The sequence below is a fragment of the Papaver somniferum genome, chromosome 5 (assembly GCF_003573695.1).
Source record: "Papaver somniferum cultivar HN1 chromosome 5, ASM357369v1, whole genome shotgun sequence".
Lineage (NCBI taxonomy): Eukaryota > Viridiplantae > Streptophyta > Magnoliopsida > Ranunculales > Papaveraceae > Papaver > Papaver somniferum.
Genome location: NC_039362.1, coordinates 178,048,060 through 178,120,148, shown reverse-complemented (window position 1 = coordinate 178,120,148; position 72,089 = coordinate 178,048,060). Strand labels below are relative to the sequence as shown.

At 38.1% G+C, this 72,089-nt stretch overlaps 3 protein-coding genes across 15 annotated transcripts; 2 read left to right on the top strand and 1 right to left on the bottom strand.

The window, feature by feature from the left end:
- Positions 1 to 6,442: 6,442 nt before the first annotated feature.
- Positions 6,443 to 8,047, bottom strand: LOC113278230 (omega-hydroxypalmitate O-feruloyl transferase-like). The gene is made up of 2 exons (XM_026527127.1): positions 7,610 to 8,047; positions 6,443 to 7,469 (listed from the first exon to the last, which is right to left on the bottom strand). Exons 1-2 carry the CDS (start codon positions 8,045 to 8,047, stop codon positions 7,140 to 7,142), a joined length of 768 nt encoding a protein of 255 aa, XP_026382912.1. The 3' UTR covers positions 6,443 to 7,139.
- An 18,617-nt stretch (positions 8,048 to 26,664) lies between these two features.
- Positions 26,665 to 30,820, top strand: LOC113283790 (ras-related protein Rab-21-like). The gene is made up of 6 exons (XM_026533164.1): positions 26,665 to 26,929; positions 27,054 to 27,190; positions 29,533 to 29,593; positions 29,697 to 29,862; positions 30,027 to 30,115; positions 30,312 to 30,820. Exons 1-6 carry the CDS (start codon positions 26,869 to 26,871, stop codon positions 30,425 to 30,427), a joined length of 630 nt encoding a protein of 209 aa, XP_026388949.1. The 5' UTR covers positions 26,665 to 26,868; the 3' UTR covers positions 30,428 to 30,820.
- Positions 30,821 to 63,039: 32,219 nt separating this feature from the next.
- On the top strand, positions 63,040 to 66,518 carry LOC113283789 (importin subunit alpha-1b-like). 13 transcript variants are annotated; one of them, XR_003327630.1, is made up of 7 exons: positions 63,040 to 64,105; positions 64,317 to 64,373; positions 64,497 to 64,628; positions 65,071 to 65,227; positions 65,308 to 65,366; positions 65,891 to 66,017; positions 66,195 to 66,518. XR_003327630.1 is itself a non-coding variant. In XM_026533155.1 (7 exons), exons 2-7 carry the CDS (start codon positions 64,070 to 64,072, stop codon positions 65,496 to 65,498), a joined length of 459 nt encoding a protein of 152 aa, XP_026388940.1. In that variant the 5' UTR covers positions 63,040 to 63,450; positions 64,027 to 64,069; the 3' UTR covers positions 65,499 to 66,518. The 13 variants fall into 13 exon arrangements, 11 of the variants coding, with proteins under 11 accessions (XP_026388940.1, XP_026388939.1, XP_026388946.1 ...); XR_003327629.1 differs by having other exon boundaries at positions 65,481 to 66,017; XM_026533155.1 differs by having other exon boundaries at positions 63,040 to 63,450; positions 64,027 to 64,105; positions 65,481 to 66,518.
- Positions 66,519 to 72,089: the final 5,571 nt, after the last annotated feature.

Genomic DNA, 72,089 nt, shown 5'->3' with positions numbered 1-72,089 from the left:
AAACTACAAAATAAAATCCTAACTCATTGTCGCAGGCATCCACGATTGCATTTAGCGTATGAAATAATCCTTTAAACCCCTAGGTGGCCCTAGTGGCCGAGTTATAGTCTCGGGAGGGCTTACAAGAGATATACCCACAAAACCTGTACTCCAGACCTTAGCTATCTACGCAGAACCTTGGAAGGCACTAAAGAATCTCCTTGGCTGGCATACTTATTGACTACAGGAAGAAGTACCCTGATGCGAAATTCCAATTGCTGTACACGAGTTTGCACTCAAGCATACTAAAATTCATATAAAGTGACAGAGCTCTACTCAGATAGTTGCACTATGGACATCATATTCGGAGTCAAAACTAATCACATGGATAGATCAAGAAGATGGATATAGAAAAACATATATGGTTTTGATGTTTACTAAGTGAACGGCGTTTCCCATATCTGTCTGAAGGCCTCCACCAAAATGAAACTATCCTAATGGATTGAGATACTAGTCTGACTAATATCAACACACTGGCATATACAAGGGTACCAGTGGTCGATAACCTAACTCTAGGTCAACACAACTGGCATATACAAGGGTACCAGTGGCCGACTTTATTGAATTTATTCCTTTTGGTCAAATGGTCTGGTCCCAATATTTTCTCTCCTTTTTTTTCAACTTTTTGGTAATTACCATTTATTTTTTTTCATCTCTTTTCTCTTTTTCTTTTTTTTTTCAACTTTTTTCAACTTTTTTTTTTCATGGTATCTCAATCACTCTAATTCACCCTAGCATTGGTAACAACTTGAATCGTGGGCTCCACCTATCACTTAGAGAAACATAGTTTAAAAACAAAATAAAATAAAAATAGAAGTGAAAAGGACTCAACGAGATATGGTGAAACTATCATGTTATTTCTAACACCTGAGCTCTGTGCTTTTATGAATAGACTCTTCTAGATGTTGCCATCTAATCAGATTGGTTCCTCAACTCCTACAACCAAAATGCTTCCATCCACTTAGATTGGTTAGTGCAATCCTAAATAGGCATAAATTTCTAAGCTCTGGAGTTTATTTATTGCAACTAAAAAGTTTCTCCCATACCCCCAAACTTAAATCTAACATTGTCCTCAATGTTCTAAAGATGAAATTAAAAGCATGAACAAGGAGAAACTGTTACCATTTGAAGCAAAAGAGATAAGGAAAGATATTACCGTGTCACATGAATATTGGGTTACCTCCCAAGAAGTGCTAAGTTTAAAGTCTTCAGCCAGACTAAGAAAAGGTTTAGTCAAATCGAACTGTATAACAGTAGCCGGAATAACTGTGGGTCTTTAAAACCAAAAAGAGCTGACAAAAGGAAACTACAGTGAACCAAGAAAATGTACAAGACTAGCATGACCTTACCTAGTTTCTGGATAACTATCACTAATTGCGGTTCAGGTTCAGGTTCTATGAAGGGGTCTAAATAGACTATGTTCCTCAGATACATTTCCTCATAGGTAGGATCCAAATTATTAGGTCCTAGAGTTTGGGAAAACTCAGATAAGAACCTGGAATCACAAAATAACCTAAATAATTTAGGATCCTCTAAGTCAATTAGGTATGACTTACATAGTTGACCACAGTCAGAGTAGTGGTCATTCTGAATCAAATGTGTTGATTCTAATTTCCTAAAGTACTTAGGATTAGTCTCAGAACTTAATAAGTGACACATTTGAAATCTATACGTTACCACAATTGGAAGGAAACTATTTGGTGGGAAAACAAAGTCAATCTGGGTATCATAGCCTGGGCAAACCACATCAACCAGAGGATGGGTTTCTAATAACTGAACTTCGTTATGGACATCACTAGGTTCAGGAAAACGTGTATGAAGATAATCTTGTAAAATGGTTGAGGCAAATATGTCAAGACCCAAGTGAGGGACCTTTCTAAGAGTTAAATCACATGGAGAATGATAATCACCCCCAAACTTGGATTTTTGGGTGTCTCTAGATAGACTAGCTACAATTTCCCTAATTTCTAGATCATGAGAATCATGAAAATGGTCAATTGATTCTTCTAGGTTATACTCAGGTGATGCCTCCTCACACATGTTTAAATGCTCTACGAGTTCATCTTCTTCGTCTAAGACTATTGTTTCTAAATCGCTAGACTTTACAATATTTTTCTCAGAATAAACTCGTTCCTCTAAACCATTATCGGCTTCGTAATCAAAAAGAAATACTACATCGTCTAAAACGGGGGTATATCTAGTCAAATCCTTTTCCTTTTGAATAGGTGAATAATTGTTAAAATTATTAGGATCTGAACCAGAAATAATATAATCATTATAAGGCTCAATTGGATTACTAGATTCCTGATCACTATTCCTACATATTTCATGATCTTCATCAATACTATCCTCATCATAATCATCATTATAACATGAAAAAGATCGAACCTCATCAAAACAAGTAGTGCTACCAATTCTAACCTTGTTATCTTGATTATGTAAATAACTATCTTCATTCTCAAGGGTATTATTGGATACACTATATTGGCAATTCAAGTAATTTCATGCAATTCTTTCGTTCGTCTCAGCTATCCACTTGAGGTGGTCTTCTAAATAAGGTTCACTCATTATTGTAGTTCTTTCGTCTATAATTATACACGTCGACTCAGCTAACTTACGCGTCGACTCAGCTAACTTACGTGTTGACTCTAGTAAATAGGAATTATCAGAAGGATCATAAAAAGGACTACTTTTCAATAGTTTGATTGTATCCTCTAGAGACGAAGAACTAGTACTATAATCTTCTTGCTCGTAAGACTGATGCATGTGTGGATAGTAATTGGGCTCACCATGGTATGAACCATAACCTTGAAAAGGTTGGCGTTCCCAACTACTATTCCCACCATGGTAATAAAAATGATGATGTCCATATTCAAATTCAGGTCGATACTCATTGTATTGGCTTCTATCATACCAGTTCGACATTCTTAAATGCAAGGGAAATCTACACAATCACAAACAAGGCTGACTCGACCAAATCAAACCTATAGAATCTAGCAAACAAAAAGCATGATGGCTCCACTTAGATTGTTTTCTAGACCAGCTTTTATTCCTTCGAAAAGGAATTCGTTACAATTTGAGCACACCCCTATGGAATCAATCCGAGCTAATGTAAGTTGAATCGAGGCGAGGGAAGCTCAGTGGAGCTTTGATACCCAAGGCCTCACCGCTATCACAAGGCGGCGCAGTCACGCATTCAACTCAGATAAACCATCATGAACTTTGAAGTGTGCTTAAAGAGCAACCAATATTTTTCGAACGAGTTTCCTATTAAGCTCGTTACCATATTGGTCTCGTTCTATTCAAAATTTTAGGCTTAGGTTCGCGTTTGGTTTCGTTTTCCTAAGGCGGGCAAGAAGGAAACGGTGATGAAATCCGAGTCCTTATCTTGATTTGGCCAGGCCTTGCCCTTTACTAGGAAATTAAAAACAGTCCAAATTCGTCCTCAATCAATGAATCACCTTAAGGAATACATTAACTCGCTTACAGGAGATTCGCGAGTGTTTCGATGGACTTACCTCCCGTACCAGACGGGGGATGAACCGTTGAAGTCGACTCGGGCCACGACTCCTATGTCATGTACGAACCCGAGGGGCCGAGACGATATCGTAATCGTCGTCCTTCCCTGCAAACAATTTATTTATATTTTTTTTATTAATAATAAGACCCTTCCGTAGGGTTAAAAAAATAAAAATAAAAAAAATGTCCAAAAGTCCAGAATAAAGTCCAAATAAAAAGTCCAAAAATTACAAAAATTATGAAAAATAAAGCCTATTTAAAAATTCTAAAAATAAATAAATAAAATCTATATACAAAAAAATAATAATAATAAAAATTAAATCCTAAAAAAAATTATATCTTTTTTTTTCTTCTCTTTTAGCTTTTAGCTTTAAGCTTTAAGCTTTTTGTTCCCAAGTCCTTAGTATTCCACTTCAAACCTGTAAATCAAAGACAAAAAAAGAAACGTAAAAAGGAACAAATAATAATAAATAAAAAAAAAATTAAACCTAAAAACAAATCTATATACAAGTCCGCGTCGGCGGCGCCATTTTGTTGTAATATTTCGATTGCGGTAAATAAGAGTTCGATGCTCGGACTTGAAAGATTTAAAAATATATGTACAAAAATTATCACAGGATCAAGAGACACTAGGACTCAGGATTCCACCATAATCATTCATATAATTAATATATTTATTTCCAAAACAATTATACCTCACATAAAAATAGGGACTCTAATTCTTGCCAAGGTAGATTTTTAGAAGATTAACTGTAAATCGAAAGCATGGCATATGAAACGTACTAATACCAAGCATAAACCATCAAAAGAAATGACAATCAATTAAGAAAAATCATAAAACATTTAATAAAAATGCAAGAAGTCATAAAAGAATTAAATATAATTTTTATATGTGTAAAATATGGCTTCCTCCATCATCCCATTATTGGGGTTTATCTATTCATATCAATCACACACTCAAAATATTAATTCAAAGTTCAAAGTGTGATTAAAAGAGTCAAAAGTTATAAAATAGTGGTTCTGAGACTCACAAAACACGTCCAAAAAGAAACGATAGAACAGAACTGCAACAAAGGAGCGACACTTATCTTCTGTAGCTGGCACTGTTGAAGAACAACGCTTCAGAAGCGTCTGTTCTTCATCTTCTTCCTCCTCCTCGAGCAGCAGCAGAGAACTTTTCTTCTGCTCCTGTTCTTCGTCTCTCCCAGCCTCTGCTCCGATTCTCTCGACCCCAAAACTCTTGATAAACCTTCTCTAACTTCTCTCCACCTCTTATATACTTCACAGCTCAAAGAAATCCCGATAGAATCTCTTTTTTTCTTCTCTGCCAGTTACGGGTTTCTATCTTCTTCTCTCTTCTGTACGCGTCTGTTAGCTATCCCATTGGCACAAAACTCTCTCCTGACTTGAACAAAACTATATACATGTATATTCATCGTGAAAGTCTCCTAAAAATTTCTCACAAAATATTTTAACGTGAACAGCAACATACGTGTCCTGTTTGGACTTTGATTGCTTCTCTCGGTCATTCCAGCCACTTCTGGCCCTTAAAATCACCCATGTTAGCTTCCTATAAGTCCATAGAGTAAGCCCAAACATTTCCAGCCCTTTAATCGCACTATAGCTTCTTCAAAAATTCCGATCAAAAACTGCCAGTTAACAAACTCACTTTCCCGCCAAAATTTCATTTGAAATGTGAAGAAGAGATGCCCCTATCCAACTCCGGTTTTCCTTTAGCAGATGCCTGGAAATGGGTCACCCCTTAGTAATTAGGTTACCCCTTATCCAAAATCGAGGGTCCGTATAGTGAGTTTTCTGGGACATTTTCCGCACTTTTTCGGGGTTCCTCCGGGGTATTTCTGAGGTGCTTCCGGTACTCTATCAACGGAGGTCCAAACGCCGCATTTTCAGCCAATTTCGCCGCAAAACCTTATTCTTCTAAAAACACCTACAAATAAATAAAATAACCAAATAAGTATAGAATCGAGCACTAACACTATATACAATTGAGATATATTAGACACATAAATGCGTCTATCAATTAAGAAATGTAGAGAGAGTAGATTTTTTTCCAAATTTACCCAAGCTAATATTTAAGACACATAGTTTTTACATAAATGGTTTTTTGGTCTTTACTTGAATAATTCAAAACAAATAATATATATAGAGAAGAGAATTTAAGATTGTGTGTAGGAAATAGAATTATACAATTCTCACTACTATGACCTGATTCCAACATAGGGGTAAATTAGGATAAAAAGTGGAAAAATAAGAACTTGGCAAATAATTTAGGACAAAAAAAAATCCTCAATTTCGTCAAGTAAACTAGCAGGCAGGGAGTATGTCATTTACTCGAAAACAGTACAATATACTCAATCCGTTTATGCATAAGAGATAGATACAATCAAAATAAGCTAAAATGAAAAAGTATGTTATATACTCGAATATAGATTATATCATAATATCACAACTGCTGAGTCCACAAACCACATTCGGTGCGGTCGTACTTCGTACGTTTTTCTTGGTCAAAGTACCTTTCAAGTGCAAAACACTATAGAACAGACCTAATATATATTTATCATCTTCATGCAATCGATAAAGAAAACAATAAAATCAGTAGTTGTAGGAAACAGTAGTTATAGGTTCTCTATCTCTTTGTCGTCTGTAACGAAAGAGTTGTTATTTTAAGAGGAGTTAGGAACTTGGAAGCAAGAAAAACAAATCCCACCGGTAACATAGAGAAAATGAAGTTTGAATGCAACTTATAAACAAATTTCACCAACTTATATTAATACAAAACAATTCCATAACATCGTACATTGTTTATGTTTACTTATAATAATGAAATGACAAAAGCACTCTTGACATTATTAACGTAGACATCTATAAACAACCACAAACCAATGCCACATAGGGAGATTTGATATACAGACAAATCTCCTGGCTTTATTACTCTGTATGTTGAAACGCGCGACAGACGAACATAACATGCAACAACACAAATAAGCTATACGTAATCTTTTTGGAGATGGAATAGATCATATGATGAATCAATCGATAGATTGAATACCTATCTCCATAAGTTTTTCTAAAATCTTCATAGCAGAAGAAGGCAAGCCGATGAATGCATTTATACCTTTCCGATCGTCTCCATAGGGTAAGAATAAATCTAGACCCGGAAAAGGAATTGGTCCAAATGAAACTGGTACTCCACACCCGAAATCAATAGTGTGAAAAGATAGCTTAGACCAAGTACTTACCAAGAATGTGGCAGATAGAGAAGCTCTAGTTCTTGTTTCTTCATAGCAATCTATTGAGGATCTTATGTAACTGGTTTAATCGAGTTTCGAATTAGTTGAACTGTATATGACATCTGGTTGCCTAGTAGCTCACCTGATGAGCACAGAGTACTCATGAACATTGCACCATTTCCAAAATACCCTTTAGGTAATGGAGGAGCAAATCTATTCCTACCATCAACAGCAAAGTATAGCTTTGTTATTTGATCTGGATGGAGTTTTACTGCTCGACTTCTAGCTCTCCAAGTAAAAGCAGTCAGTGCTTCGAAAGTACAACATGTTTCAAGAACCCCATCTTCCATTGCTTTTATTTTGAGTTGTTTTAGCTTCATTGAAAACGAAAGACTTGAAAACGAGATCTTCTTCTTGAAAAGAATTAGTAATGTCTTTCGATATGTCTTCAATCTCTGTGTACCCATTATGAGTGAACTCTACCTTAGTTGGTTTTCTTGCTTTGAGTAAAGTTCTGTCTAAAAATGGGGGTATGGTTAACGGAAAGCCTCTTGCAAGCTCACCCCATGAGTTCAAAAACTCCACGAGAGAAAGGCCATCAACTATACAGTGGTTCACGCTTACGCCCAGTATGAATCCTCCGCACTTGAATCTGGTTACCTGCATCCAAACACATATTGATCATGATTAATCACAAGACTAGATAACTGCATCCGTTTTTATTACACGTACACGTCAAATAGATTTTCTCATAATGCACATAGTATTAAGTTCGGAGCATATATATATATGGATATTACCTGAACCGCGAGTGGTGGAATTTCGAGTAAATTTTTTGCATCACTAGTCCTGTCATAAACAAGCTTAGGAAGAGTTTTAGGATTAGAAGATTCAAAATCTCTAATCTCATCCATACAACAATCAACCTCCGCTTCAACAAAAACAGCACCTTCGCCTGTGCAATTGATTACCAGCTTCCCATCTTCATTAATTATTAAACGACCAGCAAATGGATAATAGGAAACAAGAACGTTCGCCAAGGAATCCTTGATGCTTTGAACAAATGAAGATGCCGCTGACTTAAAGTAGTATACAGTCGAGAAAGTCACCGGGACAATCAGGTCGAGATTACTGAGAAAATAGTTGCCATTTGGTGTTTCTTTTTCAGGAGTAACTAATGTTGGTTTATCTATAATATTCAAGTTGTTAAGAAGATGGTCGGATGAATAACTCCCCATCACAACTATAAGCTCTCTTACTTAATATGTATCTGTTCAACTCTAAACACCAATATATATATATAGGAGAGAGTGGCATCTTAGTGAAGGCGCCTATGGTTACATTAATTTTTGCCCCATGATTCAGTTGATTAGCCAAACTTTATAATGGTATACGGCATCTCAACGAGAATCTTGTTTATTAGTGTCAAAGAAGATTCCAGAACCACGTGCGTCCAACGATTTTGGTATCTCTGACTCTCTCTATATATAATCTTTAATAACTACCAACCGTCTGTATCGATCGCGATAGTATATCAGCCCCAAATGGTCCTGTCCTGCTGTATGCTGCCACCAAACAAGAAATGGACCATTAAAGCTCAGTTGAGACTCTTTCATGACAAATAGTATAAGTTCCAACTCCAAAATGAACCAGATCTTAGAAGTACAACAGGAAAATTGCTCCATGGACAGCTCCATTATAATTTTATAACTAGCTCACCTACTCACGGAAAAATGAACGAATGTCCAAGAACCAATCAAGTTCTTGTAAGCGTGGTACCCATTAGATTCCACTAACAACCATTTATTTGATTGAATAGGAAAAGGTCATATTGAGGCTCTAGAGAAATGATCACAGGTGTAGGGGCAAAATATCGTGCAACATATCAAGTGTGCGGCATTCTTACAAGGCTTTGCGAACTCTATCAATATTAAGAGTACGAGAGAACGTAGCATGAGTGTGCGAGAATAATACACGCCAGATCCGAAAATACGAGAAATATTAGTTGTAACCCACTACATATTAGCTGTCATCCACTATGTAAACACATATATAAAGAGAAAAGTAAGAGAGAGAAATGATTATAAAAAAGAGAGAGACACATTTTGTAGAGAGAGACTTTATTTTCTTTACCATCTTCTTCCGCAAAAACTAGATCTAGAGCTCCAAATATCCATTAATGGAGATTGTAAATGTAATATTCATATAATTCCAATAATCATAGTGAAGAACCATGGATGTAGATCACAATGATCGAATTATGTAAAAAATCCTTGTGTTCATTTACAATTTTAACATTCTTATCATCATTTTTATATTTAGATCTACAAATTATTAAAGGGTGTTAGTTATAGAATTTCCTGCAACTACATTTTGGCGCTGGAAACAGGCTGGTGCTTGTTGGTCTGAAGAAGCTTCAAGGAAATTAGCTATTGTAAGAGTTGGATTCACTGGATCTACAAACTTTGAGGAAAAATATAAAAGTTTAAGCGAAAGAATTATATTCTCAATCAAAAAATGTCATATGCAGTACAGGGAAACCAAGAGAGATATAAAGAGATGTTAGAGCTACATCAAGACCAGAGATGAAGAAAGAGGGACAGAATGGAATCAAAACGAAGCTACATCATCAATTACTCATAAAAGACCATTTCCCTTTCTGTTTCTTTAATTTTCTTTTCAAAATCTTAGATCTATGGTTTACAACCACAGTTTTGGGAGAATGTTTATGCAATTTTTAACCGACCTTTAACTTGGTTTTCAAATATTAAGCATCAGATTTGTAGTTCGATTCGAGAATTGGACTTTAACTTGGTTTTCAATTGATTTGTTATCTACAGCATGCATAGTTGAAGTCTTCTCTAAAGGTGTGTGATTCAACAGCAAATAAAAGACGCACAGCTACATCGCTTAGGATAAGGAAAAGCTCGAGGACGAGAAGTAGATTAAAAGCCACAGTGCGAAGAATAAAAATTCCATAACCAGTCAACTGGATTAGGAGATAAGGTTACATGCGAAGAAAACCGCAAAGACAACGCAACCCAAAAGTGATGTCATAAATTCACAAAAAGATGACAAATGAGATTATTTTGCCACTTATGCAGTATTATTTTGCAGATTTAGAATCAACTAGGCGAAGACAAAAGTTCGTCAAGCGAAGATGACAACAGGGTGATGTGCAAGTAAAACGCGATGGAACATTTTCCAGACATGAGGAAGAGAGAAAGACGAACAGGTGAAAGAAAGGAACAAAGATTTACAGGTGTATGCGAAGGAGTTATCATTATAATGCGAAGCGAATGCAAATGGCTAGCAAAGCTAAATCCACATCTCAGCTCAGTTCGAGTTAAGATCAGTTCGAAAAATTTCAATCCCTGCGAAGTTAATAGTCCCAACGAAGAGGAAGGAAGGGAGAATTTGAAGGAAAGACGAAGAATAAAGAAAGCTTCACAGAAACGCAGATCCAGTAAGATTGATAACGCGAAGAGAAGAGAAGATATCTTGTGTCAATCAACCTAGTCGGTGCGATCTGTCAGGGGAGAAATGTGAATATAAGTTTCACGAAGATATCCAGTGAATTCAAAACAAATCCAAGAATGACCAATACAAAGACGAATTCAAAGTTGTACTAGCAAATTCGTGGAAATATCTCTGCATAATTGTTGCAGGTACACAATTTAGGTCAGAGCAGCAGATCCAAGTTGCTAACAAAGAGAAGAACTCAAAGGAGCATAAAAAATCATTCCAGTAATCAAAAAAGGATGAGCAGAGGAGTCCCAGCAACCACAAACGATGAGCTAGACCAACATACAAAGAATGAATTCAAGACCAGCTACACATGAACGAGCAAGAGACGATTAACAAGGATTAACATTTAGATGATGTCGGAACCGCAAATCTGGACCTCAAACAAAGCAAAAAGGAAGTTACAATTTCATTATAAACTCGCTAAAAAAAAAAATTACAGCATTTTCATTATAAATTTCTTTAATTTGTTTCATGAAGGGCGAAAGGATATGCACATGTGAAGAAAGAAATTCCCTTACTGGAAGATTACAGCATCAGAAGATAGGAAGCAACAGTGAGAAACACCAGCAGTGCAAAGGACATCAACAATGCGAAATCATGATGAAGAAATAATCTAAGCCTCTTGTGCAGGAACAACCAAAGACGTGCAACAAGGAGGTTTGTCACAATATTCAAAGGTGAAAGAATTGGAGTTTTGCAATACGAAGAGAGAAAGACAAACCTATCAGTGAGAAAGACCAACGGTGTAGGTACACGAAATAGGATCGCCACGTGTCACACCAAAAAGAGTTAGAGAATCTTAGTCAAAGATCCTCGTCAGGGGCCTGTCAAATCAGTCAGTATCAGGAGGCGAAGTACAAATTCCAAGCGCAAGAAAGCTTCCCGCCCCGAACTAAAGTAGGAGGACCATCAGGGTATTAAGGCAGAACTACGAAGAGTTTACCTGGCGAAGAAGGCAAGACGCGAAGTAGATAAAATTATCAAGCAAGAAATAGGACAGGTGTCCCGACAAGACCACATGAAGTCAGTGAAAGGTGGGAGAAAACTTTATGGAATATGCTCCAGGCGAAGTATAAAGTAACCTCGGGGAGAGGGATGTATACCATTAGGGTTGTTGGAGGCTATAAAATAGAGACCTTGGGGCAATGTAAAGGAGAGATCTAGTGGAGAGGGAAAGGTCTATAATAGAAGGGAGAGAATTAGGGTTTCCTTGTAATTCATAGGCTTGGAGAAGGAATTAGGGTTTCCTAATAACTCATGAGTGTAATTTGTATTTCACTTGAAATTAATAAATAAACTTAAGTTCCTGTGTTTATCCTGTCGTAAATCTTATTTATTTTCCATTTGGATGTGTTGCTGGATTTCCGATAATGACAAACAGGGAAAATAAACTACAAAGATACGTGGACAAATTCAAAGGGAGCATATGAAAATAAAAACAGGAAGCCAGGGCGATAATATCGCAACAATGAAGAAAGAAGATGGGATGGCCAAGGAACACCGGTGCGATGGGAAGAATTATTCATGCCAAGGATTACATACGAAAGATATTAAAAACACGAAATAATGAAAGTTATAACAACAACATCAAAAAGGCTATCAAAATCAATGAAGCTGAACATGATATGTCGGCAGGCTGACGAACAAAACAGGAACGGGATAACATCGGGAGAAGAAAAAGAAATGACGAAGATCAAATTTATAGAATGGGCGACAACAAGACAATAAGTAAGTGAATAATACCGCACCAACGCAAACAGTAACTGGTACAGATGTTCAACAGTTTAGTGAATAAGCTTAATTACGCACCTTCGAATCTCTCTACACTCTTATTTTTTACGCCTTTTCTCCAAAGGCTAAGATAAGATGAACTAGAAGCACTGTGCGTTGATTTCGCACAAGAGACTCTGCTCAGATGGTCCAGGGAGAGGAATACGAGCTTGATGTTGCATGATCGATCCTCCCTTTACTCTTAATGTTTACATGTTTTCTTCAACTTTCCAGAGCGAATAAGAGAAGAATGTTGTGCGTCTATTTTGCATGAAGGAGCCTACACAAAAGAATAAGAGAAAAATGTCGTCCCTTCATTTTGCATAAAGGAGCCTACACAGTTGGTTATGTACGTCTAATTCGCGCAGCAGGTACCAAGATCGAATCTCACCATACCCATACTTTTTGAAGTCAACCTTCAAAATTGTGCGATTATTTTACATGTGAGAAGATGCACAGATGGTCAACCAAGGAATATGCAAACCACACAGATGCACATCTGTGAGAAGATGCACAGATGGTCCAAATTTCGAGTCTCACTGCACCAAGAGGAAGAAGAAAGAAAAGCAAAGAAGAAGAAGGCAACAATAAGACCTTAAAACAAGGCAACAAAATATATAACCACTGAAGAGAGGCATCCAATTGTTGCGTGCACCCTATTTCGCATATATGCAAGAGGCAAAAGTAAGATCTAACGCGCGTCATAATTGGGGAAAACCCGTAGAAAATAGCATGACTCAAGGGAAAGCTACATCGACCCTGGAACTTGAGTCATGGAGATTTGGGGTGAGAAAAAACAAAAAAGCCCATCCAGGAGAGGTGCCTTAAATTTTCAGTCTGAGCTCATCGCCTTAGATTGGAAGACCAAGGTGAGAAAGTCTCTCCTAAGGAGTGCAGAAACTCGATCAGGGCGCCGAGGTACACGGTTGAGCCAAGAGTGCCCGGGGCGTCTGGAACGTACCTTGCCACTCTTGACAAGTCCTGACTATGATGCACTCGGTCCGAAGAAACCCCACTTAGGGTGCGGTCTCGTAACCATAAACCATATCGGTAGAGGGATAAGAGACTGCGAAATCAACCGGTTGTTGCATTACCGGATGGGAGGAGCCAACCTTAACCCGGTAGAGGTAAGCTTCCTTGAAGGGGCAACCAGGGGGAAGATAAGGACGGCACCCTCCATTAGGGAGCTGAATTGTGTCAAAAGACGACAATGTCATGGGGCTTCTACTCACGGGAGTACTTAGGCCTGTTGCATTGTCGCATAAATATATATCCTGAAGAGGCAAAAATACAAAAATATGATAAGACAAGATCAATGGGTCATTACATGAAAATGTAAAGACCGCATGCGATTTTACCGCCCGACCAAAAAGAGGAAAAATAAGACCTCTACATAGGGAGGCGAAATAAGACGACACAAGAAACACATAGACCTATATATTGTGATTATATTATATATGCGATTTTAATAGTGCATGAATAAGGAAGAGAAAGAATAATACAATGCGATACAATGAGCTAAAGATGGACAAAGAACAAAGGTGAGAAAGAACAAGCAAAAGTATGCGAGAAACAATAAGTGTGCGAAGATGAACGCTTATACTAAAGACAAAGCCAAAGAAATGAAGAATGAAAGCAATTTGAAGTACCATCAACATTAGTGCGGCAAAATAAGCTAAGTAACACAAACATTATCTATACATTGCATTTAATCAACAATAGATAAGCATTCTCATCATAAAAGCATCGCATAAGCATTTCATGGCATAAGCATCGCATACACATTTCATGGCATAAGCATCGCATACACATTTCATCACACAAGTGTTTTGCTCAACTATTTCGCATAAGAAATTTGAAGACATTATACCACCACATGACAACAAAACATAAGGCAGAAGCAAGATAAGAGCGAAGAACAGAGGCAGAGCCATTATACCACTGAAGAACATGGAATTCTCGCACATTCAACACTTTCTGAAGGATTCTCCCCTCGTAGATAAAAAACAGAGGCAACTATGGATTACCAAGAAAACATTTTTTGTTCTTTATCTTCTCGGTCAGAATTATTTCCAAAAAAGACGCTCATTCATGAATAACAAGAATTCTCACCAACAATGGAGTAGGAGAAATAGAGCTAGCATTTAAAATCACAACTATGTTAATATCATGATTGCTAACATATCACAGCCAAGGAAACTAACCCATGTATAATCAATATGGGAGCAATGATTTGAAAAAGTGACAAAAAGGAACTTACCAATTGAAATAAAAGTACGCAAACCTAATTTTTCAAAAGGTTTTTATAAGCTCGCCATATACAATTGGGCTTTCCTATGAACAACGATTTCATCACAGTATTGGGTTTAGCTATGAGGTTTCCACTTAGAAGAACTGATGCTAAACCTATAAAGCTAGCATTTAAAATCACAACTGTGTTAATATCATTAGGGAGCTCAGTTTTTTTCTTCATATGTTTTAAGTATGTGTTTAACCATAGTATGTGAGTTAGAGCTTGGTTCAAAATCTTACATCATTGGTATTCTTATGTGCTTACCAAGTTAACGGTTGTCTCAGGTACTAATTTACTTTTTGTCTCAATTCTTGATTCAAAATTTTGAATTTTCTGGCAATATATTACCAACAATTTCCTTCATCAAAACAAAACATGAGTGGGTGGCGGTCAGTTCTGCATAAGTGTTATGGCTGCTCCCATGTGAATTATTTCTGTCCACAACTGCTCCTCATTTACATTTTCTTACTGCAGGTTACGTCAAATAATAGGGATAGTAGCATGGTGGAAGTAGCTGAGAGAAGGGTAGAGAAAGTTATGCTTTAAGACACAAACACTATGGAGAAACCTTCGGATAAGGAATATCCGAATCTGGATCATCAAATGGATGTAACCAACACACTCGGACCCATAACTTTACCTGCAAATATCATATGTTGATTAGCAATTAATTCATTTTTAGAAAATTGGTTTTGATAATCAAAAGAAAATCTACATGCTTATGGAGGCTGGTTTTGTATATACACCCCTTCCTGTATATCTTTTAAAAGCTCTCTTATACAATGTAGACTATGTCTTAAACTTTTTCTTTGCTCCGCCACAAATTTCCCCAGGATGTAAATATTATTATGTGTTATATCACTGCCAGAAGGTTACTTACTGACAGTGGGGGATACTATATCTCATTCCCTGAATGCAGCAAGATCGTTGAAGATGAAGGCGACCACTGGAACTATTGTCACTCATAGGCTCTTATTTTGTGGCATTTTCCATAGGCTTCCATCCCACACAATATTAATTGACCCTCCTTCGATACATTTCTGTAGGTTGCTACTCCAACTAGAGGGTGAAGATTGAGTAGGCCCACTATATTCGTTGCTAAGGACAATGAAGTACATAACTTATAAGCCATACTGCCGCTGAACTGTACTTGGTGGAAGAGGTACATTTCTGATTATACGTGCATCTCTACTTGGTACTTCTCCTTTTTCTTTATACTAAGCTCAAGTTATGGCAATTATGACACTATCTTCAATTATGGTAGAATTCGAAAAATGTGACTTAACAAATGTGACTTCAGTTCTTTTCAGTGGTCATTTTCTTTGTGTTTTTTGGGCAATAATGTTTAGAAAATGGCTCATTTTGCATCCAAAATTCAGATAGTGAAGTTCTAGACCATAATGATGCAGTTTATTGATAATAAATGACTTTTTTGTTTTATTTTGCGGGAAGAGTATTTGAAAGAGATGCTACAATTCTAGAACATGAGCTTGCCGATATTAATGCGTTGTATGCTGTGCACCAAAAGAAAAAACGAGAGAATAAATTGGACGAGCTAACAAGATTAGGTAATAATCTATTTTTTGCTTCTGTTTGTGTTCAATAAATTTTGTTGGATATAAATTTTTTACATTTTTGATGAATGAGATGACCAAGGGAAGTCAGTATCAAGAGATCTATGGCGAGGTTTACGGAGGTAATTTAGGTTGCTGAAAAGATTTTGACATTGTTGGTTTTGTGATCTTATTTCGTTGAACTTTGCTGGAACATTTAGGAGTTTCAATGATTTTGTAACTGTAGAGGTGTTGCTGAAACTCCTAAATGTAGAGGTGATCACTTAGCTATGATGTAGAGGTTTTGTGATCTTATTTCGTTGAACTTTGCTGGAACATTTAGGAGTTTCAATGTTTAGAAAATGGTGATCACTTAGCTATGATTTTGTAAAGAAAGATAATTGGGATTTTGATTTCCTTATATGTTTTGATTTTGAACTACTGAACTTTAGAACATACAGCTTGAGAAAAAAAAAAGTTGTACGGTCACATATTAGTTATGGGAACCACTTGCAATAATTGGTACAAATTTGAAGAATTAAAACAAATATCAATGCACATGTTAGACAGTGAACTTGACTCTTAGAGTAGCCTGATTACGTGTGCGTAACTTTGCATCCATTGATAAAACCATGGATGACTATTTGGATTTTTGTACTTTATAGAATAGCTTGAATACATTTTTTAACCCAATCTTTTTAGCCTTATAGGCGGGCATATAATTATAACCATTTTTTAAAGCATTTTGTAGCTGTTTATGGATAATTGTTGTGGCACAGGTTGAACCGTGCAGCTGTTATGATCAATTGTCGTGGAAGTCAATCCATGTCATTTGACATAAATATTCGGTTGGGAAGAAAATAGATGATGCTGGGACCAACATATCTCCGGCAACACCTTTGTTTACTACGACCAAGTTCTTTACACCACATGGACAGACAGTTATTCCTGCTAGATACAACTATATAGTTGGTGAAATCGTTTTTTTTTTTTTTTGGTGAAATCGGGTTTGATACTTCTCTATGGCCAGGGGAAATGCAACTATTGGTTTGACCAAATATTTTAGACCATCTGTGTGTTGTATTTATTTTAAAATGAATGACTTTTTCTATTTGTGTTACTTTAAATGTACTTTAAGTGGGGTTTGTAATAGCCTTATTCAGCTGGAAAATAGGAACCATTCAATCCAGCATGCACAATTGCTTCTTATTCTCATCATGCTACTAAATGAAAATCAAAACGAACACAAGCCATACCAAATAAAAAAATTTAAGCGACAAAAAATGCATCCACGTCGCGAAGCCGCAAGACACCAAATCAGAAATGCATGGGGACGGGACGAGACACCAAATCATCCCAAACATGCATTAGGATGGGGCGAGGCGAGGCCGAGCCACACCAAGTAAAAAGTATATTCCCATGAGACGAGGAAAAATCGCGTCACACCAAACTAAAAATATGGATAAAAGAAAAAAAATGATGTTGGATGGTTTTCGGTCCGCCCGGTGCATAGCACGGGCACAAAATCTAATTGTTTTCAATGATGATGGTGAGAATCCTTTTTATGACCCAATGATGGTGTAGCAAGCTTAGTTTTCATATTCCAACTGTGAAAGCCCACCCCACACCTGATGTCCAGTTCAGCCACTGGGCATTACCGGCCTTACCCAAGCCATAACACGGATATACATATAGGCTATAGCCCTAAATATGGCAGATGCGCCAATTTGATCAAAACATCGTAATAATTTTATGATGAACACACAAAAGTAAATGCTGGCTGTCCAGTGCAGATATGTTGGGTGAGCCATGCTTTGAAGCTTCTTGCAAAGATTTTCATCATACCATGAACGTTTTAACTTCCCACACTAATCTTGTGGCAATTAAAATGATACATATAATATACCGCTCCAATATACACTAAGCACTAATCTTGTGGCAATTAAAATGATACCGATACTGCTCCAATATATTTTAATGTAATGATAAAATCCCTTAATAAGTCTTTTTTATTCTGCACCAGAAGATGTTGGATGCAGCATCTTAAAATATCAAAAGCAAGAAATGATTTGTGAAGATGGGATGAGGGAGGCAATTGAGTTGGATATATTTGCTTCAAACAAGAATAAGAAATTAAATCGAAGAAATACGGAACATGATTAGTCATCTATTGCAATTGCTTTCACAACACAAGTAATCTTAGAAAAGTCAGATATTACACACCAAAGAGAATGCCACTGCTAAATATAAGACAATCCAAATAAATGTAATAGAGGTGTTCCTCAGTATGCTCGAAGTAACTAATTGTGATCCTAATGCGAATATAAATAATGTGTAGCAGTGCAAATCACAAGTTTCGTCTACGATGTAATAGCTTTTCATTAGTCCATATACTTTTTTTTTTTATGGAAATCACATTTCAATTTATTCAAACCAAAAATAATGATCACACGATCGATTATAAAATTATCAAAAACACCAAAATACAAGATGATCAAAACTCAAATAGAAATAAACACTAGTTGCAAGTACATTGCAAAGAGAAAGACCCATGAAATACAAAGACATTCAATTTTTGTAGATATAGTAGTGATGAATGATGGTATGAACCAGAATAAATTCCAACTATTCAAAGTGATCATCTTCTCTGATAGGAAATGAAGTAATTATCACTTTTTTAAAAATGATTATCAACTCCGACCATTTAAAAATACAATTATCACATTAATTTATACGTGCAATCGCATGGGATTCTACAGTCTCCACGCCTAATAAATTTTGTTTGATGTTGAATAGTGTCTTAGACTAACTACTAGATGTACTGATCTTTGATGGTATTTGTATCGGACAAGTTCCTGTTGGGTGCAATAATCAAAAACAAAGAAAAATCAAATAAGCAAAAGTTATTGATACTTAGCTCCTTTATAATGGAAGTGATTGCTTTGACGAAACGAACAAGCTCCACGTATCTCCGCAACAACAACAAGGCAAAACTTTGGAAAATAGAGTGAGTCACGTGTTCAACACGCTGTCCTTAAGACATTATCGCCCGGCTACACTCAAGAGTGATGCTATAGCCCTCACAGGACGGATATCTCCAGGATAAAACACCCTAATACACCTACTACTAGCATATGTAGTAGATGCTCAACTTGAGCTTGGCAACTCCGAAAAAACCGTTAAGGAAAATCGCGAATGCTTAAAAACCGCTATAAAATATTTTCCCTTAGGGGTCCCTCTAAAATATAGAGCAACCAGATTTTACAAAAGTAGTGAATTTCTTTATATAATTGACAAATAAAACTTAAGAAGAAAAACTCCCCGATGTGGGACTAAAAGGTTTATATAGTTTCTTAAAACTACTAAAAATTGGAAACTCCACGATGTGGGACTAAAAAGTTTCATTCACAAAATAAAACAATAAATTATAATTTTTTTATTAAAACTTTAAAAAATTATTTTTTTATTAATCGTTTTCCAACAATCCCCCACATGAATGAAAACTCAATAAAACATGAAAACACAGATAGATCGTGGTAAATAAACATCCCAACCTCACGATCCAAACAGACTGATCGTGCAAGTGTTGAAATCATACTAGTCATTTCTACGTCCTCTCCCTCACACAAAAGTGTGTTGACCCCAGGGTCATACTATGGATTGCATAAATCATACTAGTATTGAGAGCTTTCATCTTTAATTCTCACATGGTGAGACTATAGGTATCTTTCACCAAAGTGAAAAAACATGAACTAGTGAACCCTTAGTGACCTTTAGGTCCTAAGTTCCAGTAATACCAAAACCATCAAAATGAAAATCACATAAAAAACGCAGGAAATACCATTTTAGGCAGAGGTGTCCATGAGGTCTTGAACCTTTGCTTAGTGAGATATTACCAGAATTACTTGCTAGAGACAGTGAACTATGTCTTGAACTGCTAGCATTTGATGTAATTCGTGATAACAACCACGGGTGATATCTCCAAGATTGCTGCCAAGCTCGTGCCGTTTTGTCCGTTTTGGCCCTGGACGTATCCTGTTTCTCAGAATGCTCTAGAGAATCAGCTCATATTCTCACATGAAGCGACCCACTTCCTCATTCAGATAGGTGAGTTTCCATAAAGAGTGTTACTGCTACACCCCACTTCAATCTTAAATTGAAACTATAGAACTCATTAAGACTTATTAAAAAGTCATCCTCCACATGCAGTCACACTATCACGTCTACACCATAGGAAAGGGACAGAGAATGAAAAATCTCTGATAGTGTTTACCTTTACCCACCACAAATTAGTTGTCTCATTCGAAACCTTGATCATGGGATCTCCAGTCAGCAAGGTTGAGTATCCTTCATGGCAAGTTTAATATATGAGCTTAAGCCCCAACCCCCTCGATGCATTTTTAACTATCTCTTTGTACAAACCTTTCGTCAAAGATTGCGCGATATTCTCCTTGGACTTTATCCAATCAATGGAAATAACGCCGATTGAGATTAGTTATTTCTTAGCTTTAACTATTATATCTTGGCTAACACAATGTATAGATATAGCTGGCACAGGCCTATGCCAAAGAGGAATGTCTTCTAAAAAGCATCTTAGGCACTCGGCCCCCTCTCATGCTTTATCTAACGCAATACTCTCAGATTCCATAATGAATTGAGCGATATGTTTGTTTGGAAATCTTCCAACAACAAACCCACATGTTAGAGTGAAACCATATCCACTCGTAGACTTAGACTCCTCTGAGTCAACTATCCAGTTTGCATCATAAAGTCCCAAGGACAACAAGATACCTTTCATAAATCAAAAGAGTATTTTAGGTACCATAATACTCTACTCAGTGCATCTGAATTCTCTTGCTCTGGACTACAATTATATCCACTTAACTTACTCATAATATAGGCAATGTCTGGACTCTTACAGTTCATTAAATTCATCAGACATCCTATAACTTTTGAGTATTCAAGTTAAGATACTCCACTACCCTTATTTTTCTTGAGACTACAAGAATAATCGTACGAAGTACAAGCAGGTTTACAATCAGACTGATTGTATCTCTTAAGCACAACTCAACATAATGAGAACGACTAAGACTTATAAATGTTTGATTATCTTCTAATCCTCATCCCTAAGATTACATCAAAAGGGCCCAAGTCTTTCAAGTCAATGTTCTCATTCAGTGCATGTTTTTAGTGGAATTGATCACATCTATGTTTGTATCAAGCATATCATCAACATACAAGCATACAATTACACAGACATCCTTAACAAGTTACTTGTAAACATACTTGTCAGATTCATTAATTTAAATCCACTATCCATTATCACATGATTAAATTTTCCATGTCACTGTTTACGTGCTTATTTGAAAACCATACAAAGATTTTTCAAATTACAAACTTTGTATTCACAACCTTTCACTACAAAGTCTTCAGGTTGATCTATGTAAATTTCTTTACCTAATTCACGGTTTTAGAAAAAGCTGTCTTAACATCCATCTGATGTATCTCTACGTTCTTTATGGCAGCAATAACAATTAGTATCTCAACGGAAGTAATTTCCGTCACAATTGAATTAGAATCAAGGAAATCTACACCTTCTTTTAGTTTATAGCCTTTAGCTACCAACTTAGCTTAATATTTTTCCACAGTTTCATCTACCTATCGTTTCCTCTTAAAGACTCATTTACATCCCATGGTCTTACAACCTGGAGGTAAACTAGCAAGCTCCCAAGTCTGGTTCCAACGGACTGAGTCCATTTCACTAAATGAAGCTTCTTACCAGAATGGGGTTTCAGTAGATATCAAGGCTTCTTTACAAGTCTGTGGCTCGGACTAAGCTAGGCATGTTATGAAGTCGGTTTCATAAGAAGTCTCAAGTCTAATTATTTTACTTCTCTTAGGCTCAACATCAACTTCATCTTCCTTTAAAATAAGTTCTGACTATTTGAAATAAATCTAGGGGATCAACAACACATCTCTAATGAGGTACAGGTTTAGAATAAACATGTTCAAAGAACTCAGCATCCCTAGATTCCGTAATAATATTCACACCAATGTCAGAAAAAATCAGAACACACAACCAAAAATCTATTTGTAGAAGTATACTCAATATACCCTATACGAAAACACAATCAACATTTTTGGTTTCAATCTAGTTCTTTTAGGAAGAGGAATTACAATCTTAGTCAAACGCCCCCACACTTTGACACATTCATAAGAAGGTCATCTACCGTTCCATAAACCATATGGAGTTTCATCTGATTCTTAAAAGGGTACTTTATTCAGGATATACTAGTTAAGAGGACTGCCTCCCCCCACAAGGCCGCAGGTAATCCTGAACTAATCAACATGGAAATTATCATCTCCTTAAGGATACGGTTGTTATGTTCAAGGCTTCTAATTGGTTTCCAACTTCAAGTTTATACATCTTAAGGCTTCTAAGGCGTCATCCTTATCCTAAGCAAGTATACAAGATAGTACCTCGTACAATCATCTACGGAAGTTATAACCATCTTTTACCACAGTGGTTTTGGGTTGAACTCATGTCAACTAGGCCTAACTGAATTAATTCTAAAGGCTTAGAATTACTCTGAACATTTGTGCTAAAAGATTTTATAGCATATTTTGATTCTTCACAGATTTCACTTTTGTGTTCAAAATCCAAACTAAATTTGGGTACGAAGCCTATCTAGCCAGTTAAGCATTGACTTATAAGTTTACGGTTCCAAGTCTACCACGTAAAACAATCAATCACACAAAGATATCACAAGAATCAACTACGTTCACATCATCAGTTTTTCCGTTAATCTTATATAGACCCAAAGTCCTATAACTCTTGCTTAAAAAATCACTGCCTAGTTACAACAAGTTTTCCAGATTCAATTAAGATCTTAAATATTTTTCCATCTACAACAGAACAAGATACAAGATTTTCGCATATGCTCGGAACATGAAAACTTCATTCAATGTGAGAATATTACAGATATGAGCTTCTGCTCGACCTTTTTCCTTTTATGCAACCTCTATTGCATATGAGTTACTCAATAAGAGTTTCTCGACATCCCCTATCCTATGATAGGAGGTGAACAGGTCTCTGTTTCAACAAACATTCTTGGTGGCTCCAGCGTTCACATACTGGTCTCTCACATTGGTTATTAAAATAACTTCCGACATCATGCCACCAAACTCGTTCTAGTTTGTTTCAACTAAATTAGCATTAACTTTCTACTTATTAAGGTTTTTATGTTGTCTACAATTTACTGCCGCGTGGCCAAAAATTTTACAAACATAACACTCACCCTTAACTAAAGTAATTCCGGATTCAGGTTTACGAAATATACCTTTATCATGAAGACCATGCTTAGAGTTGCGTTCGATGTTCTCACCTTTGCCATCTTTGGAAGATTTGTTTCCAACCACATGCGGCTATTAGCCATGTCCCTCGGAGATGACACCTTTATTCACAAATCACAATTCCAAATCAGAAAGTAAGATATGAGTTTTGAAGATAACATCTATATATACAAACTTCGTTTGAATCAGCGTTTCAAAAAACTCATGGTTACCCCACAAAAATTAATTTAGTTAACAACAATTTTCTGCTCGTCAGAATTTTTCAGAAACGTTTTTCTGTTTTGTAAAATATCAAAAAAATACTTTTACAACTCTAAAAATTCTGAAATTTTACGGGGGTAACTATCAGAATGTCTACTACGTTGTGTCAAAAGGGTTCATTGAAATTCCTTCTAGATTAAAAGATAAAATTGAAACTCTACATCTGACCAGAAATTCGTTTTTGTTTTTCACTCCACAATTAACATCCATGATTCACAAACCAATCAATCGTTTTCGATTATTACAAATATAATGTCTTAAAATTGTTAGGTGCAATAATCAAAAACAAAGAAAAATCAAATAAGCAAAAGTTATTGATACTTAGCTCCTTTATAATGGAAGTGATTGCTTTGACGAAACGAACAAGCTCCCCGTATCTCCGCAACAGCAACAAGGCAAAACTTTGGAAAATAGAGTGAGTCACGTGTTCAACACGCTGTCCTTAAGACATTAGCGCCCGGCTACACTCAAGAGTGATTCTATAGCCCTCACAGGACGGATATCTCCAGGATAAAACACCCTAATACACCTACTACTAGCATATGTAGTAGATGCTCAACTTGAGCTTGGCAACTCCGAAAAAACCGTTAAGGAAAATCGCGAATGCTTAAAAACCGCTATAAAATATTTTCCCTTAGGGGTCCCTCTAAAATATAGAGCAACCCCTTTCCCATAGATTTTACAAAAGTAGTGAATTTCTTTATATAATTGACAAATAAAACTTAAGAAGAAAAACTCCCCGATGTGGGACTAAAAGGTTTATATAGTTTCTTAAAACTACTAAAAATTGGAAACTCCACGATGTGGGACTAAAAAGTTTCATTCACAAAATAAAACAATAAATTATAATTTTTTTATTAAAACTTTAAAAAATTATTTTTTTATTAATCGTTTTCCAACAGTTCCCAAGGACACCGGGCTCAAATTATTTTGTAGACGGAACGTAGAACCATCATCTCATGGTTTATAACAAACAAAATACAATCGAACCTCGATAAATGAATGCTCTCGAGACAATCAAAAAATATTCGATCAGAGGGATTATTTATTTATCGATAAATGAATAAAATATTCATTTTTCAATAAACGAATATTTATTCATTTAAACAATATTTTTCCAATTAAGAAGTTAAATTGTATAGGAAAAAATGTACAAGTATACCAGAATATGGTCAATTAGAAGAAGAAAACCAAAGATTAATTGGTGTCATTTATAATTTACGTTATAGAAATGTGATCTTTTGAACTATCCTAATGAGAAAGATGCAGTTATGGACGAAGAAATTATTGAGTCAGTAATGAATAATGAGAATGATCATGAACCAGATGATAGTAGCGTCGTACCAAATGTGTCATCTAAAGATTCTTTTAAAGCAATGGTCACTTTAAAAAATTACTTGCTACAACACGAACAAAATATTCCAGAATTGTGCAAGTATTGCACAAAATTAAGGATACGGTGCATTTTGGTTTGGGTGGAAGAAAAAGACAATCAACCATAGATGATTTTTTTTGAGTTCACTCCTACATATATTTTTATGTAAAATTTTCTGACTATGTATTTTGGTTTATTTATATATATACTAGGTATCACCCCGGCCTATGGCCGGGGCTCAACCTTTTTCGTTTTCGTTTTGTTGTTTGATAGGCTGGTCCGTATTCTACCAAAATCTTTTTTAGTCATTCGCAAAACTAATTAGATTATAACGGTCAAACATCGAGCTTATAAGTTAGTTCGGACTTGCGTCCCTAGTATTTGTGGTTGTGTCAAATTAGCCGGGGCTTACATCCCCAGCCGTGGTCCCTTGAGGATACCATAGTATTTTGTTGATCGGGTCAAATTAGCCGGGGTCGTGGTCCCTTGAGAATACTATAGTATTTTGTTGGTCAGGTCAAATTAGCCAGGGCTTACAGCCCCGACCGTGGCCCTTAAACATTCCCTAATGTTTTGTTGATCGGGGTTGTGACACTTAAATCTCGCACATAAATCTTTACCATGTTTTTTATTTTATTTGTTTTTTAAAAATAGCTTTTAGATTAGTTGAGGCTAACTTAAATTTTCTTGAGAAAGTTATGGTACAAATCATTATGCTTATTGGATGATTGAACGTTCGATGGACCAGAGTATATATGGTGTATACGAATAATCTTCATGGAGAGTCATCCACCAAACATAAGCCAAACAAACCCTTAGCCATATGTTTTCCGTGAAGATGTATTAGTAAGGAGATATTTGGTTGCATTAAACATAAAACCTCTTACCCAATTCACTCCTCTTCCTCTATTAGGTTTTCTTTCTTCTCCTTTCCTCTTTAGACCAATTTTTTTTTAAATCATCAACTCTGTTTTCTTTTATTTCACCGTATCCATCCTTTAAATCATCCATAATAATAACTTAGTATTAATAACTCAGTATTATTATGATATAGAGAGACGAAATTAAGAATTAGAAGTCGTTAATGGAGGGGAAGAACTATAGATAGAAGACCATCTGTTGGTGAAACCGTTAAAGAATGACGCTCTTATGTTCTATAAATACATCTACTTATATATTAACGGAAACTTAGTCAAATTAGAAAATCCGACGCTGCAGTGAAATTAAGAAATCCAAGGATCCGACGCCGTTAAATAATCTTTAGAATCATATTTTTATTAGGAAGCCAAGGGATCGGACGGACGTCTATATAGGACATATAACTGATCAATCTCCATCGTGGGATGACGAAATCGATGGTCGGATTTGTAAGGCTACACACACACCACTTCTTTTTATAATATAAATATATATATATATATTTTTATATATAATTAATTGGTTATTCGTTTATATTTCTATAGGTCTTTAAGGATCCAATCCTTTTAATTCGTTAATGTATTAAGTGAGGTTATTTATTTATCACTTTGGCCCAAATTGGATCTGAAAAAATTATTCATTTGACGAGGTTATTTATTTATCGAACATTTGTTTATCGAGGTGACACTGTAATACATGCATTCCGTTTTTAGTCAAAAAAAAAAAAAAAAAAGTTTGCCTGAAGTGTATAGCATCGATTTAAGCTAAGGATATCCGGGTCAAACTGTTGACTATTCACGCATTTAACCTTCTTTCACCATTTCCTCCATAGACTAAAGAAGAAAGATCAGGAAAAATATCTTGATTATGCAAAAGAGATGATGATCCCGACTACAACAGTAACAAACCTCTATAATCAAACCCTTTATTCAGATTCTTTTCAATCTCATTTCCTCTTCGTAATCTGAAAGAATTTTGTATAGTCGAGGAGGATTTCAAATTGAAATCATGAATAATCCCAAGCCTTCTGGAAGTAATCACTCATTCAAACTCGTCCTTCTCGGAGACGGTAAGTTTAAGTTTATCATTTTTTGATTCTAGGTTTTGTTTAATTTCATCTGATTTTGGTTATTTAGGGAGTTGATTGAATGAATTAGGGTTTTGTTAATTTTATGATATGATTGTTTGCACAGGTAGGGTTGGTAAAACATCATTAGTATTGAGATATGTGAATAATGTATTCAATGATCAACAGCAAGCAACTGTACAAGCTTCGTTTCTAACTAAACGGATTCTTATACAAGGTCTGCCTATTACTCTTTCTATTTGGGTATGCATTTTTTCTTCTTTTTATCTTTATATTTCTTCAATTCGATTGATTGTGTATAGTTTTTGTGCTGGTTATCCAAAAAAAATTCATTTGTCAACATAGTGTTATTGACATTAGGATCAGTTTTGTATGAATGAGTGATTTGGGGATATCAAAATGAGAGACTTGCGGTGTGAGTGGAGACCATTGAGTGCCATGCGTATAGGAATTTGTCTCTTGGAATTTCATTGAGTGTTAGGCAAGTAGGTGCTAGTTGTAATGGAGCTGTCCATGAAGCAATTTTGTTGTTGTACTTCTGAGGTCTGATTCTTTTGGAGTTGGTTAAGTTAGTATTTTTTGCGAGGTTAGTCTCAACTGAGCTCTGAGATTGTAGTTTTTACAATCTGTTGATGTTGTGCTAAGTACGAAGGTCATCAACTTAAACATGAACATGAATGTTTTTGTGACTTTTTTATATGCAGTGCATTTTCTTGAGTTTGGTTGCACAGTGTTTATAATGATAACTGGACACCCCATCTTAATTAGGAGGTTTGGGTAGACTGTGGAGGCCAATGGGCGTCATGTGTATAGGACATGAATGTTTTTGTACTCTGATAGTATATTTGTTTTGTTATGAAATGTGATTTGCAGACATTGGAACGAGACTGAGTCACTGAGATATAAACTTGAGGTGTATGTGTGGAAGCCAATGTGCATTATGCGTATATGGTCTTTGTTCTAGGCCATTCCTTGAGTTATGTCCTTAGATGCTGGCTATAAAAGGAGTTCATGATCTTCTGAGATAGCAGTTATTTATCATTTTTGTTCTGCAGTAGTTTCTAGTATCTAAGGCCTCGGTACTATATCAACAGAAAATGTAACTTATTAATTACCCCATGAAACCTGGTTCCCTCCATGTGGCACTCTTGCTATATCCCATGTGTGGGTGTTTGAAACTCTTAGCCTCACAATCTAACAGTAGTTTTTGTATTGATAGTCACAACCAATTCATTGTCGATGCCATGATATTAGAACCAGTTCTGTATGAATTGTGATTTTTGGATATCAGAGACTGGGTGTTAGTGGTTCCTAATGGTCCTGACACATGTAGGAATTGGGTTCTTGGACTTTCGCTGAGTGTCATCTGCAGGTGGTAGTTATAAAGGATCTGTTCATGAAGCATTGTATTTTGGAGGTCTGATTCAATTTCGAGTTGGTTAAGTTAGTTAATGTTGTGAAATGGTCTCAAGTGAGCTCTAAGATTCTGCTTTGAATATGAGGTGTGAGTGGGGGCCAATGGGCACGACTCGTTTAGAATTTCATCCATGGACTTAAGTTGAGTGCCATAAGTAGGTGGTAGTTACAGAGGAGCTGCTGTGATGCATTTTTATTGCTCTATTTCTGAGGTCTGAGAGTTGGTGAACTTGGTATATGTTGTGGAGTAGTCTCAAGAGAGCTCAACATTGTGCCTTTTATTTTTTTAATTCATTGATGTTGTACCGAGGTCATTACGTAAACAAGAACTTGAATTTTTTTTTGTAACTTGGTTGTCCATGGTGCATTTTCTGGAGTTCGGTTGTGTAGTTTTTAATATAATGATAACTGAAACTTATTCATTGTGAACTCATTGATAATATGTCTCTTTGGATATGAACTGAGACGTACGGACATCAAAACAAGAGACTGAGATCTTAAATATGAGGTGTGTGTTGACTGTGGAGGTCAATGGGCATCACATGTATAGAATCTTGGCTCTTGGCCGTTCATTTATCATTTGAGTGATATTCATAGGTCTGGCTACAACTGAGCTGTATTATTTTTGGAGTTGGTTAAGTAGTGTTTACTGTGAATTAATAATCTCAAGTCGGTTTTCTGTACTAATGTCATTTACTTAACACAAATGTGAATGTTTTTGTAAATTTTGATATAGTATCTGTAAGCATTTATGGTCTCGTGCTTGATAATATCTTGAGACCTGTTTGTAGGTGCTACCTGTCTATAGAAGCACCCATGTTCTTCTGAGTTCTGTATCATTGTAGACTTGGTTAAGTTAGTCTTTCCTGTGCAGTAGTTGGTAGGATCTACGGCCTTGGATTATCATGTAAGGAGAAATTGCAACTTATTCATCACCACATGAAACCAAGTTTCTTCCTTGTTGGATTATCGCAGCAATCCCATGTGCGGCTATTTGAGCTGCACACTCCAACAATAGATATCTGATGAGCGCTAAGATTTTTTTGTTGTTGTTGTAATTCATTGATGTTGTACTAGTACTAAGATCATTTACAGGAAACATGAATTATTGGTAACTTTATTGGTTTTTTCCGGTTCTGAGTATTTCTCTATCTCTTGTTTGGTGGCAGGATACAGCAGGACAGGAACGATTTCATGCTTTGGGGCCGATATACTATCGTGATGCAGATGGTTGGTTTTTATTAATTCTATTGGCTTGCGACATCTTTATTGACTTGTTTTATTTTATCATCTAACTTTAGTGTGTTGCTTGTTGTCTGGTATTTGGTTGGAGCTGCACTTTTGGTGTACGACATCATGGACAATGATAGCTTCATTCGGGTGAGAAATTGGGTGAAAGAACTTCAGCAAATGGCTTCTAAATCTATAATCATGGCAATTGCTGCAAATAAATCTGATTTGGTTAGAGCAAAGAAGTTCAATCTGGAAGAGGCTGAAAGGTAATCAATAAGTTTTATCTGCAGTATCTTGCATGTTAGCTCATTGTCTACACAAGACAAATAAAACATTAATCTGCTCATTATAAATAAACTCTTGAACTTCTTAAATTCGTTCTCCCCTGAGTTTTGATATGGAAATAATTTTGTTATACGCTGCTGTGCAGTTATGCTTCTTCAATTGGAGCAAAATTGTTTATGACATCTGCGAAAGTCGGTACTGGAATTGATGATGTCTTCCTTGATATAGCAACGAGTAAGCTGCATTCAACTAACTTCTGCTTTTGCTATGTCACTACAATTGCTTAGGAGTACCGTTTTGTGTGTATAACTTCAAGTTAGTTTTTTCTTAGGATAACCATCCATGTAAAAGTTTACCTTATTATTCAGTTCAACGTTAAGAGCTTTACTGTCAGTGATGATATTCATTAATATTGTTCTCTTTTTCGCAGGAGTACTGCAGAAAAAGCATAGTACTGAAGGTTTGTCTCCTCCTCGTCCAAGGAAAGGGATGCTCATCATAGATGACGAGCCTGAAAAGGAACAACAACCGACATGTTGTTCGTAGCATTAGAGGCATTGGTGGATACAAGAATACTAATAAGACAGCTGTTATAAGCTCACTAGAATACTATCAAGGCAGCTGTTATAGCTCACTGAAAGTGCTCATTTCATCAGCCATCTCTGACAAAATCTATTTACACTACCCATGAGCAATAACAGTAGTTATATGACTGCCTAACTCTTAATACTTTGCGGTCTAGGTTCTTTAATATTTCGCAAATTCTTCAATATGGGTAGTTCAGTATATGTAGTTGGCTTAGTGGATAAATTGCAGGACGATGGGAGGAAGGAGGTTTTATATTGCTCTTAGTTATACAATTCACTGTCGGACTGGAATGCTAAATTCATAATATAATTCAGTTGATGGGTACTATAAAGAGGACTTGACCAGACTTTTCAATTTTCGTTGACCAAGGTCTAAGTAATTTCACACATACATGAGATTCAATTTATTCATCACCCAACATGTGATAGTCACGGTAGCGAAAGCAAATGAATGTTGGGCATAATTTTTTCGGTTTCACACAGGATACAAGAAATCCAAAGAACCAACGAGACAGTAGTGAATTTCCCAAATTTTGCTTTCACACAGGATCTGAAAGTCTTAAGTAACTTTTGTTTAGTGCATCATGATACACTAATCACCAAATTAATTAATGGTGATTATTGTATTCATTTTCTATTTATATGAGTTGAGTAAGTTTTGTTTCTTCCGAGAATAAAAAGAATTTCTATTTATATGAGTTAAGGATTAAGGGCCCGTCTTGACATTCAGGATGCCCAAAGCTAACATCAAACTTACTGCGGTTTGATATTTGACCTTCATCAGCTTTGGCCTAATGCCGAACCTGCTGTTATTTATTTCTTATTTTGTTTGTAAGCAAAAATAAAATATCCAACTCAATTTCCTCCCCCATCCCATATTCACAAATTACTTGTTACTGTTAATGTTCACCTCTCCTCTCTGAAATAGTAACTCTTCCCTTATGGAGTAGTTATCCTAAACTGTATTCTCTTGGAAAAGTAGGAAGGAGTTAGCGGAGAAGCAGATCGATCAATAATAAGGGAGGAAGGGGATTAAACTAGGGGGGATTTCCTTCCGTGTTTTTTGTTAATGGTTCAAGGGGTTTTCTTATCTGTTACCCTTTCTTGTTATTTCTTCGTTTTTTCTTTTTTTTTTTCTTTCTTAATTTGAATCCTCTATCTGTTGATGTTGCTTGTCTCTTCTCTAAGATTAAAATGGTCGAATCTCATCTCTAGGCTTTGAGACCCTGTTTCACTATGGGTAGAAAGCAGCCGACCATTTCTTTTGAGATCGAGAAAGAACATGGTAGTTCCCTTGCCTGCCTGTTGTTTCTTTCAAGTCCTATCTGTGCTTGTGCTTCTTGTTTCTTGCCTGCTTCATTTTTTTTAGTCGTCAATCATCTCTAAGCTTTGAGACCCTGATACACTATGGGTTGTGTTGCTCTTCTCTCCTTCAAGATAGAAATGGGTCAACAACCAACAGAGCTTTGAGGGAAGAGATTAGAGTATCTGTAGTATTTTCTTCATGATTCTAATTTAATGTATTCTCTTGCAATTAGTTATTCAATTTAGTAGATCCTTTCATCGAATGTTTGGAGTCTGGGAGTTAACATATAGATCTAGAAAACGGGAGGTGGCCCAATTAGGTTTTTTGTTTTAATTCATCTTTGTGAGCCCTGTTTCTGCCGATTCTTTGGGAGATTTTGTTGATTTCAGTTTTTAATTTTGGTTCTTGAAAATTTACCAAGTGGCCGTGTTCTTGATAATTTTCGAATTTCTTCTGGGAATTTCGATTCCGGTTTTTAAGTAGTGGACCGGTTAATTCGGGGTTGGTTCTTCCGAATATTTGGGAAGCAACATAGTGTCAAAATGTTAAATTAAAAAATTCAGTATAGTAAAAGTGAAAAATTCAAACAAGGATCGTTGGTCATGGCCGTTTCAGTTTCATTTCTTCTCTAAAATGTTTGCCACAATGTTCGAAATAGTTTAAGTTTCATTTCTTCTCAAAAATATTTGCTAAAATGTCGGAAATAGTCGTGGAGGTATGACAATTTTTTATTTTTGCTAAGAAAACACCTTAACTACATTAATTTAAAAAAGAATTACAAACGTTCAAGATGGGAGGGTTCTCTCGCGACCACATTGTTTAAAAAAGAAGGAAAAAAAGACCCAAACATTCTTAAGACAATACTTCCTAGCACGTCGTGCAAGCCTATCTGCTAGTTTGTTTTTTGAACGCTTAATATAAACTACTTTAAAATTATTATAACTTAAGAGTAAAGATTTGCAGTCCAGCAAAATATCCTTGCATCTCCACTCGACACTAACTTCGCTTCCGTTAACAAAATTCACAACTTTAGTTTTCCCATGTATTTAGGCTTCTTGTATCTCACGTGAGTGTCTCCAGAAAACATGAAAGGTAACATTGATGTAAGCTTAGTAGTAGGGCCACCCATATGGAAAAAAAATAATCGTCCTTTGATTTAAACTGTAGTCAATGTTTTCTTTTCTTTTTTTTTTTGACTCTAATTTATCTTGACCTGGTTTTCCTCTAGTTAACTGGCAGAGTCGAAAAAAAAATCTTCACCTATATTTCGTCATCCTTTTCACAGATTTAATTTAGATTTAAAATCTTTTTGGGGAACATCCTTTCCTGATACTCTTTTGAATGTAAAAAAAAAACAAAAAATTAGCTTTTAATTTGGTGTCACTCCCCTTGAAGACTGGTTTTGTCTACCCCTACTCTGGTTCTCTCTATGGATTTGCTTTCTACTGCTACTCCATCTGAAAAAACTCAAGGGAATCCAGGTACGCAAAATTCTGTAATATCACATAGTTCATCACAGTCTGCTTCATATTAACATCCCACTTTCTCCCTCAATTCTCCTTAATGTTTTTAAAACTCCTAGTCATCTTAAAAACAGGCATATTTTTAGCTTATCTTTTGATTGCACTCTTAATTTGTTGTTGTTACATTACATTATTTTGTTTTCTAGTACATAACTTGATAATGAAAATATTAGCATGGAACACACAAGGGTGTGGGCAAAAAAAGATATAACAACACTTGCACATGCTTTTAAATTCTGAAAAACCTGACATTTTATTTTTATCTGAAACCAAGTCTCAGAAAAGTTTGATGAGAAATATTTTAGGTTTCTATCAAACACCAACATTGTAGACCCAGATGAAATAGCTGGTGGTCTAGCAATTGCTTGGGTGGATGGCTTTCACTTTGAAGTGGTTCAATGGAACCTTAACATGATCAATGTCATTGTTAAAAACAATTTCAATTCCAAAGAATAGTTACTAACTTGTTTTTATGGAGCTCCAAAACATGAAAATAAACTAGAAATTTTGGGATTCGTAGAAGAAATAGCTCATAGGGTAAATCTAAACACAATGCCTTGGTTAGTCATAGGGGATATAAACATCATCTTCAATAGTGAAGAGAAAGAGGGAGGCCTGCCATTTGATAGGAAAAAAGTAGAACCCATGTTAAATCTCTTGAATATAACAGGATTAGAAGATTTAGGCTTCAAAGGTAACATTTTTACCTGGAGTAACAAAAGAAAAGGCATAGCTAACATCAAGCAGAGGCTTGATAGAGCTATGGAAAATGTTGAATGGTCAATTGAATTCCATGAGGCATCTTTAGAAAATATGGTGGCAATAGGTTCAGATCATGGACCTATTTGTTTAACTCTAAACTCTGCAAACTTTAGCCTTGTTCCTATTTTTAAATTCTATGATGTTTGGCTTATGGAACCCACTTGTTTAGAAGTCATTAAACATTCTTGGAATGAATCACAACTACCTCTAGCTGATAAGCTAGTCAAAAACATTGCAGTGTTAGGAGAAAATTTGGGGTCTTGGAAAAGGGATATATTTGGGAAACCAAATAAACAAATAGACTTTCTAACTGCCAAACCTATAGAGCTTACAAACACTGAATTAGTGAATAAAAAGATGTTAGAGCTAGAAAAACTTTATGACACTCAAGAAGAAATAGCTAAACAACAATCTAGAAATAACACCATTGTTCTAGGAAAAAGGAACACTAAATTCTTTCATGTGACCACTTTAAAGAGAAGGAAAAGAAATAATATAGATTGTATACAAGATAGCTCTGGAAAGGTTGTCACTAAAAGAGAGGAAATAGAGGAAGTTTTAAACAGCTACTACTCTGACCTTTTTCTGAAACTTCTAACAATATGAATGATGAAATTTTCAATTATGTTAAACCCTGCCTTACTTCTGAACAAAACATGGAACTCACAGCTACCCCATCTGCAGAGGAAATCTGGGATGTAGTTAGAAAATTGAAACCTAACAAAGCTCCGGTCCCAGATGGTTTTCCGGTAAGTTTCTTTAAACACAATTGGGGAATAGTGGGACATCAGATGATAGCTGTAGTTCAAGATTTCTTTATAAACCGAAACCTTCGTAAAGACCTAAACAAAACCTTCTTATTTCTAATACCTAAGATTAGAAACCCCAAATCCCCTGCTGATTTCAGATCAATAGGTCTCTGTAACACTCCTTATAAAGTAATTACTAAGCTTATGGCCAATAGATTCAAAAAGGTTTTGGAAAAACTAATTTCTCCACTGCAATCAAATTTCTTATCCTCTAGAAAAATCTCAGACAATATCATAGTAGCCCATGAGATTGTTCACTCTATGAAGAAAAGTAGGAAAAAAACAGGAAAGATAGGAGCTAAGATAGATATGTCTAAGGCTTTTGATAGAGTCAACTGGATTTTTTTTATTAAAACCCTTCAAGATTTTGGTTTTTCGGAACATTGGTGTGATCTGATTTTTCAGTGTATCTCAACTTCTTCTATCTTTGTTCTTCTTAATGGAAATCCTTGTACTGAGTTTAAGCCATCTAGAGGGATCAAACAGGGGGATCCTTTGTCCCCCTATCTATTTATTCTCTGTATGTAAGTTTTCTCTAGGTTACTTTGCCATATGGAAACAATTAAGAAGATTCCAGGAATAAAGTTAACTCCCAAATCCCCTCTCATATCTCACTTATTTTTTGTTGATGATCTACTTCTCTTTACCAAGGATGATTTAAGTAGTTGCAAAAACCTTTTAGATGCAATTAATCTCTTTAGTGACTCTTCAGGTCAAGTCGTAAGCTTCACTAAGCCAGGATTATTCTTCAGCAAGAAAGTTCATTGTAAACACCGGGGAATAATAACTAGACTTATGAAGATAAAAAGAATTAACATCAGAGACACACATCTAGGAGTCCCTCTCTTTGTAGATAGATAAAAATGGAACACAGAGTCAAACAATGGTTAGCAAAAGTTCTCTCTCAGTCCAGCAAAATTGTTTTAAACAAATCAATTCTCTCAAGCATGCCTATTTTCAGTAGGGGTTATTTTGTTTTACCAAAAAAAATTACAAAAAGAATAAATGACATCCATAAAGAGTTTTGGTGAGGGAAAAACACTAACTCTAAAGGAATTTACATCAAAGCCTTTGATTTTCTATGTAACCCAATTAATCAGTGAGGTTTGGGTTTTAAAGAAGCTAACAAAGTTAACCAAACCATGATTAGTAGGATAGCATGAAGACTAGTTAGCAAGCCAGATGACTTATGGGAAAATTTTTTGAAAGGAAAATACTTTAAAAAAACTGGTGCTTTACACTCAAATAAGAAGTCTTCAGCATCATGGATATGGAAATGTATACTACAAGGAATTAAACATATAAAGAAATATAGTTTTTGGGAAGTAGGAGATGGCTTTCCTATCAACTTTTGGGATGATAAATAGATCCCCACTAGGAACCAACCTCTGGCTAATTCAATTACCAGATTTTCAAATATAACACTTGTTTCTGATTTGATCAATCATGACACAAAAAAGTGGAATGAATCATTGCTACACTCTTTTTTTGACAGTTCTTTAGTTACTGAAATATTGAGTATCAGACTTTACTCCTCCAATAATGGAAAACTAAGAAGAGATAAACTGAGATGGATGCTCACCAAAATGGAGAGTTCTCAGTCAAGTCTCTATATACTAAATTGCTTAACCCTCTGGGATCAGTTTCCACTGAAACCAAGAGATTTTGGCAGGGTCTTTGGAGAATGGATACCTCACAAAGAATAAAACTTTTTACATGGAAATGTTTTCAAAACATTCTACCAACTAGAGAGAAATTAAGCTCAATCCTTGATGTGGAAACTCAGTGAATTTTCTGCAAACAAGCCATTGAATCTACTTATTACTTGTTTTTTGATTGCTCTTATGATAAAGCTGTCTGGAATCTTGCACCAATGGCAACTCAGGGAGTAAATTCTACCACTCATAATATCTCTTAGATAAATTCAATGAATGGTTGACAGGTGACATCAATTCCATATCCATGTCTCTAGCGGAAACTAAATGCTGGTTAATATGAAAGGAAAGATGTCTGAGGGTCTTTGAGAAACAAGAAAGAACACCTGAACAACTAGCTGCAGATTTTTCAAGACACTTTTCTTATTGGCATCCACAGAATCTCAATATTGTTAATACTCAAAACACAAAAGAAAACAGTCTTACAACCTACTTGGAATTTCCCTGCAAGAGATGGCATTAAATTGAACTGTGATGCTTCTTGAGTTTCAAAATACACTAATGCTGGTTTTGGTTGTGTTCTTCGTAATTGTCTAGGAACAGGCAAAGGAGAAGCAATGGGAGTCTTTAGGGCATCAACAGCTGAAGAAGCAGAATCTCTAGCTCTTCTGCAAACTACTAAATGAGTCATTCAAAATAATCTGCAAAATCTGGTCATAGAGGGAGACAACCAAGTAACTATCAACTATCTGTAGGGGAAAACGGTTTCAGTTCAATGGCAAAGCATTGCTATCTTGGAAGAAGTTCAATCTGAAGCAGCAAAACTTACTTCTTTTTTGGGTTTCAAACATGTTGACAGGCGAGCTAACAAAGTAGCTTACTAGCAAAGAAAGGAAGAAAAGAAAATATTGCTGCATGTTGGTTAAATTATGCACCTTTATTTTTACTTCCTTCAATTTCTTATGACTCTGTCAAAGCACAATATGACTGTAATATTCAAAACTCTTTTATAGTTTCTACATATATTGTTAATTCTGCAGATTCAGTCACCGACAGAACAACTTTTAATGAGCTGATTCCAAATGAGACTGAATCAAGGAATTAACACTATTCTTGGTAATCTGTCTTATTTTCAAAAAAAAGAAAAGCTTTTCATGTGCTAAAAGAGACTTATATATGTTCCTCACCATAAAACTATGACGACGATTTCATCAAATTGGTGCAAGTTGACTGCTATATCTAGAGATGCACCACCACCCGAAAATGGTCATGCCAACACTTTTTTTCATCATAGCTGTGTTCATATTATGCTACCTGTTCATTACATACTCCGTCGACCCTCCTTATCACTCAGATGCTCGTGCAACACTAAACATTAATGCCGTATTCAACAAACGGGAAGTTAGCAACTTCTAAATTAAGCTAGGCTTACAGGACCCACAGTTAAAGGTGTAGAACGTGCCAGCCCAGCACAACCCAGTCCACAAAATCACGTGCTTAGCGTGTGCTATGTGCCGTGCTGTGCTGTACCGGATATTATGATGTGTCGTGTTGTGCCGTGCTAGAAGGCGTGCGGGGCTGGACTGTGCCAGGAAAATAAACATGTTGTGCCGTGCGGTGCTGTGCGGTACCGGAAACATTTATTTTATATTTTCCAATATAAATGTTTTCCAAATATTTAAGTATTATATGTGTTATTATGAAAATACATCAATATAACGATAATAAAATGTCAATAATTGGCTAGAATAATGGTTCTTTTGTAAAATATACACAAAATGTGATGTATTGTAGCATGTTGTGCAATATTTTATACATATTATGACGTGCTTTCTTAACACGTTATGCTGAATCGTGCCACGTGCTTATCTGTGCCGCGTGTTGTGCTGGCCTACTGTGCCGTTTAGTCAAACTCAGCCCGTCCCATGAAAGTAACGTGATGTGCACTGCTGGGTTAAGTCACGTGATGTGCTCAAATTTTAGCTTGTTGTGCTGGGCTCTGCTCATGCTGGCACAACCCAATTTACACTTCTACCTACAGTGGTGGAAGCTTTTTCTTTTCTTCTATTTTGTTGGGTCAAAAGAGAAAATGTATTGAGAAGAAACCAGCAGTAGATGAAAGAAAGAAAAAGAAAATAAACAAAGAAAAAAGTGATTACATAAAGATAAAGTCCCATGTAGAAAGCACTGAACTTGAGAAGTTCAAGTGAGCACAGTGACCTTCTATTGTACTTGAAAAGTGTTTGTGATTCCGCATATTTTCTAAATACTTCATCGAGCCAGGCAGAACCCATGCCCATCATGTATTAGGCAGTAGACTGGACCAAATCTTATATGCGATTTAGCAGTGAAGAAATAGATGGTCTTGTGATTCAACACCACTCCACACAAAACACACGAATTATAAATATTCATACCTTTATGTTGTAGCATGTAAATGGTATTTAGCTTTCCATGCAATACACACCACATTAAAATGTTGATCTTTGGAGGTATTGTTGACTTCCAGATAAATTGATAAAGAAAGTTAGCAACACCAGATTAAAAAACGATCTCTGCATATAATGATTTGACTGTGAATACACTCGAGGTGTGAAGCTTCCACCTTCTCGTATCTGGAAGTGTAACTAGAACTGGAGGATTGTCACCGATAATTTTAATGAGGGCAACATATTCTTATACCTATTGGTTTGTTAGAACATGCTTGAAATCAAACTTTCAATTCCCTTCCAAAGAAACCATGTCCGCTAGCGTAGCATTCATGTGTCTTTATAACTTATACAAAGTTGATGGAACGGACGAAAGGGGAAGTTATCCATACCAAATATCATTCCAAAAAGCTATGGAGCTGGTTAAATTTACAAAAGGAGTTTAGTTTTCACTAACTAAACTTGTAGTTTCAACAATCCCACGCTAACAGGAAACTCCATACGTTTGATTTATATTTTCGGGAATCCAATTCGAGAAATAAAACCGTACTTATCTTCTACTATCTTGTACCAAATTTTACAATACAAAACAAATGGTTTACAATATAGTACACAACAAATTCTACAATACAAAACAACAACGAGAAGCAGACTAAAGTTTTCTCTTTATTACAAGATGATAACAAATGGTTTGAAACAATACTGTAACTACCGAAAACCAGTAGTACACCCAAATAATAACTAAACGATATCTAAGACACGAGATACCAATTTTATTAAAGAAATTTTATTAATTTATAGAATGAGAACTCTCGGTTACAAAATTACACACAAAGGAAAACCCTAATCTTACTCTCTAAGCTAAGGTTCCTACTCTACCAAAAATTCCATCCTCCATTCGTTGCCCAAGGACCTCTATTTATAGGCATATCACCCTTAGTGCTGGACAACTCATTTTTCTTCGTGGGAGCTTCATGGTCTTGCTTTATCCTTCGCCCGACCCGTTTTCCATAAAGTTTTTCCCCTTCTTTCGTTTATCCCCATGTGATCCTGTCGGGACAGCTATCCTATTTCTTGCTCAATAAGTATTATCTTTGTCGAATGACTTTTGGGCCAAGCAATCTTCCTTCGCCTGTATACTTGTTGCGTGTGATACCTTTCCGAATTCTCCCACAGCTTTCTCGCGGTTTGCACTATTATTTCGTGCATGTATCTTCGCCGGTTCATTAATTATGACTTGATTTGACAAGTCACTGATTGGGATCTTTGACCGAGATACATTCCTCTCTTTAAGGCCTTCTCGTGTTGACACGTGGTGAGTCTATTTTGTGTACCTACATTTTGCTTTTTCTTATTTCGTTCTAATTTCACGAGAACGGAATAAGAACCGTCTAGAAATTCTTCAACCGCCACGTTCTCCACTCTCCGATTTTTACTCTCCCATGTTTTTTTTAGTAAACAACTATTACCGGTTATACTACTTCGATCACGCCGCCCAACCGGTTCTTCCGGTCATTCCCTTTTACTTTAAATATGTCTTCCCATGTTCTATTCAAATTTTTCTTTTCTCTTCCCTTCTGCACAAACCCTTTCAGATCTCCTTCTTACCTCAACTTTCTTCGACCTCCTTACTCTTCCTTCATCTTTCTTTGTTATCATGGCTTCTCAGAAAGTATTACCCCCTTCTTTGCTTATTTCTTACGAAGAGTTTCAGGCAGACTTCCAAAAGAAGGGTTTGTCTCTTCTCCCTGCTGATGATTCCTCAATGACTCCTTCTATTCACGCTACTCCGGACATGGAGTTGAACTCCTGGTGGGTTCTTTCCGATGCTTGGTCCTCAGACAAGATGATAGTTTCTTTAGGTCAACCGAGGACGGGGCTTACTTTCCTTCTTTACAATCCTTCCAACCCCATCTTTCTCGAGATTCTGAGTAAGCTTCAATGTGGGGTTTTCCAACTTACTGGTAGCGTTATTCGCATCTCTGGCGAGTTTTCTACTCGCTCCGGTAAGGGTGCTTCGTAAATACCTTTCTCGGTGGGAGAATTCAATCCTCGCGACTACACTGCTGACTCATTCGGAGCTAGCTATTCTGCAAGATTCACTAGAACTAAGAGATACCAAGAGTGGGGTATCGAGCTTGTTCACAAATCTTCTTCGTTGAAGAATCTACCTCCAGGTGTGGGTACTCTCAAGCTTGAGCAGGATGATGACTGGGCAGTGTTTCCTCTCGTGGTAAGTGGTCTTTTTATTTGGGGAATTGACGAGAATGGGGTTTCCAGAGAGGCCCCTCTTTCTCAGCACCGTCATCTTCTAAACTGTAATCCTTGGAAGATGTACTGGTCTGTTCCTGACGAGGTATCCTCTCTTCCTTATCCCCTTGTCTTGCCTTTGAACGTACTGGTTCCCACATCTCTATTATTTCTTGTGCGGTACGGGATACCAGCTGTCGGTCTACTCATAGATCACAAGGAAGCGGGGCTTACTATTAGGTTTCCCAACCCTAAACAGGTATCTAATCTACTTAACTCGTGACTCGCGTTTGCCTGTCTTCCTTTTTTTACCTTTCTCTTTCGCAAAGTGCTATCGACTCCACACATCATTGTACATGGGGAAAAACGATTTGCTGGTTTTTAAGGAATTGAGGAGACGACCGTACGGAGGAGACTCCTCGAACCGAGCGAAATGTTAAACCTCACACAGATGCACCGCTGCAAAGGGGGTGCTTTAGATTCGAGAGATCAATCTGTAGTACTCCGGCCTAAATCAAGACAATGACCGTTCCGGAGTAAATTCGGTCACAAGAGAGGATGGGTTGATCTATAGGAGGGAAGCTGAGAAATGTGTGAATCAATGGTAATCAAAGATTGTGGGTGTGTAAATTTTGAATACGATAAGCTCTGAGTGATTGAAATTTCTCAATTGAGAGTAGTTTCTCAATTGATGAGTTGATGATCTCGTGTTGTCAGTTTGACATGAGATTGATGATACTGATGATGCCGATCATTCAATCATGATTCAAAGACTTATTTATACTGCTGGAATTTTAGACACCATGATTCCATGAAGTGTGATAGTTGATGGAATCAAGGAGTGGGGAAGCGGAGATCGTGTTTGAAACAAGTCGCTAAACGTGTGGATACTTGGTCGATTTTCCACCCACTACCTCGTGAATTCCTTCAACTGATTGCATGACTTGCTCACATTCCATCGTGTGTTTCAACACACATGCCGTAGACCGCCAGACCAAAACCCTAAGTGATATCCCCCAGTGACACGATTGATGTCTCGTGGTTTGTTAGTCAATTGATGACTTCGTGGTTTGATGGGACGATGAGTCCATGTAGTTGTTGAATTGAACACGATGTTTAGAAACTCATGAGTTGAACATGTCATGAGACAGAGGTATAGTTCTTACGATGAAGTGAGAAAGTATTGCTTATTCGATGGATCGTTGAATATTGATTGTTGAACCAATATCCCTTGGTTTGAGAAAATATTTATCATCTAAGAAAGTGTTTCTCATGTGATGAATTGTTGAATATTTGATCGTCTGAGCATGTGTTGCTCATCTAATGGATTATTGACAGCGTACCAAAAATATTAATTAGAATACTGGTCGCTGAACCGAGCATAATTAATAAAATTAATGACCATGAGGTCGTCGTAAAATTATTAAGGTTGGAATCTGGAATGATGATCCTTGGATTCAGAAACCCTAATTTGATCAATTGATGATCAATTCATGGTTCGTCAGAATTTCAACCATGGGATGAAGGAGGGAGAGACTACATGGGACCATGGATTAACCATGTAGTGTCCATATGCTCACGCGAGCAAATACGAAGAACTCCTGAAGAGTTAACGATTTGTTGGTGGAAGAATGATTAAATGCTGGCTTAATCATTTATTCAAAAATGCTCGTCTGAGCCTTAGGCGAGAAAACCTAATTAATTATGACGAGGCGAGGGACCAACCATGGAGTCATTAAACCGGCCCTAGGTTGTCACGTGACCTCCTGACGATCACTTCATGAAAATCCAAAGTGTTTGGAAGAGTTTTGGACCTAATACGAGCAATTGTGCAAATTAGGTCAAAACTGTGAAAATTGATGGGACCGGATTCCATGAACCAAAGAGGCAATCTTGGTCGGTCAAGATAGCATGCTCGTGTTCCCAAGGCGTCCCCATCTCAGTCCTGAGAATTTTGATATTTTCTGGCGTGCAATTGAGCATCCATTCGAGAAAATATGCCAAAATTAGGGTTTCAACGACACTGAGGAAAACACCATGAGATGATGAAAAATAATTATAAAATAAGGAATGGGGAGGCGTGGGACCTCCGTGGTCAAGGAATGGTCGACCGGTCGTGACCACGGTCCCGTGGTGCCTTTTCCTTAATTTATAATATTTTGATGATTTTATGAAAAAATCATGAATTTTGAGAAATTTGATAAATTTAGGGAGTTTCCATGAATTGAAGGAGTTTTCATGAGTTCAGGGAAGAAAAAAATATTAAAATAATAAAAACAAGGGCGTGTGGGACCGTGGAAGGAATGGCCGGCCGGCTTGGGCCCGGTCCCACGAGTTTTCCTAATTTTTGTGTATTTTTCATGTATTTTGGATGATTTGAGGGAATTTTTCCTAATTTGAGAGAAATAACATGAAATCAAGGAAAAATAGGAAAAATAATATTTAAATAATAAAGCAAAGGGCGTGTGGGACCGGCTAGGGCATGGCCGGCCGGCCAAGGACCGGTCCCACAAGTTTTCATAATTTATTTTATTATTATTATTTGATGATTTGTGCAAAATACCATGAAATCAAGGAGTTTTTTCATGAAATTAGAAAAATAATAATTAAATAATAAGAAACCGTGGGGTGTGGGGCCGGTTGGGACCAAGGCATGGCCGGTTGGCGAATGGTCACGCCCCTCACTCCTTTCCTTAATTTTATATTATTTTTTATGGATTTATGGAAGTACCATGAAACCGAGGAGTTTCCTTGAGACGAAAGAGATTTGATAAAATGAGAGAATTTTCATTAAATCATGGAAAATAATAAAATGCATTAAAAATATAAAACTGGCGTGGGATTGACCACGACACGGTCGGTCGGTCGTGTGTCCGTGCTCCCAACACCCTGGTCAATATTTTTAATTATTTAGTATTTTCTTCCCTATTTTGCATAGGTTCATCGTTTCGTTGTATTTTTGAAATACTCGTTCGTGTGGTGACTGTTAGTGTATCGTCGTTGAATACACCTTCACCATTTGAATCGGGACTTACTTAGAGGTAGCTCAGACGCCCGGTTGTTGACTATTTGTTACTAATTGTGGAATTCAGTGGAGAATAATTCACAGAACTGAGTAATAAGATGTTTATTATTAATTCATAGGATCAGCTGAGGATTCGACTACGAATTCGGAATAATAAAGTGAGCATTACCATTCCATGGGATCGTAGATTCGACCATAGAATCAGAGTAATTAAGATTTATCTATTACCATTTATGAGACCAGTTGTGGATTCGATCATGAAATCGGAGTAATGAGATAATAGTTATTGATATTCTATGAGATCAAGCCATGGATTCGATCATAGAATCAGAACAATTGTTATTGCCATTCCATGGGACCAGTCGTGGATTCGACCATGGAATATGAGAAATTGTAATTAGGAATAATTAACTTTGTGGCTCTATACTAGCAGAGCAAGCTGTCTAGGAGCATTAATTATCCTGATACGAGCTTGTCGGTAAGTCATATCCTTTATATAGTCAGGGTAAACTCGTTGTTTGTTCCTGAAGACGTTATCGCTCTATACTAGCAGAGCAAGCTGTCTAGGAGCCGTCCATCTCGTGATACTATATAAAAATAATCACTGAAAGTATTCAGTATTAATGAGATATGTCGTTGTCCATTCGTGAGACTACATATCCACATGTACTCTGAGAGAAGGTACTCTCCGTTGAGAATTCGATGAGAGACCCGTGTCTCGATACTCACGTCTGATTGCTGAATCATAGCTTCGTATAATTATGAGTTTACGAATTTAGTCTTTGTCGAAAATCCACCATCTACATTAAGTCTCCTGCTTACTGAGGAAAGCTGTGTTCCTCAGTCAGCATTAAATGGTGATTTTCCAGCCATAAATAATAATACCAGTAATTGAACTTAGTCGTAAGTTAAGACGTTACCGGATTTAGAGAGCATGAGAAAACCACGACTTGATGAAGTCTTCAATGTCATGATTGGAGCGTCGTTTTATGAGCATAAATTGGTGTTGAACCTCTGGTTTGGACGGCGAGTCCGTGGTCAGTTAGGATTCGCTGGTCGGGCCCAATAAGGAAATCCTTAGAAAATTAGGTTTTGGAAATAAAATTGATATAAAAGGGATTAATCCTTTTTTTTATTTATTATTATCTTAACACACGAACATCACCTTCATCACCTTCACGCCAGGTAAGGAGAGTTTTTCCGCCGGAGCCGCCAGCCGCCACCGATCATCGGCGCCGTCCGACCGTCATCCGGCCGAATTCCGGCCTCCGCACGTTAGGTAAATTTTTTTTTTCGTTTTCTGATGTTTATGATCCTCATGAGTTGTTAATGCTTTGATCATGATGAAGTTATATACATGTGTGTATATTAGTGTGAGTTTTATGAAAAAACCCTCATTTTTTGAAAACGTATGTTCGTTCGATCGTTAGTTTTGCAAACTAACTATAATCCCTGATTTAGGAGAGATTTTTTTTAGTATATGAACCTAGGTTCAGTGATAAAACTTAGTTTATGAGTTTTCATGTGTACCAAGGTTTATCATAAAAGAAGTGAATTTTCATGAAATCGGAATAATCCTTCGTTTTAAAGACAAATAACGATGACACGAAGGAAAATATGTATGATGAACTTGTGTCCAGTGATAAAATTTTGCTTATGAGCTTTCATGTAAATACAAAACTTTATCATATGAGATGTGAGCTTTCACAATATTTTTTGAAATAAACCTTCGTTTTAAAGACAAATAATGACGATACGAAGGAAAAATAGTTTTTTTATATATATATATATGCAGCCGTGACATATATTGTGCAAAATATGATGATATATTTTATTTGCATGTTTGTTTTCATTAGATAAAATCTTGAGAATTTATGTATGCAAGTTGCATTAATTGCTGTTTTTTTCGAAAAATCAAAACGTGGGTTTTGAGGAACCTTCGAAGATAGACAATATATTTATGATAGAATATTTATTGTTATGAACTTCATAGGTCAGTTGTGTGAATGTTCACATTAAAATTGTGTGATTTATGAAAAATCAGTTTCGAAATTAATAAAGTTTCGTTCGTTTTTTGCAGTTTTCGAAGAGACGAACGATTTTGAGGTGTTAACTCTAGCATTACTATCACTATTGTTAGTGGAAGTATAAAAGGTAAGAGTTAAGAGTTACCATTTTTTGCTGATGTTGGTTTGTTTACATAGTAATCTTTGATCTTCCGGTTCCAGAAAATGTCGACCAACAATAACAGCAATTACGATTACTGGTATTCCTCTTCTTCCTCTGGCTCTTCTGATGAGGATTCCGACGCTCCTGTAGCGAAATCAAAGGCTAGGGTTACCCAGGAAGGGGCGAAGCCTAATGTTCCTTGGGTGAGCGAAGAGTCTCTTTTGCTGAACTCGAAAAGAAAAGAGCTGAAGACAAAAAGGAGGATGCCCGTCAACGTGAAAAAGATCGCACCCGGCGTAAGAGACAGAGGGTTGAGGAGAAGCGTCAATTCTTGGATGGGGTGCCTTCTGATTCTGATGCTGATGCTTCTGAAGGAGAGATCACATGGGAACCATCCGAGCGTTACATTAAGCCTGATCGATATGAAAGAGAGCATCAGAGGACGATGAAGAAAATTGAAGCTGAAGCTGCAGCAGAAGATAACTCGGATTCAGATGATGATGTTATCTTCCGTCCACCGGACTTCACCAATGATCCTGACAGTGACTCTGAAGAAGATGATTCCGAGAAGGACAGTGACGATGAAGCTGACAATTCGGATGAGTCCGACGAGTAGTTTTACTTCCATCTTCTTTAGACGTTAGAGCATTCCCTTTTTAGTCTTCATAGTGGATATTTCTTTTGACTGTTTAAACGACTTTACTTCAATTAGACTTTTCTTCTGAATGATGAACATTTTGTTAACGTCGATTTCTTCTAATCCATGACATGGACCAATGTCCATATATCCAAATTCATCATGACTTGTCGATTTTTGAGAAGTAACACGGCTGAGAATTCATGACGTGTACAAGGCCGCGTGGCCTATCCTTTGACCCGTGATGTTCAGTCCCCAGTGTGTTATTTTCCTCCGCGTCTTCGGTATCGATCTTTGAAGCCTAGGGTTTCAGTGAAACTCGTAACTGAGTTGACTATATGACTATCGCCTGATATATCAAGACTCCAAATCTATGATCCACGCAAATATTTCTTCCATTCCTGAGTCAGTTTCATCGTGCAGAGAAGTTTTGATCCTACCCTCTTGCCGTCATGTCGAGCAATAGCATTTCTTCTCAAGATGATCTTCAGTCGAAGCGTGAAATGAAATAGCAACGTCTATCTCAGTAAGTTGTACACTTCTTCTTCTTCTCCTTTCTTGTCTCTGTTCAATCGAGATTGTTGATCACAATAGAATGATTTGTCGTAGGACTGTAAGAAGAATGCTACTCCTCATAATGCAAGGCCTAAGCGGACTGTTAGAGCTCCTGCCCGGTATGGATCGGCTCGTGCTGAAGCTGGATCGTCTGTAAGTAAACCTATGACTCTTGAGATTGTACTGAGTCCCGGGATTAACACTCCTTCGTTTCATCGTAGGCGGATGTCCGTGTCGTCGTCGATGCTAGACGAAGAAAGAGTGGAAAGTCCGTGACCGTGGTTGAGGTTGAGGAAAGCAGTAACCAGGCATGTGAAGATTCTGTAGGATCCGTGGAGACCGGAGACGGTGTCCATGCTCGTGAATACCCAACCGCTGGACTTTTATTCGAAGCCCCATTGATTAATACCTTCCCAGACAATGAAATGGTCGGCGGATTCGTGATTCCCAAATGTCATGCTCTCTGTACACCAAGATCTGGAAGAAGTATGGTCACATTGCTACCACAGAAGTGTGGAAAGGTTTTCTTCCAACCCTTTTAACCACGGTAGCGGGGCTATTGCCGATCATCCGAGGAAATGAATCAGATGCACTTGCGAGACGTCAAAAACCATGAACTGCACCAATGGGATGAAATGATCTCGAATTGTGAGATATTGCGATTCAATGTAAGCTGGCTCCGTCGTCGTCTTGAGATAATCAAGGTTCATAAGGCGGCAGAGGCTGCTGATGCAATTTCCATGAATGCAGCTTTACTGGATGAGGAGAGGATACTGGCTCTGGAGTCAGCAAGGGTTGAGAAAGCGGTCGAAGACTTGAAGGCAAAGACCAAGATTTTTCAGAAGAAGCTTGACGAGGCTTCTTACAGGGATTATCCGTTGCTGGATGGTTTGCTCTGAGTGAGCATTTGTGGTTGTTTTTTTTGAGTAAATCTGAGTTTCTAGTTAGGTGAAACAGTTGATCATGGTATGAACGAATTTTGCTCATTTATGAAATGTTTAATGAACAAAGGAGCATTCGCATGCTCTTTGGAGGAATGAAATTACATTTTTGAAAATGCTTGAAATGATGAAGAGGTAGTTTGTTTCATGGATCAGGCATAATAAGCTTTGAGCCATTTCCATTGATGATGTTTCCTTCCTTTCCTCCATTGATTGCTAAAATTTTGTAGTCCGCTAGACACTGCTTTGATAACAACATATGGCCCTTCCCATTTAGGAGAGAACTTAGGAGCGGACATGTCTTGTTGAATGTGCTTTGCCGTCTTTAATACCAAATCTCCTACTTGAAATGTTCGAGGTCTTACCATTTTGTTGTAGGCTCTGGAGATCCTCTGTTTGTAAGCTTCCACATATTTTTCCACCTTGGTTCTCCTTGATTCCAGCATATCTAGCTCAGCGATTCTTGATCTGGAGATTTCGGCCTCATCCCATTGTACACCACTGGATGCTGCAATCCTGGCTGAGGGAACTTTGATTTCTGCTGGAAGTATGGCGTCGGCTCCATAGACAAGGGAATATGGCGAAGTACCGATCGAGCTCCTTGGTGCAGTTCTGTAAGCCCATAGAGCCATGGGTAATTGCTCATGCCATGATCGAGGATTGTCATGAATCGTCCGACTGATAATCCTGACCAAAGTCTTGTTGGTACTTTCTGCTTGACCATTTCCTTGTGGATAGTAAGGCGTAGAAGATTTGTTTGATCCCATATTTATTGAGCAGCTTCTCAACATCTTGATTGGCAAAAGGAGTTCCGTTATCTGTGATGATATGCTTAGGAACTCCGAATCTGCATATTATGTGCTCTTTGATGAAGGCGGCAATCGTAACTCCAGTGGTGCTTCGAAGAGGAATAGCTTCGACCCACTTGGTGAAGTACTCTGTCGCAGTGATGATGTATTCATGTTGTTTTGAAGATGCTGGATTGATCTTCCCAATGATATCTAGTCCCCAGCTGTAGAAAGGCCACGGACTATTCACAGAATTCAACGGGAGACAAGGAGTGTGGATGAGATTACCATGGGTTTGGCATTGGTGACACCTCTGAACGTGTGCGGCTGCATCATCTTCCATGGTTGGCCAATATTTCTCATGAATTTGAAGAAATAGTTTCCTCTTTCCTTGATGTTCTCCATCATGTACTTCCTTCAGGATTGTAGGGATTTCATGTTCGGCTAAGCACCTCAGTAAATTTCCACCAAAGCTTTTGCGGTATAAGATCCCATCGAGATAGACGAATCTCTTAGCTTTCTGAATGAGTTTGACTGCTTGCTTTTTTCCAGTGGTAGTTCGTTGTCCCGGAGGTATTTGATGTAAGGCTCCCTCCAGTCCCCAGTGTGGTGGACCGTCAAAACCTCCAAGTGATGAGGAGGTGTTTGGCAATCAGGACAAGATCCTTGTAAAGCTCTTGACTGAGTCTCCATGGATGGCCAGTAGTACCCCATTCTTTGAAGCTTTCTGTAAAGTGTTACCACTAACGTTTGCCCACAGACTTCCTCATGTATGCGCTTGAGTGTTCTTCCGCTTCGTCGCTCCCAAGACATCGTGATAGAGATCCATCAGGGTTTCGATAGTATAGCCCTCCATGAAGCAAGAAGTAGTTCTTCAATTCCTTGAGGCTGACTTGGCCTTCTGAAATAGAGCTGCTCAATTCATGAATGATGGGTGCTCGCCAATCGTTCGCTGGAATGTCTTCGATCTGAGTGAGCCAAGTCGATGATACGTACGCTCTGTACAGTGATCGTTTTCTGTGCTCCTTCGAATTGCAGCTTGGAGGCGAGAGTTCTAGGCAATCACATGCCTATTGTTAGTCCGTCCAGTATGGACGATCGTTGCGTCAGCAAAATAGGTCAACAGTCGCTGAGCTTCGGTTCTGAATGGAGCAAGTGTGATTTCTTTGAGAGAATATGTTCCATTCATCTGGTTGACCAATAATTTTGAATCTCCCCTTATCTCGAGGTGTGTTGCTCCTGCTTGCTTGGCCAAGGATAATCCTAATAGGAAGGCTTCATATTCCGCTGAGTTGTTGGTGCAGTGGAAATCCAACTTGAACGAATGTGAGAAAACTTCACCAGATGGAGACACCAGCACTACCGCTCCTCCGGTGTCACTACTAGGGGTGGCAGATCCATCAAAGTATAGAAGCCATGTTTCTTCCTTGATGACCAAGATGTCTGGGAATTCGCCGGGCACTTCTTCATGTAGTGTTGTTGTGTCTTCCCCTGGAAAAGCAGCGAAAGTCTGCGACCGCTTGACCTTTGATGGCTTTAGGTGGCGTGCAAGCTATGTCAAATTCTGACATCTGGAGTAGCCACTTCGCTGGTCTCCTATCAAGGCTGGCTTTGATAGCAAGAACTTTATGGGATCAGCTTTGGAGATGAGTACGACCCTGTTAGATAGTAAGTAATGTCTGAACTTCTGGATTGCATGTACCAATGCCAGGCATGCCCTTTCGGCCTTTGGATTCAGGAGTTGAGCATCTCTCATTGTGCGGCTGAAGTAGTAAATCGGTCGTTCGACGCCTTCGTCGTCTTCCTGAGCGAGGAGTGCGCCGATGGCGACGTCACTGGAGGCTGTGTAAAGAATCAGAGGTCGTCCCTGCACTGGAGACCTCATGACGGCCGGTGACAATAATATCTGTTGTATTTTATGGAAAGCTTCTTGTTGAACAGCTGTCCAGGTGAAGCTTGCTCCTTTCTTCAGCAGAGGTGTGAACGAAGCAATGAGTTGAGCTAATCCAGGAATGAAGCGTCGAATATAATTTACCTTGCCCATAAAGCTCTGTAGTTCCTTCACGGTACGTGGAGGAGGCATGGTGGTAATAGCTTTTGCCTTGTCTGGGTCGACTTTGATCCCTTCAGCCGTGACCAGGAATCCTAAGAATTTTCCGGAAGAAACTCCGAATGCGCACTTTAAAGGATTCATTTTTAATTTGTATTCTCTGCACCTTTCAAACACCTGCCTTAGAACTTCGAGATGAGATGCTCGAGTCTTCGATTTTACCACCACATCATCAACATAGTCTTCTACTTGCTTGTGCATCATGTCGTGGAATATGGCAGTCATGGCTCGTTGATAGGTGGCACCAGCATTCTTTAATCCAAAGGGCATCACAGTGTAGTGAAAATTCCCAATGGGAGTACGGAACGCAGTCTTGTTGGCGTCATGTTCATACATCTTGATCTGGTTGTACCCACTATAGCCGTCCATGAATGAGAACATACCGTGACCACTGGTTGCATCGACGAGCATGTCAATGTTGGGTAGAGGAAAATCATCCTTTGGACAACATTTATTCAAGTTCCTGAAGTCGACACAACATCTGATTTGACCATTTTTCTTCTTAACAGGTACCACATTTGCTAGCCACGTTGGATGAAGAATAGGCTTGATGAACCCTGCTGCCAACAGTTTCTGGATTTCGACCTTGATTTGCTCCTCGACTTCGTGTCTAAATTGTCGGTTGTTTGACAGCTTTGGAACCAGGGACGATGTGCAGGTGATGGGTGACGAGTTTGTCATCCAGACCCGGCATTTCTTCGTACGTCCAGGCGAAGACATCTTGATATTCTTCAATAATTTTACCAGCTCGGTCCGCTCCTCTGGTGATAGCGCTGAACTGATCAGGATTGGCCTCGTCTTCAGTCCCAATGTTGATTGTTTCAAGATCGTCAGTGGTAGAGTCAGTGCCGTCCTGTAGTTGTCGTGGGGCATCTTGGACTTCTTCTTCAAGTGATAGCTCACTCTGACACGATTCTTCATGGTGGGGAGACTTTTCATCGTTCTCCCCGATTAATTGCTAATCTTTCCGTCGGCGATAAATGACTCTCCCTTCTACGTCTCGATCGGTCGTGAAGTTTTCCCTGGAGTTGAGACTTGATCATTATGGCGTTTAGTCGGTGTAGTAGGTGACTTGATCATTTTAGCAGCTGAGGATGACGGATCGTTATCAGCCTTCTCGATAGTCTTCCAGCTTGGAAGTGGAGTACTGCGAATCCTGCTTGGAGGTTCCGGGACGCCTTTTTGAGATTCAAGGAACTCAGTATCATAGACGGGAGCATAAGGAGATGATGAAGCCGGAATGCGAACGATCTTGTTGTCGAGCAGGGCCTTCATGCATTGATGGTATGTTGAAGGAACCACCTTGTTATCATGGAGCCATGGGCGTCCCAGTATTATGTGGTAGTCAGGTTCTTGCTCGATCACATGAAACTTTGCTTTCGATCGAATCGGCCCCACCCTCAAATCTATGTATGCATATCCATATGTATGGCTTTGACTTCCTTCAAATCCTGTCATTAGGATGGGATAGCGAACGATTTTACCTTGTGGGAATCTGGCCATCCTGAGAGTCTTCATAGTGACAATGTTGGTTGGAAGCACCGGTGTCAACAAGAGCTCTTCTAAATTCGGTGCCTTTGATGAAACCAGTGACATACAATGCTCGGTTGTGTCCTTCATCCGTCATGCGATTCTTCTCCAAAAGAGATGTTGTCGATCGAATGCCCAGGCACTAGGGAGACTTCTTCAACTGATGGTGTTGGTGGCGTTATTTGCACGCTGGATGATATCTGGTTGAGTGCTGAAAATGTGTCTGTGCGCTGATCCCTGGAGAAGTGCAGGAGTTCACATAGATTTTCAATCAAATGTGTGACCTCTTGTTCCACCGGCTTCTCGTATGTGGTGAAGCTGTTGATTTGAGGGTCAGATGACGTCTCAGTCCCCGGTGTTGAGGCTTCTGGAGCGGAGATACGCCTAACTCGGATGTCTTAATCTGATGAAAGTCGAGGATGTGGTTTATCGTCTCCTTCATCAGGTCCATGTTCCTGGTATGGACCTCTAGGATTTGAGCCAACTCTGCCAAAGTCGGGATCCCTCTGCCTCCATGCCGCCAGGTGTAACATGAGGAATGTGTTCGTTTGAAATATTCTGATCTGAATTAGTTGAATTAGTCCTAAGACCAACCATCTTGTGAGATTGTTAGATTGCAACCGAGAGATTAATCTCCCACTGTGGTCGCCAATATGTAGATGGGGAAAAACGATTTGCTGGTTTTTAAGGAATTGAGGAGACGACCGTACGGAGGAGACTCCTCGAACCGAGCAAAATGTTAAACCTCACACAGATGCACCGCTGCAAAGGGGGTGCTTTAGATTCGAGAGATCAATCTGTAGTACTCCGGCCTAAATCAAGACAATGACCGTTCCAGAGTAAATTCGGTCACAAGAGAGGATGGGTTGATCTGTAGGAGGGAAGCTGAGAAATGTGTGAATCAATGGTAATCAAAGATTGTGGGTGTGTAAATTTTGAATACGATAAGCTCTGAGTGATTGAAATTTCTCAATTGAGAGTAGTTGCTCAATTGATGAGTTGATGATCTCGTGTTGTCAGTTTGACATGATATTGATGATACTGATGATGTCGATCATTCAATCATGATTCAAAGACTTATTTATATTGCTGGAATTTTAGACACCATGATTCCATGAAGTGTGATAGTTGATGGAATCAAGGAGTGGGGAAGCGGAGATCGTGTTTGAAACAAGTCGCTCAACGTGTGGAGACTTGGTCGATTTTCTACCCACTACCTCGTGAATTCCTTCAACTGATTGCATGACTTGCTCACATTCCATCGTGTGTTTCAAGACACATGCCATAAACCGCCAGACCAAAACCCTAAGTGATATCCCCCAGTGACACGATTGACGTCTCGTGGTTTGTTAGTCAATTGATGACTTCGTGGTTTGATGGGACGATGAGTCCATGTAGTTGTTGAATTGAACACGATGTTTAGAAACTCATGAGTTGAACATGTCATGAGACAGAGGTATAGTTCTTTCGATGAAGTGAGCAAGTATTGCTCATTCGATGGATCGTTGAATATTGATTGCTGAACCAATATCCCTTGGTTTGAGAAAACATTATCATCTAAGAAAGTGTTGTTCATGTGATGAATTGTTGAATATTTGATCGTCTGAGCATGTGTTGCTCATCTAATGGATTATTTGCAGCGTACCAAAAATATTAATTAGAATACTGGTCGTTGAACCGAGCATAATTAATAAAATTAATGACCATGAGGTCGTCGTAAAATTATTAAGGTTGGAATCTGGAATGATAATCCTTGGATTCAGAAACCCTAATTTGATCAATTGATGATCAATTCATGGTTCGTCAGAATTTCAACCATGGGACGAAGGAGGGAGCGAATACATGGGACCGTGGATCAACCATGTAGTGTCCATAATCTCACGTGAGCAAATACGAAAAACTCCTGAAGAGTTAACGATTTGTTGGTGGAAGAATGATTAAATGCTGGCTTAATCATTTATTCAAAAATGCTCGTCTGAGCCTTAGAGTAAAAAACCTAATTAATTATGACGAGGAGAGGGACCGACCATGGAGTCATGAAACCGGCCCTGGGTTGTCACGTGACCGCCTGACGATCACTTCATGAAAATCCAAAGTGTTTGGAAGAGTTTTGGACCTAATACGAGCAATTGTGCAAATTAGGTCAAAACTGTGAAAATTGATGGGACCGGCTTCCGTGAGCCAAAGAGCCAATCTTGGTCGGTCAAGATAGCTTGATCGTGTCCCCAAGGCGTCCGCGTCTCAGTCCTGAGAATTTTGATATTTTCTAGCGTGCAGGTGATGGACCTAATACGAGCATCCATTCGAGAAAATATGCCAAAATTAGGGTTTCGACGAAACTGAGGAAAACACCATGAGATAATGAAAAATAATTATAAAATAAGGAATGAGGAGGCATGGGACCGCCGTGGTCAAGGAATGGTCGTCCGGTCGTGACACGGTCCCGTGGTGCCTTTTCCTTAATTTTATAATATTTTGATGATTTTATGAAAAAATCATGAATTTTGAGAAATTTGATAAATTTAGGGAGTTTCCATGAATTGAAGGAGTTTTCATGAGTTCAGGGAAGCAAAAAATATTAAAATAATAAAAACAAGGGCGTGTGGGACCGTGGAAGGCATGGCCGGCCGGCTTGGGCACGATCCCACGAGTTTCCCTAATTTTTGTGAATTTTTCATGTATTTTTGATGAATTGAGGGAATTTTTCATAATTTGAGAGAAATACCATGAAATCAAGGAATTTGATGAATTCAAGGAAAAATAGGATAAATAATAATAAAATAATAAAACGAAGGGCGTGTGGGACGGGCTAGGGCATGGACGGCCGGCCAAGGCCCGGTCTCACAAGTTTTCATAATTTATTTTATTTTATTATTATTATTTGATGATTTGTGCAAAATACCATGAAATCAAAGAGTTTTTTCATGAAATTATAAAAACAATAATAAAATAATAAAGAACCATGGGGTGTGGGGCCGGCTGGGACCAAGGCGTGGCCGGTTGGCCAATTGTCACGCCCCACACTCCTTTTTTTAATTTTATATTATTTTTTATGGATTTATGGAAGTACCATGAAACCGAGGAGTTTCCTCGAGACGAAGGAGATTTGATAAAATGAGAGAATTTTCATCAAATCATGGAAAATAATAAAAATGCATTAAAAATATAAAACTGGCGTGGGATTGACCAAGACACGGTCGGTCGGTCGTGTGTCCGTGCTCCCAGCACCCTGGTCAATATTTTTAATTATTTATTATTTTCTTCCCTATTTTGCATAGGTTCATCGTTTCGTTGTATTTTTGAAATACTCGTTCCTGTGGTGACTGTTAGTGTATCTTCGTTGAATACGCGTTCACCATTTGAATCGGGGCTGACTTAGAGGTAGCTCAGACGCCCGGTTGTTGACTATTTATTACTAATTGTGGAATTCAGTGGAGAATAATTCACAGAACTGAGTAATAAGATGTTTATTATTAATTCATAGGATCAGCTGAGGATTCGACTACGAATTCGGAATAATAAAGTGAGCATTACCATTCCATGGGATCGTAGATTCGACCATAGAATTGGAGTAATTAAGATTTATCTATTACCATTTATGAGACCAGTTGTGGATTCGATCATGAAATCGGAGTAATGAGACAATAGTTATTGCTATTCTATGAGATCAAGTCGTGGATTCGATCATAGAATCAGAACAATTGTTATTGCCATTCCATGGGACCAGTCGTGGATTCGACCATGGAATAGGAGCAATTGTAATTAGGAATAATTAACTTTGTGGCTCTATACTAGCAGAGCAAGATGTCTAGGAGCATTAATTATCCTGATACGAGCTTGTCGGTAAGCCATATCCTTTATATAGTCAGGGTAAACTCGTTGTTTGTTCCTGAAGAAGTTATCGCTCTATACTAGCAGAGCAAGCTGTCTAGGATCCTTCCATCTCATGACACTATATAGAAATAAGCACTGAAATTATTCAGTATTCATGAGATATGCCGTTGTCCAGTCATGAGACTACATATCCACATGTACTCTGAGAGAAGGTACTCTCCGTTGAGAATTCGATGAGAGACCCGTGTCTCGATACTCACGTCTAATTGCTGAATCAGAGCTTCGTATAATTATGAGTTTACGAATTTAGCCTTTGTCGAAAATCCACCATCTGTAAGCGTTTCCCCTCCGATTCAGCCAAGGAATCGAAGAAACGAGATCACCCTCTTCCTAAGGTATTTCTCCAAGTTGCCTTCTTATATCTTGTACCTTTATCTTCCATTGACCGTATGGAATCTATTTACTTTGTAGGATACTTTTCTTGCCGCTCCTTCTTCTGCCCATCCCAAAAGGCGCCGCAGGGTTTTATATCTGGAAAGCTTAGCTGCTGTTAAGGTTACTGCGGTTACTTCCGTTCCTCCTTCTTCTTCTCATACCCCATCCTCTCAGATTCCTGCAACCACTCCTGTGAAGACCAATGATCATCATGTTCCTTCTCCTAGTGTCGAGAAACCTCCATCCAAGACTCCTGTTGATGATGAAGGAAAGCGGACAGCTTCCTCGACAATGGCCAACCCTCTCTTCAACCCTGACATGAAGTTTCTCCACGATGTTTATCACAAAGCCAACGAGGACTCAACTTTACAGTCCTTTGAGACTTTTAGTGATGATGAGTTTCTTTATATGGATACCTCCGTCCTTTTGGATGCATCCATGGGCCTGTCTCTTCAACAACATTTTGCCTTAATGATGTTGGTGAGCTTTTCACGCCATCCCATCATGTATTATTTCGTTTTTTCTTCGTGGTTGGCTTCTTACTTCGTCGATTCTCAGGAGGTCAACCTCCACATGGCCAGTTTGATTGAAACTAAGTTGCTGCGAGAGAAGATCGTGTCGTTGGCGAAGGAGCTCAAAGAAGAGAAGGAACACTCTAATAAACAAGAGAAGAAGGTGGAGAAACTTTAGAGTAAGTTGTTTTTCTGATAAATTCCTTTTCTAACTTTCTTCTGCAGTCCTTTATTTTCTTTTTATGTGCTTCATCAAGTGCGGTGCATGAAACGTCATATGGATGCCTCCGAAGCGTCTGCATCTCTTGAGGATATCCGTGCTGAGAAATTGAACCTCTTGACTCAAAATGATAGCTGTATTTCTGAAAATCTGATCCTGAACGAGAAGATCGAAACTCTTCATCTCCAACTGGACAATTCATCTTCTAATTCTGCTCGTAATGAGGAACTAAACCTTCATCTTCACGAAGAGAATGAACTCCTCAAGATTGACCTGAAGCGTCTTAGTAACTCTCTTACCACATCAAGGGGCCTTCATGCTTCGGCGATGTCAGCTTAAAGCCGGCTGAAGGAGGATTATAAACGGGTGGTAAAGAAGAAAGAACAACTTATGGTCGATCTTCGCAAGTCTCGCAAAAAAGCGGCTGGTCTGAACGAAGAAGTGGATTGTCTAAAGAGGAAAGTGGCCTACAAGCTCAACCAAATTAGCCTCCCCGTTCCACCAGATCTTCCTCACGAGTTAAGTCCGCTACTCTTCACGAAGACAAAGGCGCTCTTGTTGTCCAATCCAGCCAAGTTATTTCAAAATCTCCTCATAGTGAAGGTTGGGACAATGCCTATCATGAGCTATGCGTTCGATTGGAGGAGTCAAATCTTAAGATTTCCAAGCTGGACCATTTATACAATGACGTCCAAAAAACATTGGATATTACCCTTCATCAGGCGGAATGTAGCTTTAGGCGTAACGAGAAACATCATTAACTAAATAATATTTCATGTTCTTGACAATGCTCTATTTTGTTTTGCAGAATCCAAGGGGCGTTACAAGAATCAGGTCATCCAGCTCTCCGGCGAGAGAGATGAGTCTCGCCAAGAGGTTTCCAACCTTCAAGGAGAAGTCAAGGGGCTCAATGATGATATTGAGGATATGATAAAAACTTCCAAAAATGTGGCGAAGCTATATCGTAGGAATACCCAGGATTATTTAGTCCCTCTCTTCAACGGCTACTGTGATGAACGCGGTATTCCTTAGCCTTCTCTTCCTTTAGAGGTGTTTCCTGATGACGAAGAGCAGCCTCCAGAGGAAGAAGATTATCTGGATGGGGAGGGTCAACCTCATGGCGGTGCCTCTGGCGATGCTGGCATTGGTACTGATGGCACTCCCCTTCAATAATGGCTTTCATCTTGAATCCTAGTCGTTAAATTCTGGTTGTGCTCCAATTTCTAACTTTGGCTGTTTTTTACATTTTCTTTTCATCTGGGTGCTCCCAAGCTTGGGGGCAAAATATTTACTCAATATTTTTTGTGATGCTTTTATTTATTATATAGTTTCCTTTGGGAAGTGCTACTCCTTCTTTGATGCATCTCTGTCAAGTATATACTTACCGCGGAAACACTCAAAAGAAATAATAACCTTTAAAAGTATATACTCGCCTCTTGTTCTTTTGAGTGTTTCCAAGGTTGCAACATCCGCTGTCATCTCGCTTATTTTCATAGTATCCTTTTCTATGTTTCTTGCTTCACCTTTGGCTTCTTTTCGTCATCTTATGTTGCCTTTGTTTCGTTGTCTTGGTGCCATTCATCCGTGTGTTTACATGATACTATTTTTCATTCATTTGATTGTGTGTCTAATTTCTTTACAAGGTCTTAGTATGCCTCCTAATTAAGGTCTTATTTTTCCTCATCCTTTATGAAGGATCTTAATTCGACGAAGTATCAGGCGCTTACTATTCTTTCAAGTAGTAATCCATCTACCTCGCCTTATCATTTTATTGGATTCCTTTCTCGCGACGATGTAATAGGCCTATCCATTCCCGTGAATGTTAACCCCATTACATCCTCGTCTTTTTTGGTCACTCAGTTCCCTAATTCTGGAGGGTTCCATCCCTTTATATTCCTTCTGAATGCCCCTTCAAGGAAGTTACCCCTAACATGCATGTTGAGCTCTTCCCATCCGGTTATTACGACACCAATTGTTTTCGTGACTTCTTATCCCTTTCGCCGATGTGGCTATTGGTTACGAAGTCACACCCTAAGTGAGGTTTCTTTGGGATCGAATGCTTTGTAGCCAAGACTTTCCATATGGTCATGGTCGGGAACGCTCCATACTCCCCAGGCACCCGCAACTCAACCGAATACGTCGGCGCCTTGGTCATACTCCACATCCCTTACCGAAGGCCATCATAAAAGGGACCCTCAGCGGATAAGTCTTATCATTTCCCCTAACTTTTTGTCTGGGAATTGTTCATTACACGCGTTAGTCTTTTCCTCTTACAATTTCGTGCGAACTAAGGTGCATGTCGTGGATACCCAGCCTTCATAGGCGAAGGTTTTAAGTTTCCCTAGAAATCGTTCATTTCGTGGGGCTTATTTGCCTCCTATTCTTGAGGTCTTATTGAAATTTCCTTATACTTTCTTATGAAGATCTTTTTCTTATTTCAAAATATCATTATTATTATTTCTTAAATTTTGGTACAACGCCAAATCAGTACATTTTCCTTGCGATTCTCTCTCAGAATCAATGCCCTTCTTCGAGACGAATGTGCTCAGATTGATACCGCTTCAAGTCCTTCATCTTTACTTCGTTCCTGACCTTGAATAGCGCCGAGAACAATGGGTGCTTTGTTGAAAGCGCGTAGATAAAGGACTGCACCAGGTCTTCCTCCGATAGTCTCCCTTGTAGTCCTTTACAAATCGTGTCCCACCTTGCCACAATGCTTCGCAAGCTCTCGTTTTCTCCTTGCTTCAATGAAAATAAAGCTTATATTCAGGCTTGCATGGCTCACTTCTCGCGCACTTGTTTGTCATTTCTTGCCTTCCTCGTGCATCGGGTTCCCTTATCTCCGACCGGCTATTGCTAGTTGTTCTTCTTCTTTCCGCTATTCTTTCTTGTTGCAATAGATACTCTTTCTCCTTTGATTCTCTTCTGCTTGCTTCTATGGCTTTCCTCAAATTTTCCCGCTCGCTTTGTTCCCCTCGCCCCTTTGTACCTCGCAGTGGGTCCTGATTATCTTCCACCATTACCCTTTTCCCAGGTGTCCTTTCTCCTTTTTGTACCCCACATTCTGCTTGCTTTCGTTTTAGGTGGATGTTCTTGATTAATAGATTTTTGTTTTGTCTTTCAAGCCTGATCCTTTCTCTTACCAATTCCTCTTTCTTTCTCCGTTCTCGATACAGTTGCTCTTTTAATTTCTCCATTTCTTTTTCTTCATCACATACTTTTTTTCCCTTCTGAATAGGCTCACTTGGTTCTTGACTTTCATCTGTTTCTTGTGTGAATGCCTTCTTCTGTTTAGAAGTGCTCGTTTTGGCTCCTCCGCGTGGAGTTCGTTTCTCCTTGACTATGTGAGCTTTCTTTTTGCTCCCTATGCTTGCCTTTGTTTTCTTTATCTTTTCGCGTTGCTTTACCTCCATTTGGATTTCGGATTCAGGAGTCATTTCGCAGCGGACCTCATTGTCGCCTCTTGCCTTGTATGTATCTTCTGCACTTGTCTGTATTTTGGCCCGCTCTTCGCTTATTCCAATTGTAAACACCATCATCCGTTCAGCTCTTTTGGCTTCACATGCCTCCTTCTTTCTCTCTATCCTTTTCCTCAGCTTTTCGTCATATTTGTTGACGTCTTTTTCAATACAATCTCGCGCATCCTTTATATCCCCTTTAATTTCGCCTATCCCGCTGGGCATTGGAAACTGTATGGCTTGATGATACGTCGACGCAATTCCTTTTATCCCGTGTATCCAAGGTCTGCCAATAAGAGCATTGTTCGAAGAATCTATGTCTATTACACAAACATTAAATTTTGTTTCCAACTCTCCTGCGAAGATCTTCACGGTCAACTCTCCTTTTGGTCTTGATGCAACGCCGTTGAACCCATATATATTATATGTAGAGGGCACAAGGTCGGAATCTTTGTAACCCAAAGTTCTGAATGCATGATAAAACAATATGTCAACTGAACTTCCAGTATCGACCAAGATTCTATCTATCACCCATATTTTTTCCTTCTGCCCTTCATCATTTTCCCATCTTGAATATTTCCCGAAGTTCAAAGTTATGACCAGTGTTTGGCGTGTGAAGCTCCTCCTTCGGGTGCATCCTTCGCCGAGAATGTTATTTATTTTTTTTCCATTTTTCTAACGGCTCCTTTTTTCGCTACGCTGAATATTTCATTTCCTCCGAAGTCCCTCTTGTACACTCTTTTGAGAACATTTTCATGGAAGTTTTGAATGCTCTTCGCTGAGTGTATTATTGAATTGCAATTTAGTTTGCCAGATCCTCGATTTATTTCAATCCGGTACACAGGTTGGTTTTCTCGTGGCGGTGGCGGTAATGGTTGAATATATCCTTCCAGAAAATGAGCGAGCTTTCCTTGATCCAGCAAACGAAGTATGATCTTTCGAATGTTTCTGCAGTCATTTGTATGGTGCCCATGAAATCTGTGGTACCTGCAAAATTTGTTTCTCCTCGCGCGTGAAGGAGGCTCTTTTCCCACGTTTGGTGGAGGTGGTATTTCTTCCGTCAGCACTATTGCTTCCCATATCTTCTCAACAGTGGTATTGAGCCGTGGGAGCTTTACATCCTCAAAGGGGGGGGGGGGGGTGCATTCACTCTCCGTTCTCCGAATGTAGGCGCCTAGATATTCCTCCGCTGATATCCTGGATTATAACTTCGCGGTTCATAGCTCCTTCGCCTCAATTCCTCGAATCTTTGTTGATCAATCCACTCCTGATCTCCACTTGACACAGCTTCGAGCTTCGCCGGTATGGGGGTTGATGCACTACAAAAATATCGACTTTTAGCCACGTGCTTTTTGCCACAGTTTCATACTAGTCGTGGCTATTGATGACATATAGCCACGACTTAGCCTGAAACGTGGCAGTTGATCACTTATTTGCCACGACTTGTAGAGTATTTGCCTCGGGCTGGAAGTAGACTCATATTTGGATGCTCTGGAGGTATCATAGCTTTTTAGTCAAGACATAGGAGGCCGTGAAAACTGGTGGGCTTTTGCAACGGCTGGTCGTGGCTATATTAGAAAGAAACTGCCCATGTCATAAGCAAAAATCCCCGCCGAATGAGAATTCGACGCACGTTCTTAACTGAAAAATAAAATAACATAACCTACCACTTCTCTTTCTTCTTCTCCTCTCAGATCTCTTTATTATCGTCCAACCACCATAAAAACCCAAAAAATTGTGTCTCTCCTTTCCCATGGGAAGAAAATACCTAATTTTAAACTTCAATTCTTCATCTCCTACTCGATTGTTCCAACCCTACGAGAGAATCATTCCTACCTTCTATCAATCATTTTCTTTAAAAATCCTAAATCGTGTTAACCAACTGAACCCTAAATACCATCAAAATTAAATCAAAACCGAACCAATTTTTTTGAGTTTTCTCCTGATTTTTTCTTCTTGTTCTTCTTCTTCAGCGAAACCTGGATGATGATTAGTCCTATTACAAACCCTAGATATATACTAAAATTTCATAGGGTAAGGGATATCTCCTAATTTTTTCCCTTCTCTTATAAATCTAAAATTCTTCTAATTTATGTATGAGTCTGGCTGTTTTTTTTCTTGTTCATTATGATTTTGTAATTCAATTTTGAAATTTAACCTGTCTTAGTTTGATTTTTTCTCATTTATGGACATGGATTTCGTAATTGTATGAATTGATGATTATAGATGGCAGAAGAGGAAAAGGAAAAATATGAGAGAATAAGATTGATAGAAGTGGTGGTGGTGGTTTTTAAACTTCATCAGAAAAAGATGAACATCCTAAAGATTGGTAGGAGGGAGTTATCTAGAAGGACTATTAGTATTGGTATTGGTTTTGGTTTTCGTTTATGTTATTATACATCTGCCTTATGTATTCATGGATTATTGACTTACTGTTATGGTTTATGTAATATCAATGATCTTGTTTGTTGTGTTATTTTGATTTTGTTTCATATTGATAGAATATAGACACAACTATACTGTGTAACCAAATTGGAATCTCCTGAGGTTATATATAAAATGTTTTTGTTCCATGAAGTTGATGAAACTGCAGTTTCGCATCATATTCAGATTAAAGCTTTATCTTTGAAGTAACTTCGTGCGAACTATAAGAATGTTCTGGGCTTCTGGCAATACAGTCTTTACTTTCGTAAGTTTCTTAGGCAGCTGTAGCTTTTATACAAGGTTTAAATTTTTGATCAGCTTTAGAGCTCTTCTTATCAAGGGGATTATATTTTTCCATCTTCTATGATTGATCTGAATTTCTGTATTCCTTTAATGACCTCGTATTATTTATGGATAAACCCAAGACTTTTGATTGATGAAGTGATCCAGTAAGGTGTAGTTCCTCGTTTGTTCAGTTTCTTCAGAGGGAGGACTTTCCACAACTTCAAGTGGATACTTGCTCTGAAATTGAGTTAGGTTTTCCCCTTCTTTATATTGGAATACAATTAATTAAGTAAATAACGATTTAGTGAAACATTTTAGCTTTCTCCTTCTTTTGTATGCACTGATTTATCATGATTTTGATTTTTGAACAGTTTGAGGTGGCTCTGGCTCTAATGAACATTGTTTCTGGAACCTCAGAGAATACCGAAGTGATCATTGAGCAGGGAGCTATCCCAATCTTTGTGGCGCTTCTCAGTTCCCCCAGTGATGATGTTCGAGACCAGGTAACTTGATAATAAAGACATAATTAGTGGACTTTCTTTAATATTATTTCTTATTTGTATAACTTGGCTTGAATTTTCTAATTTAAAGGATGAGATGAGGTGAAGCTACTTTCCATGTGTAAGCAAATGGGGCTTAAGACTAACGATTTCGTGTTTCTTTAAAAAAAAAAGTCTAGGCTGTATGGGCACTTGGAAATGTTGCCGGCGATTCACCTAAATGCCGAGATCTTGTTCTTGGTCACGGGGCCTTGATTCCTTTGTTAAATCAATTAAATGAGCATGCCAAACTTTCTATGCTGATAAATTCTACCTGGATTTTATCTAATTTTTGTTGGGGCAAGCCACAGTCGCCAGTTACAACTATTGTTAGGGTGGTTTACGGTGTCCTGCTTGGCATCCCTGTAGAAACTAAATTTTCTTTGTTGGTCAATTCCTTGTACAGACAAAGCCTGCACTCCCTGCTCTTAAGCGTCTTATTAACTCCACTGATGAAGCAGTACTTACAGACTCGTGCTGGGCCCTTTCTTATCTGACGGTACAAATGAAAACCATGTTGTTATTGAGGTTGGTGCATGTCACCGACTTGTTGAGTTACTGCTGTAAGTATCACTTTATTGTATTATGTTTCTAGACTCTGCTAGATGTATAGTATGCAATTTGAGAGAATTTTCTTTTGCAGTCACCCATCTCCTACTGTACTCATTCAATATTGTTACTGGAGATGATCGTCAGCCCCAGGTACCAATGACTTAGTTTATATTGTATCCTTATGAAATGAGATGAACTGTTGTATTTAAAGTTGTTTTCATTTTTGGTATGTTGGCTTATGTTTCGTTTTTTCCTTCTATCTAGTGTATCATTGAACTTTAAGCACTTCTCTACCTCATGAACCTGTTGACACAACCAATAAAAAAGTATAAAGAAAGAAGCTTGCTGGACTATAACTTAGGATGTTTTGTGTTGTATAAACAACCTACAAAACTACTACAAGATTGAATCCTCAACCACTGCACTTGACAAGAACCTGGGATTACCCACCTCTATCTCGTCGGTTGGAAAGAGCATCCAGGACATAGCCTTAAATATATGGGGTAACATGTACACACCGTAATGAATTATATCACCCTCATGAATAAAGAAACTAAAATACGTTATGTGGAGAACGATGAAAACATAATAAACCAGTTGAAGCTCTGAAACAGTGTAACACTTTATTATGTTTGAAAAAGTTAGCTAATATGTTTTGTCGTTGTTTCCAGCAGTAATGTTTGAGATAGTCCATCTTCTCAAATTTATAAACATCTAGTGCTTGGTAGAAAAAGGGGAGTTTCTCCTATTTTTACTTAAAAATGTCGATGTTTATCCATCTTCTCTTCAGTTTGCAACAAAGTAAGGTTTTTTTTGCTCCTCGACTTTCATTTATAAACATCTTCGTTTTGATGAACACAGAGCTTTTGTTTTTTTTAGTATTAGTGTATCACTTTGCATATATCAGTTTTTTGCTTTTATAAAAATCTTAGCATGCTCTGAAGCTATGGAACACTAACGTGTCATGTTGCTTAACAGTTCATTCCCTACTGATATTATAAGACTGGATGAAGATATCATGTCACCTCTTGCTGGGAGGAGAAGTAACTTCATACTTGTGAGAGGTTATATTTCTGGAAACACATCCAAACTCCTGGATAGACCAATCTGCAAGTGAAGGAATGCTATGTCATCCATCTTTTTGTCATTTTAATTTTATTTTTAACCTTCAACTATGTCATTTGTTGGAAACTTAGCACTAGACTTGAATTTCTGCGGTGTTTAGATTTTCTGTGTTGCTTGAATGTAATAAATTTAGACCTTGTACTTCTTTTTTGAATGAATAAATGATGTTGTTGGAAAGATTGCAGTGTAATAAATATCCTTTCCAGGTCAATTTGAAACTGTTAACTACAAATTAAAACTGAAATAGCCTTCTATAACAACATAACGGTAGCAAGTAGTTGAACCATTAGCCACCTGCTGGTATATATCATAACAAACTACCACAAACTTGTGCATCCTGATTCTTAATCAGTCACGACTGTAACCGTGGAAAATGTCCTTGTACCAATAGACACGGGAAAGAAACCGTGCCAACATACGTGGCAAATAGTAGCCACTGGAATATTTGTTACGGGACACCAGCCGTGGCAAGATATCTTTTCCACGGATTTTTGATCAACTGCCACGGTCATATGCCATCACTAAAACTCAGTATTTTTGTAGTGATGGCTCCCTCTTCTTGCATCTTTTATCGTCTTCTACCGCATGTACCGTCCTTGGCAACAACCTCGAATTTCCTTCCTTCATAGTAACGGGTGTTACTTCGCCATCTTGCCTTTTCTTTTCTTACAACGCTATATACTCCTCCTTATATTCCCTTAATTCATTCATCATCATAGAGTTCCGGATTATGAATATTTGAGTGTAGAGTAAATCGGTCGGGAACAAGGCGTTGACGAAGGATAAGATAAAATTCCTCTCATCCACCCTTCCTGCTAGCTCGATGCACAACGTTCTCCATCTCGTCACTAATGCTCGCAAGCTCTCTCCTGGTCTTCGCCTTAAGTTGAACAAGGTTTCAATTCCTGGCCTCAGCTGGCTGTTGCTGATATAAGTTGTTAATAATATCCTTTGCATATCCTTGAAAGATGAAATCGACCTTTCCGGTAATCTTTCAAACCATGCCAATGCTTCGGAGGTCAGGCTTGCTGGGAAGTACTTTCATAGTACAACCTCGTTTCTTCCCCATTGCATTAATGACAGAGTGTATTGTCTCAAGTGTTGTACAACACTTCCCGTTCCGCTGAATATGCTTGTAAACGTGGGTAACACACACTTTTCTGGAATATCCGCATACATTATATCATAGGTGAATGGAGACTTGCCCGCCTCTTCTATTGCTTCTGCCAATTGATCTCTTCCTCCTTTCTTCGAGTTGTTGATCAAGGATCTCATCTCTCGCAGCTCGTTCATGATCTCCTGATTTGGGTTCCCCCCGTTTCCTTCGTTATGACCACACCTCAGCAAGCTAAGTCTTCCCTCACATCGCCTGATTGCCCCCTGATGTCTCTCCATTTAGTCAAGTCGGGCCTCTTCCTCTCGCCTCAATTCATTCGCCCTTCTCCTTTCTTCCTCATATCTCCGTCTTTGATCTTCCCATCTTGTTGCCTCTAGCGCTCTTCTCAAATCTCGTTCTTCACTATCTTCCCGTTGTCTTCTTATTCGCCGTTCTCCTCCATCATCTTCGCGAGTAAATCCTCCACGCCGTGGCTCTTCATCTTCTGATATTATTTTTTTTTCTCCCGAGTCCACATCATTTTCCGCTAACTCTTCGTTGAGCCGATAGTTTTGCATCATTAGCCTAGCGTTTTGTCTCGTCATCCTAGCATGTTGGTCCTCCAAGTTCTTGTCTCGTTCTTGCTCAAGACGAAGCGTCTCTCTTAACTGCTCCAATGTCATATATTCTTCCTCAACGTTATCCTCTAACTCTTCATGAGTCATCTCCTCCTCTGCAGCAGTCTCCGTGTCGGAGGTGTGTACCCAACCTTCTCTGTAATTGTCCTTTCCCCTGCAGCTGACGTTCCTTCCTTTTCCATTATTCCTCTCCTCGCCTCTATACGTTTGCTTCTTCTTGTTGCTATCACATGCCTTGCTCGATCTGGTGCCCTGGCCATCTAACAATCTTCAACTTCCACTATCTGTCTCTGCTCTCCACACGAAATTCCAAGATCTCTTCCTATTTTATGTTCCTAACCTTGTCTACGAATGTAAAAACTCAAGATCTACAACCCTAACTTCAAACAACTCGCTAGATCTATAATCTCTACTATCTCTAAGACAACTTCTTTCCTTTTCTAACTCTTAGATGAGGATAAATCCCCAATCTAAGTTCCCTGTTTCTGGACGCCAAAATGTAACTACCGAAAACCAGTAGTACACCCAAATAATAAGTAAACGAGATCTAAGACATGAGATACCAATTTGATTAAAGAACTTTTATTGATTTATAGAATGATAACTCTCGGTTACAAAATTACACACAAAGGAAAACCCTAATCTTACTCTCTAAGGTAAGGTTCCTACTCTACCAAAAATTCCATCCTCCATTCGTTGCCCAAGGACCTCTATTTTTAGGCATATCACCCTTAGTGCTGGACAACTCATTTTTCTTCGTGGGAGCTTCGTGGTCTTGCTTTATCCTTCGCCCGACCCGTTTTCCATAAAGTTTTTCCCCTTCTTTCGCTGATACCCATGTGATCATGTCGGGACAACTGTCCTATTTCTTGCTCAATAAGTATTATCTTTGCCGAATTACTTTTGGTCCAAACAATCTTCCTTCGCCTGTATACTTGTTTCGTGTGATACCTTGACGAATTCTCCCACAATTTTCTCGCGGTTTGCACTATTATTTCGTGCACATATCTTCGCCGGTTCATTAATTATTACTTTTTCTGACTTGATTTGACAAGTCACTGATTGAGATCTTTGACCGAGATACATTCCTCTCTTTAAGGCATTCTCGTGTTGACACGTGGTGAGTCTATTTTGTGTACCTACAAACACATCAATATATTTTTCCAGTGATTTATCTGAAAAGTGGCCCAAGTAATTCTTCACGGGGATCGCACTTTGAGTAACCAACACAATATACGTTACGATCATCATCTGTATTCATCTGGTCACACAATATCCCAACACATATGACTTGCACCAATCTAAACAGTGCCCTTGAACGTCAGGCGAATACCTCCAACACACGATTGAGCCAGCACAAACAATTCTGTTCTCGTACCATGGGGTGTATGGGCATTGCCTATACTCTGTAAAACAGTTATGAACATGAGCAGTCACATTCCTGCATGTCGACAAAATATACAGAACTAAGACACTAGTAACAAAATTGAAAATGATAATACGCATATGGCTACTAAGATTTTTTTCTTTTTAATTTTTCAAGAAGAAAATTGCAATAAAATCATGATACTTACAAGTTACATCGATTGAAAAGCGTTCAAAGTGAAAAGGAAATCGATGAGAGAAGTACTTTCCTTAGCAGCCAGTAGAGAGATTTAGACTTATAATACTTGAAGTACTTTGATAGTCTACAAGCAATTTGATTTATGAAGATCAACAAAAATTTAACCTCATTTTATGGTATTGAAAACCACATTCTTCTTAATCATTTTAGATAGTAGAAAAGTTCGTCCTTCTTTCCAATATTAAGTTAAGAGAGATGAATTAGCTCTTTTAATTTAATATAACACCAAACCTTAGAGTTTTTGAGAACAAAAATAGAACACCAAATCAATTAGTTCACGACATTTCGAGACATTATAATTATTGGCACCCAATATCACAACTGTAAGTCATAGTTCAAAACAATAACACAATACAAACTCAGTTATTTTGGACACTTCCAATTAAAAACTTTTAAAAACTAAATTGTGATGCTTCATGGTTATCTACTAAGACTAATGCAAGTTTTGGAATTATTTTGCGAAATTGGACAGGTACCTTCAAAGGGGGAGGAATGGGAAGTTGCAGGACAAAGTCAGCAGAAAAAGCTGAAGCTGTAGCTTTGTTGCAGACTACAACATGGGCCATCTCAAACAAACTGCAAAATGTGGCTATTGAATGGAAAACCAAACTCAATCAAATGTCAACGTGAAGCAATCTTAGATGAAGTTAGGAAGTTGGCGGACTAATTAATTTGTTTCGGGGGATTTTATTTTGTGGGTTGAAAAGCAAACAAAGCTGTTGACATGCTAGCTAGGAAAGGAAGAAACTCATCTCAACAGACTACTTATTTTGCTGAAGCACCACTTTTTTTAATTCCAACAAATATCTTTTGACACCGTCAAAGCTTATGATAGCTGTAATATGAACTCTAATTATGTATCTTTCACTGAAGAAACTAGCCACACAGATTCAATCATTGGACGGACAACTCGAACAGAATTGATTCCACATGAATCTGAGTCTGAAGATTAGTCTCTTCCTATTAATATATTTGGTTATTTTCAACAAAAAAAAGTTAAGAGAGACGGAGAGAATCATCTAGAAAAAAAAAATACCTTCAAAGTATGAGTATATTCAATTATACAAATTGTTAAGTGACAAAAGAAGAATAATAATAAAACGTACTAGTGATGGTGACATTATCTTGCAACCCAACATATACTTACATACAAAATATCTTAGATCTCTCTGAATGGACGACTCCATCTCTCTCATCTTCTCTTGGTTCACCGTGGAACCGTTTCTCCCAGGTTCTTCTAGCCGTTTTCTTTGTCCTCTTTCTTCTCAACGTTCTTCTCAACGGCTAGTTCTCGCCGTCTCTAGCCGGAATTCTATGCCGGAAATAAAATTTTTTGATTGGTGTTCATTCTTCACTTCTCTAAACTATGAAATCTTCAATTTATACAGGAGACACCAGTCTCACTATCATCACAGACATCACTAATAGCATCGGGATCTCAAAAATCACCAAAAATACAGGCACCCCAAACTCACCCAGTACTACTATCATCTATATGGATTCATCAATCACTATTACTCCTAATATTGGAAAAATCAACATGGAAAACTGGAATTAATTCTATTCTCAAGATCATGATAGACAATTACTCATAAACCAGAAACACACCAACATTCTTAGATCCTGCTGGTTAAAAACAAGAAATCTTAACCCTCCCCCTGAAACTTTTCAATCCAATCCTACCCATATGTTTACAATTTACCCCCACAAGGTCATTTTCATCACCATCATCCCCCACACAGTCAATTCAACAACAATTGCATTCATATCACTCAACCCAATATGACAATTTATCTCACGGAAAAATATAACTACCATTCATTCAAAACAAAGTATAAACATCATAATCCATGTCTAAATGTAGCATCAAACCTTCAACATCGAATCCGCTACCATAAGAGAAGAAATATACAAAACAATTACAAACCCACATCTAAAGGTCACCCAAACATCCAAAATAATCCCCGAAATCTAAATAATGAAAATAAAGAAGCAAGATCTAACCAGCTACTGTGGAATATCTCGAGTATTGTTCCGTGTTCCATGACTAACACTTATAGTTCGACTGCGAGTCAAACAAACTCTAGATGTTACTCTTTGCGCACCAGGATCAGGAGATTGAAGCTCATCAGTATCAGCACCACCTTCAGCAACATCAGGAGCCTAAATCGAAGGTTCAGGAGTAGTTGTAGAAGCACTTCCCTCAGGCACAAAGGCGGGAGCAGTTGGATTAGCAGCTGGTTGGGTTCCTGGAGCTACAAAACCTGCAAAAATAGCACGACCTATTCTCCCTGTAGCAGGACAAAGAGCATCCATCACCTGAAACCGCATAGGCCCGTCTCTGCGCATCGGTCGACCAGCCAAATGACGAACGATCCTCATTTCTCTAG

Bases quoted from the DNA above. Each gene is read 5' to 3' on its own strand.
- LOC113278230 (XM_026527127.1), bottom strand. From the start codon at position 8,047: ATGGGGAGTTATTCATCCGACCATCTTCTTAACAACTTGAATATTATA. The intron at 7,470-7,609 runs GTAATATCCATA...GTTTGGATGCAG, and splicing joins TTCCACCACTCGCGGTTCAG to GTAACCAGATTCAAGTGCGG.
- LOC113283790 (XM_026533164.1), top strand. From the start codon at position 26,869: ATGAATAATCCCAAGCCTTCTGGAAGTAATCACTCATTCAAACTCGTC. The intron at 29,594-29,696 runs GTTGGTTTTTAT...ATTTGGTTGGAG, and splicing joins ATACTATCGTGATGCAGATG to CTGCACTTTTGGTGTACGAC. The intron at 30,116-30,311 runs GTAAGCTGCATT...TCTTTTTCGCAG, and splicing joins CTTCCTTGATATAGCAACGA to GAGTACTGCAGAAAAAGCAT.
- LOC113283789 (XM_026533155.1), top strand. From the start codon at position 64,070: ATGTTCTGGGCTTCTGGCAATACAGTCTTTACTTTC. The intron at 64,106-64,316 runs GTAAGTTTCTTA...TCGTTTGTTCAG, and splicing joins GCAATACAGTCTTTACTTTC to TTTCTTCAGAGGGAGGACTT. The intron at 64,374-64,496 runs TTAGGTTTTCCC...ATTTTTGAACAG, and splicing joins ATACTTGCTCTGAAATTGAG to TTTGAGGTGGCTCTGGCTCT.